This window comes from Phyllostomus discolor, chromosome 5 (genome assembly GCF_004126475.2).
Source record: "Phyllostomus discolor isolate MPI-MPIP mPhyDis1 chromosome 5, mPhyDis1.pri.v3, whole genome shotgun sequence".
Taxonomy (NCBI): Eukaryota; Metazoa; Chordata; class Mammalia; order Chiroptera; family Phyllostomidae; genus Phyllostomus; species Phyllostomus discolor.
Window position 1 is genome coordinate 59,149,687 of NC_040907.2, and position 72,089 is coordinate 59,221,775.

Below are 72,089 nucleotides of genomic sequence, written 5' to 3' on the forward strand. Positions count from 1 at the left end.
AACCAGATGTTGATTTACAACCAGAGACAGTACAAGTAAAAATGTTTAATCACAGTTTTAAAGGAGCAGTATAAATATAACACCAACTGACCTTTGGAAAAAAGGGAAAGATACTTGACCTTTGTAGGGTGCAGTTTTTCCCTTTATCAAAAAAGTAATACCTCTGCACTCTGTAGTGTGTTGGCTCTAGTCCGAAACAGCTTTCTTCCAGCTCATCTCTATAGAAAGATTAGAGTATAATTTTTGGAATAACTCATTTTAAAAATAAATAACAAAGTATTTTCATATTGCCTATAAAATATATTGTTTATAAACTAAATATTTTTACATTGTCTATAAAATGTGCTGAGAAAATTTCAATTATTTTATATTATTTGTCCAACATGAAAAATATTTAAATGATTCAATATATATTTTGACCTCTAAAATAACCTGATGTGACAAAGCCTTATAATACAATGGTTTAAAAGTAAATTTAATTAATTTTTTCTGTTTTTTTATTTACTTGAATTCTTTTTCTTATAATTTTATTTTAATTGTTCAAGTACAGTTTTCTGTCTTTTACGCCCATCCCAGCTAATTTAATTAATTTTAAAAAACAAACAAAACAAAACTTTTCACAGATCCTTAACTACCTCACCTGCCATCCTTTCTATTTACAATTGCCCACTACCCAATTCATTCAATACCCTGTTCTTCTCCAGTAACCTCATTAATGAAATAGAGGAAGCAGTATTGTATTGTGTTACAGCTGTGTATTTCAAGATTCAGTCTTGTCAAAGTGCACTTAAAAATTATTTACATGAGAAGCTCATTTGCCAAACAGGTGCCATTTCTCTACCTGCCTTAACATTCCTGTATTTCCTGTTCCTTCAGCTTACTCTCTTTTTATTCCCATCTGAGTCACTGAACAATGGTGGACTTTTCATGTGCATAATGAGAAACAATTATTTGTAACTAGCTGAAAGCTATTTATACATAGTAGCATTTGCAATATCTTTCTATACCAAGGAGCCACCCCTAGTGTTCCAATATGTGTATTTAATATTCAGTATTACATACAAATGGTCCATCTGTGCTATTAGGTTAAGTAAGTAGACAGGTCTTATAGCTAAAACATCTTTTGAAACCCTGAAGTGAAGAAAGAAAGTATAAGAAACTTTAGTGGTTTACAACAACAAGTTTTGAGGAAATAGGTACTGATAAAGAGAGGAAAGGGAAAAGCTGCATATTACCATCACTATTTAAAGATCAGTATTTTCTTCCCTGGCTGGTGTGGTTCAGTGGCTTGAGCATGGTCCTGCAAACCAAAGCATTGCCAATTCAATTCCCAGTCAGGGCACATGCCTGGGTTGCAGGCCAGATCCCTGGTATGGGGCATACCAGAGGCAACAACACATTGATGTTTGTCTCCCTCTCTTTCTCCTTCCCTGCTTCTCTCTCTAAAAATAAATAAATAAAATCTTTAAAGATCAATATTTTCTCATATATTTTACACTGAATACTGATTCAGGATAATGCTTTTCTCACATCCAATGTCATTAGTTCCAAATCTTTTAATCCAGAAATATTGCTCACTGTGAAACTTGTGCACTTTCTATTACTCTTGCATGGACTGCTTTTTCCCTGTCACTCCATGTCAAATGCTTCTTCAAGAATGGAAGGGATTAATAATAGTTATCAATGTAGAACAAAGGATATGAAGACATTTTTAGCAAAATAGAAGGGGCAAGGGCTTCATTATTGGGGAGGCAGACTTTCCTTGGAACTTGGAGTGTATAAAGCTAGAGACAGTATGCTAGGATTGGCAGGTTCATAGACCCTCACCCCAGATGGCTGTGATTTACCCTGAGCAGCAACCATGTGCTGCTGAGAGAGAGCCTGTTCATTTTCCACTTGAATGGAATCTGAAAGCACAGAAGTCTCATAAGAAACTTGGGTCTCACAAGGTTTCAAACCAAATTTTGCAGATTCAGGAGTGATGTCAACTAAACTTGATAAAATTGTGTGCTTTGGTGTTTTTCCCCCAATATCTACAAATGAACCATCTGTGCTGTTATAACAAACACAGGGAGAGAACCATGTCTTATTCAACATATCCCACACCTCTAGTTAGCAATAACCATAAGCAAAGCCATTTAAATGCATTTTGTTGAGTGTGGGAAATGATATTTTGCTCCTTCCTTATTCATCCTGACTTTCCTCTTGATCTCATAGATGCTGACTACTCCTTGATAAGTATCCTCTTTCTTGTTACTCCCATAGATTGTATAAATTGGGCGTGGGGTTTGTCAGGGTATTGCCACAGGAAAAGGAGCCATGTACTAGTAGACATTGGACTTGTTACATGCCATTTATTAGGATCTGAGGCTTACTCAGTTCTAACTTGCAGATATTCCAGAGAACATAGGACAGAGCCCAAAATATGGGACAGAGATGGTTGCTCTGCTTTGTTAGCAGGACACTTAAAAGTATTCATTTTCTATTTAGTTAAATCCCATTAGATTCCTTTCTCTCAGTTTCTTAAATATCTAATTTAACATATGAATTTTCAGTTCATGCTGATATTATTCAGACATTTCTCTCTCAGCCAAAACACTAGTTATTTGAAGTTAGACATTGTAAATCATGGAACCATTTTCTTTTTTTCCATGTGGAGCTTGCTATAATATAATCATTGTGTTGGGTAGATAAAAATGTTTAATGTGTTCAGTTTTATTTAACATCCTAATTTTGCCCACAGGTGATCCTTATTATTTTTCTTCATCCATTGTACATAAAGCCTTGGGAGTGTTGTTAAATAAATAAATAATGCTTGCCTTGTACCAGTCATTGTTTTAAGCCTTTTACCATGTTTTAAGTCATGTCATCCTCTTAACAATCCAATAAATAGGTACTATTGTTATCCTGCACATGGAGGTTAAGTAATTTGACAAGAATTCTATTTGAGCAGCTCAGCTGTAGAATCCATACCCCTCTTACCCACTAAGCTAGGCTGCCTCTATGGCCTCATAATTTCCTTCAGGGATAATTTATTTTAGGCTGTGGTCAAGTGTTCTGGGAGGTTTTAGACCTGCTACAGGAATACACAATCCTCTCATGTTCTTTTAAATGGCTTATTGCATTGGAGTGACTTCTCTGTCATTTAAGAGAATGTATTAAAATCCTCAAGTGGTAAGGGAAAGCTCTTGTCACAAACATGATCCATTAAAAAATACATGTACCGACTCTGCTTATACAAAGAGTGAAATATGACGTTTTTCCCCAGGTCATTTTAGACAAGTATCAAAACCAGCAAGACAAGAGCTAAGTTGATTGTCTCAAGAATGGCTTGCCCAGAAAAAAAAGTGGAGGTAAATCCGTACAGCATAATCTTTACTCAGATATTTCTGAGGACTTTGTTGTTATTATTGAAGGGATGTAGGAGAAGCATGAATTTCAGAAAGGGATGTTAAAATAAATTAAGGTTGAGCTCTGGCAGCCTTGACTGCTCTTTCTCTGATTTTTAGAAAAGAGAATAAATTACTTGATGTGTTGTGATTTCAAGATGACACTTGCTTTTGATCTGTTGGCTGAGCCCCCCATCTGGTGGCTGTATTATTTTTGAATGCTCCTGCAGAGAAGATTCTAGGTCTGACATTAGCCAGAAGTAAGGTTTTCTATACTTAAGGGCCTTTTTTATTTGAAATTTCTCTTTCAAATTATTACTATTCTTATTTTATTATACCTTAGCAAATAATTACTTACTAAAGGATTAGAAGTTTATGCACTATATACCATATTGATGAGCTCTCTTCAAAAGATTTTTTAAATTGTTTTCTGGGATAATCTCATCAGCTGAGTGGCTTGTAAAATGCAAATTCCTGGACCTCATTCTAGACCTATTTCCTAGAATCCTCTGAGAGGAGACTCATGAGCCTATATTTTAAATGAATATCCCAAGGGGGTTTTGCATACTAAACACTAGAGAATCTTGGGAAAAGGTCTTAGCCTGGCCTCTTTTTAAAATTATTATTAATATAATTCTGAGATATGGGAAAACTTTAAAATGCTAGCTAAGTGAAAACCATAGCAGAGGCATCATTGAAAGAGAGGGTCTGCCTTCGCAAAAAGATCCTGCAGACAAGAGCATTGTCTGCACTTGTTCATAGCCATTAAATCTGTATTTCCTTGGGTAGCCTTTTCAAACATGTTTGGAGGAAAGGTATAAAATTACACAGACACACACACGGCTCTGTATGTACTCTTCTGATATTAGTCACATTCCTCCATACCCTTTCAGAAAACAATCCTCCAGAATTTTGGTGGACCTGCAAAATAGAAAGTTCAAAGAACACTGTTTTAAAAAACAAAACAAAACAAACGTGACCTTTTAAAAAATAGTACTTCCTAAGTACGAGGACTGCCAATAGGTGCCACATTTTGTAAAGGATGAAATGATAGTCTGGCACTAACTTGGTCAACCCTGCACATAACTTAGGATGTAAATCCAAACAATTGAGAGGAGTCTGCCAATCAAAAAAAAATCTTAAATGTATACACAGTCTCTTTCACCAAAAGAACCTGAGCCATACTTGTTTTAGCTAGATCTCTTTCTGTGTTTTTCTTATATGATTCAATTGTAAACAACTGATTCTTTAAGATGATGAAAACAGATTAACATTGATGTGACTTTAAAAAAAAAGCTTTTCTGTTTTAGTCTATGCTAAGCATCACAAGACACTTTACCATTAACAACATTAACAGTGTAATAGAAACCCATCTGCAGACAAAGGTACACATCCTTTGTTTACTGCCATTGGTGTCCAATATTAACTAAAACATCCTTTAAGGATTTGGCAAATAATTTTCTAAGTTGAAAATTTTCTTGGTCAATGCTTCTTCACCAGAGGTAGCTGATTCTATCTGGTCTCAGAAATATAGGCATAATCACATCCCTATATCCTCTCCTATTGGTTACATTTACTATCCCAGACATGATGGTATACAATTGAATTCAAGAACAAGGTATTTGAAATGAAAATATTCAAATATATAAGTATTCAGGAGATAGGAAATGAATAAATCACAGTAATTTTATAATTGATGTTTATTTAAATTGAAATTTAATGGTGAGGTATTGTAAGAGGATAAAATAATATGTAAAGATAAAAATAAGCCCATATTATTGAGAATTTCCTAGACCACAAGCTTCTCAAAAAAATCATCTTATTTCTCTTTGTTTATTTATGCAGTAAGGGCACAATATCAGACCTCAATGTCATGGATAGGTTCTTTGAAACTGTGATACAACATATAATGAAACCAAGTTTACCATAGGCTAAGTGATATAAACAAGAGTTAAGTTCTTAAGATGTATTACTAGTCACAAAAATATCACCAAACCTAAAGAAAGACAAACAACACTTCTAATATTAAACATTGAAATAAGTGTGAGCTATACAGTCATTTAAGAAAGGTGAATGAAAAACAGTTAAGATCATTCTTTTTCAACCTGCTTATTTCATTTCAGGGTCATGGGTGGGGGCAGCCTGTCCTGGCAGCAAAGAGCACAAGGCGGACTTCACCCTGCACAGGACGCCCTTCCATTCAGGGTGCACTCACACCCACGCTCACTCAGACTAAGACGATGTAGACATACCAGTTCACCTCACGTGCCCATCTTTGAGTTTTGGGAGGAAATGAGAGTCCTCCAAGAAAATCTATGCAGTCATGGGGAGAATGAGCAGTCTCCATACAGGCAGTGGTCCTGGTGGGAATTATTGTATTTTTCTCATTAGTGTTGTAATAAAAGAGCATTGGACAAAATGACCATTATTTGAGGACCTGCTGTATATGTGTTTGGCTAAGTTACTTAAGTTTGGTCATGTGCATAATGGGAATAGTAATAGTACTTATCTCATTAGGGGCTATAATGCATGATGTAATGAGCATGTAAATCTGGGCATTCTTGACATGTTCTAAATTTCAGTGTTATTTATTGCTATCCACCAGTAGAACATGAAAAATATCAATATTTAGATCAAGGAGATTTTAAGATTGTTAGATACACTTTAATATGTCTTGGCTCTGGATTTTCTCTAACTATATATTGCTTCCTTATTCTTTTGTTCACCTTGATCTCTGTGATTGAAGTGCCATTTATAGCTCTTTGCTAGTGACTCCATTCAAGAAAATTCTTTTTGTTGGTTATGCATAAAGATAAGGAGACAATAAGAAAAAAACCATACTGTACTCAGAGAATTGAACTCTAATCAACACAATAAATAAGTATAAGGTATACTATAATGGGTTCTCTTAAAGATAGAGATCAGTTCCCAGGTCAACAATACTTGACCCTAATTAGTGATACCCAAAACGAGTGATTTTGTTCCCAAAGGATCATTTGGTAATATCTATGGACACCTTATTTCTCATAGCTTGGGGGAGATTTGCTGTGATGGGCAGAAGGCAGAGATGATGGTAAAACCATAAAATATACTTGGCAGTCTCCATAGCAAATAAATATGTAACCCAAAATGTGAGATATGTGTCTTAACCTGATTAAATACAAATATATGAAGAAATAAAATCATTACCACAAAAATATTATAAATATTGGGAGTATAGAAAAAGATCACAGCAACAAATACTTTGAGTGCCCAATAAATTACTTTCCTGGGCTGATGCTAGTGTTTTCCTGACATGATTCTTTCACCTTCCTGGCAACTGTTTAGTGGAAAGGAAAGCATCACTTAGATTCTAAAATGACTGTTCCTGATTTCACATTCATCAAGAAATTTACCCATATGGCTTTTTTTGGAGTTTATGCTGGAAAAGGTATCTCAGAATTCTACCCCTCATATCAAATGAAATTGTTAAATGTATATTGACATTGTCAACATCTGGGCAATGATGTGGTCTATTTTTATCAGTCCATAAACTTGAAGGGCAGGTACTCAGACAACGGTCAACTTACCAAGGTAAATACTAAATCATAGACTACATGGGAAGATATTTAATTTCTAATTAACATTTTTAACAAAGAGATTTATTTAGCCTATGTCTTTGTTCTCAAATGAGCTTTGATAATTTGTGTTTTTCAAGATATTGGACATTTTCATATAAGTTGTCAAATTAATTCACATAGATTTGTTCAAAATATTTCCTTATTATCTCCAGTAACTGTAGAATCTGTAGTAATATTACCTATCACATTCTCCACTTTGCATTTTTTATTAGTCTTTCTTGCCAAAGTTTATCAACTTTATTGATCTCAAAGAATAAAGTTTTTAGTTTCATTGATTTTCTTAATTTTTTGTATTTATTTATAAAATTATTTTATGGATTTTGCAGTTCTGTATTTCTCTTTCTCTCTTACTTTGAAGTTAATTTCCTCTTCTCTCTCTAGTTTTTTAAGGTAAAAGCTGGGATCATTGGTTTGATACTGTTCTTTTGTATTATAATAATTTAGTGATATAAAATTTCCCAAGTACCACTTTAGTGGCATTCACAGATTTTGACACATTTAGTTTTCATTTTCATTCAGAGAATAATAATTATTAATATCCTATTTACTGTTTTTTGACCTATGATTATTTAGAGAAAACTATTTACTTTGCAATATTTGGAAATTTATCAGGGATCTTTCCATTTCTGATTTCTAAATTCTTCCATCATAGTCACATAACATACTTTTAATGACTTGAATGCTTTTATTGTATAAAAATTTTTTATGGTACACTATGGTCTATCTTAGTAAATTTTCTGTATGCACTGGAAAAATGTGTATGCTCTCTATTGTTGTATAGGATGCTGTATAAATATCAATTGAATAAGGTAGCAAACAACTTTGTTTACTGTTTACCCAGAAACAGTAAATTTGTCAAAGTAAATGTTAAGCTGAAGGCTGCTATGTAGGAAGCCAGTTAGCTTTATTCAGATAATCTCTTTCTCATTGTTCACTATTTTGGAAAATTCTACCTCAGGCTTTCCTTAGGATTTAACCAAATGTTAACTACTTCAACAAGCCTTCTTTGATTTTTTTCTAAACAATTAAATCATGTTAATTATATTGTTAATATATTTGTGTATATATTTACATTCTGTTATACATTGAGAATAAAGACTAGTTCTTTTTTTATTTATTAAAGATCTTTATTTATTTTTAGAGAGAGGGGAAGGGAAGGAGAGAGAGAGGGAGATATCAATGTGTGGTTGCCTCTTGCCTGCCCCCAACACTGGGGGCCCGGCCCGCAATGAAGACTTATGCCCTAACTGGAAATTGAACTGGAGACCCTTTGGTTGACAGGCCCATGCTCAATCCACTGAGCTACACCAGCCAGGGTAAAGACTAGTTTTTATCTCTCTGCCTAATCCTAGCAAATGGCAGAGAACTTGGAACATGGCAGGTTTTTGAACACCTGGGGGTCAAAAATGTTGTGAAGTAGGATTGTTATCTCCAAAATCCTTATTTTATCATAATGTGAAAGAGCATCTGCACAAAATTTGACCCCCTTTTGAGCTGTTTCCTTCTAAAATAATCCAAACCAGTGAGCATCACTTTGAACATTTCTAATCATTTGCAGCTTACAATTTTTACATTTAATTTAATCCATGCTTGAAATATTCTATAAAAAATTCTTTCTTGGCTTCTATTATACAGCTCTGGGTTGTTGTTTTTTGCATCTAGATAAAATGCACTTTCTTGTTTTGGTTTTTCTTTCTCATTTCTCTTTAACCATTCCTTTGTCATGCTAAGTAGTTTCAGGTCTTTTTATCCATTCCTTTTATGTGGCATCATTTAATGACCATACCACTGGAGTTACTTTATACCATATGTAAAATGCATACTCTAGGTTGTCAAAGTATATTCTGTGGTACACAGAAATGTAAGAAGTTTTCTATGTCTGGTCTCATAAGAATTTCTCTTGTTCTGAATACTGCTTCCATATCATAGTCATAGAAAGAATTGATGGTGATAGAGCTGAACAAATTAGAGGCTGTTTACTTATCTAACTCTTCTTTAGAGTGTATATATATGTACACTCTCTCTCTCTCTCTCCACGCACACACACACTGTGTGTGTGTGTGTGTGTGTGTGTGTGTGTGTGTAGGCTGTTCATTGTACAAGGGTGCCCTGTTAAAGGGGAGAATGAAAAACAAAATCAAATTTTCACTCTGTTGGCCAAGTTTTTCACTCTCATTTAGGGCTGTGTCTGCCCAGCATAAGGAGTGTCTTCTTCTGATTTGAACAAAGCTATACTCTGAGGGTTTGCATCGATCCAGAGAGAGACAGTTTTCTCTAATTATCACAACAATGCTGTGTATTCTCATCACCCCCTCTTCTCATCAACCCCTTACATTATAGATGACAAAAATGATTACTGATATGGCAATGGTACTTCTCCTTCAGCCACACAAGTAATGAATATTTTTTACAAAATGTACAGTGAAATGCACATGCTGGGTGAGATCTCTTAGTTTTGTTTTGCCTGTATTTTCTCTCTATTTTTACCTAACAATACTTGAAATGCTTATTTAAGCAAGATTTTGTGGGCTAAGATTTTGTTTCCTATGACATAGGTATAATGCTGTAAAATAACTTGTAATCCTAATAACATGAAGTTGTCAGATGGAGAAGTGCAGAACACAGACATTATAAGAACAAAGGGTGCACATGATGACTTGAGGCAGTTTGATTCATTGTTGCAGTTAAATCCATATTTCATCTCTGGACAGTTTCACTGTGCATAGGTTACTAATGGTATACCATATACTCTAGTGATTTTTACCACAGGTTTATAGAAATATCAAAATAAAAGTGGATATCACATCATATTCAATCAAGAAGTCACAAAGTGAAATGTATTAAAAATTTTTCTGAATTCCATTGTATTTGCCATATTAGCTCTATGTATTATTTCATTTTCTTTCTGTTATAAAATTCATTAATTTTAATCTAGGATTAACACAATAAGAAGGAGGAGAATTTGTTTTCTGTAGCATCTTTTCTGTACCACACTCAAAGTATCCTAACGTGCTTTATAAATAATGAATGAGATCCTCTTAGTACTCTGTAGGCAAACAGAGAAGCCATTGTACAAACTGGTGATAACTTTCAAAAAATAAATGCTAAAATGAAAGCCTTTTCATGCACTGTCTTTTATTCCTCTAGGTTTTGGTGAAACTTTTAAGTAAGTTGTTATCTTGAAGTAAATGTCATGTCTAAAGAGAAGGATCAGGGAATGGCTATTAGAAAATGCATTAACCAGCACAGTATTTGTAGGTCATGGTAATCATTTATTAGCCTAGGTAAGACTCTTGAGTCTTTTTGCTTCTAAAACTTGTTCTTCTATAAAGAAAAATTGGCTGAGGATGAAACTGCTACCATGCAACATAAGATAGTTTACAATTCTCAGAGACTTGTGAAATTTAAGTGTATTGTTTTTTACTATGGGTAATAATGTATATAATAAACTAAGGTGACTTTACTATAAATAAATATATATTTTTAGTTGAAAACAGAACTCAAACCTAACCAAAATGAATAACTCTATGGATAATAGTTTCCATCTTAATGGCTTTGGTATGTTTCTCTACAATATCAATAATCAACTATTTGTGGAAATATGGCAGTATCTTGAACACCATGATGAATGAGGCAGCCACAGGTGAATGAGAAAAGACAATTCATTTCTAACCATAGTTCCCAAAACACCTATAAATTTACTCCTTTAGAGGGACTCTACAAGGTAAAGAAATTTAACTTGTTTCTTCTTTGAAAAAGTATTTCAACTGCTTAAAGCAACTACTGTTTCAAAGCAGAAAAGTATAGTAAGTTGAAAGACAATCAGGTTAGTGTTTTACTACTTTTTTTGTAAATTAAATTAGAGAGCTTATGCCTTAGCAATTATTACATCTGTCTGATGCCTTATCTGTGAAAGTAGGTAAATCCAAAAGGTATACAGCCGTGTGGGTAGAAGTTGAAGTATAGAAACCAGGCTGGGTCAGGCTTGGCTAACATTTAAGTAGGTGGAAGTCTCTTAGGCTCAGGGGTGGGCATTGCAGTAGAAGAGAGGAGCTATGTGAGTTGGAAAGGAGTCATCCCAGAAGATCAGGAGGAAACCAAAGTCAGAGAAGAAGGTGAAGGTTTTCAAAGCCGACATGATCAGAACCAGATCTTGAGGAGAATGAATGGCAGAAACTAAAATTAGAGAATAAGGTCTGAGTGAGTTTAGTGCAATTATGATCTAGGGTGAGCAACTTTCTGTAAAGGACCAAATTGTAATATTCCATGCTTGTGGGCCATATGGTTTCTGTGACATCTACTTCCTCTGTTATTGTGGTGCAAAGGAAACCCTAGATACTGCGTAACTGAATTGATGTGGCTGTGTCCTGACAACATTACTTAAGTAAAGAAATGGCGATCTGGATTTGGCCCACAGGCCATAAGTTCCCAGTCTCTGATATGAGAAACAGTGATGGTTTAAAGCAACCCATTGTAGAAAAGCATTGAGTTGAAAAGGCCATAGACATATAGCACGTGTGTGATGATGCATATAGGTCCCTGGAGCCTGGGCACTCTTCAGAGAAGGAAGTTCTGCTCCAAGACATATTGGGAGTGGGTTCTAGTATATAGAAGGCTTGGTACTATGTTTGGGCACCAAAGACAAGGGATTAAAAAGGTCACAAAATGTAAAGTGAAGAACAGCAAAAGAAAAATTTACTTATTTCAAACTGTGTTCCTCATTTATAGTCATCTGTCCAGATTGGCACAGAGAACTCTTGCTTAATACTTTGGAATGTTTATATACAACTGGCTGATGTTCTGTTTTGTTCTTTATATTTTTAAGTCTTGATACTTCATGCATGTCCCTTTGGGTTAGGCTGCTTCATAGACAGGGTTCCTAACAAATCTCCAGTGAGAGAAAAATATCAGTGCTCAGAGCATAAGGAGAAAACAAGGACCATTGGTAAACCCATCAGCCTATATTTGGGCCTTAAAAAAAATCCAAATGGAGGAATAGCCAAATATATTTTTCAAGGCCTGGAGGCAAAGTATTTTTGTGTTGAAATGTTTTTGAAAATAAAAAATTTGAGTTATTGTTAAATATTTTTGATCCTTAATAATATTTTAGACATTTGTGTGTTTTATTCATAAAACAGTACATAATGTATTCTCTTATTTTGTGTTTTGTTCTTTAAACTGCAGTAATTATAAGTGATAGATAAAGTCACATCATTTACTTTTACAGAATTATAATATCAAGGAGTTATAAAGACATGTAGGTATCCTTAACATTCTTTTCACAAATTATGCTTCTATCTGGAAAGATAGCTTTCCTTGGAATGTGGACACTCGAGTCTGTTCCATTCACATGACTTTATTTTGTATGAATAAATGATGTGATTATAGTCAATAATTATCACTGTCATGCCAGGCATGGGTAAAGCATCTTGATACATTATGTCTCTTTCAACATTATGTACTTACAACAATACAGAGAAATAGATGAGGATACCAAGTACAGAGAGATGAAGTGTCACCTATGTGGCAGAGCTCAAATTTGAAACCAAACCCAACAGATCATATTAACCATTCTATATATTAACATATAATACATATCTGTATATATATAATATATGGTAACTAATAAAAATGTATGTAATTAAAACTAACTGCTAATGTTTACTGAGCACTTACTCATGTTGACATGGATATCATCAACTCATACAGCTTACCACACTTCCACTGCTGATTTTCAAAACTGATTTCATGTGTATCAGTGACCATTAATTGAATTGCTTAACACGGTACAAAATGCCTCTGGTTTAATAACTAAGTCCTTATTGCCCTACTTTTTTTTTACTTCTAGGCAGCAGATATGGATTTGCTTTAGGTGAACACAAACCCTGCTTTTTTCAAGATTTAGTCTTCAGCCCTGGCTGGCATAGCTCAGTGGATTGAGTGCGGGCTGCGAACCAAAGCATCGCAGGTTCGATTCCCAGTCAGGGCACATGCCTGGGTTGCAGGCCACGGCCCCCAGCAACCACACATTGATGTTTCTCTCTCTCTCTTTCTCCCTCCCTTCCCACTCTAAAAAAATAAATAAATAAATAAAATCTTAAAAAAAATAAAAATAAAAAAGACTAACCTCTGTGGAAGAGTTTAAATATTTAAAAAAAAAGATTTAGTCTTCATTTACCATTTATTCTTTCTAAGGAAAGATTATGTCAGTGATACCATCCTTCCAGTCCTATTAAGTCAACCAGCTTCCTTTGATTATGAGTCTTTTCTTTTTTATGTTCATTCATTCATTCATTGGACTAATGTTTACTGAGAATATATGATGCTCAAGGTGCTATTCTAGAGCCAAAGTAAGCAGCGGACAGGCAAAGCCCATGTTCTTATAAGGTTTTAATTTTGGTGCATAAAGAGGGACAATAAATGAATAAATTCTTATTACTTCAAGTGGTAACAAGTACTACGAAGAAACAAAAGAAAGAACAAGAAGTAAATATTGACAAAATAGAATGGAGATGCGATATTTTGGCTATCTTATTCCATTCACCTAATTTACTTATATGGAATCTTTCATACATGGGCTCTAAATAAATTTGAACTGTCTTATCTCTGATTCTCTAGGTATTCCTTAAATATGCATTTTTCTTTGCAAGCAATGTCCCCCCTTCAAGATATTGACTTTGCAATGTTGTGAGTGATACAATTTAAGATGGAACTACTTATAAGGGAGTACATAGAAAATCTGCAATGTTCTATGACTTTCTAAAGAAACATACTTTTAATGATTTTTCAATGCTCATAAAAAATAAACAGCCAGAACTTCAGGTTTCCTCATCAAGAAGTTATATGATTGAAATCCCATGTTGCCACACAAGAAGAAACTGTGGCTAGCAATTTTGTGTGTGTGTGTGTGTGTGTGTGTGTGTGTGCATGTTATATGGTTGTTTGACTCCAGCTGGAATATAGATTTGGCCTAGAGCTCAGAAGGGAGCAATAAGATTGTTTTAAAGTTATTGATTTTAAAGATAGCAAGGGAGAAATACTAGGCCATTGTGTTGTTGAGTCCTAAAGTGAGAAACCTGTCATAAGGAAACTGGATTCAACAGTATCTGAACAGGTCGGTAGAGGAGTGCCTAGAAAACTATGAACAGTGGAGCATGGAGGCACATCATTCCAATGAGGATGGCATTTAAATGGTGCTATTAATATGCAGTAAACTATAAGCTAAGGACCTAGAGCCAACATGAACAATAATGATGCACAGAGGTGAAAACACTCATGCCCAGGTGCAAAAATCAACATTTCTTAACAAATCTGTTGAGTAACTCCAGATGTTTGTACTGTGGTTCCTTTATAATTAATATAGCTTTTCCTGTTTATAATAACCTCAGACCTCATATGGGTCTGAATTTTTGAAGGGAAGTTATGCTTCTTTGTTTGTTTTAGAAAACATGGAATAACCATATCTGTGTTAATTCAATTTTAAGTAATAAAGGTAGACATGATTTGTTGAGATTTCTGTTAACTTAAAAGTTCTGGGCTTTTAGTTTATACTAAAGCTAAGCAATGTAACTTATTCGTATTCAAAAATATTTTATAGCATTTCATAGGAAGAGTTTATAAAAGAAAGCTAGAAGGTAATTTATAAAGATATCAGACTTCAGGGATGTTAAATTGCTATAATATAAAAAATTAATAGTTAACTAAAGAACATTATTTAAAAATACTAAGGATATTAATTTTTAAAAACTCTCATTCCTGAAATATTTGGAGGAAATGTTTAATGCATGAAATAAGCAGGGGTACATTTGTTCCTATTTTGAATGTTCTCCCATGGAGATGTGGCCTATCTCTTATCCATACAAATAGCAGCTGTCAGGACTCCTCAGGCATTACAAAGGAGCTCAGTGAACTTCCACACAGAGATGAAGCTTACAGACACAAGGCATCCACAGTACTGGGAACTTCACCCCAGATCAATTTGAAAAAATACAATCTAATACCACATAGCTTCAGAATTCTTCATGAAATCCCGAACTTCAGAAAATTATTTACAAAGTAATGGGGCATTCAAAAATGTTTTGAAAATCCTAAAAGGGAGACTAATAATCATTAAAACACCCACGCGCACACACACAAGCCTTATCTTTGTCATGTTCTGCTGCGGGAGTTACTATGGAAGTGGGGGGCCAGGCTGGGTGGAAGAGGCCGAAGGGGGAAAAATTGGGATGACTGTAAAAGTATAAAATAATAAAACATTTTTAAAAGTGTGGAAAACTAACTCCCATTAAGAATGTAAAACTGGTTTCCTGTTTATTGAAATACAGCATTAGAAATTCGGTCACAAAAAGGTTTGTATTAAAGAAAGTTATATTTGAAATAAATAAATCAAAGCATGTAATTAATAAAAGACTAATGGAAAAGCTGCACTCCTTAAGTTTCTTTTCAGAAGTTTGTTTTAACCAGTTGGCCATTGATTAACATGCAAGCTTTTATTCTGATTTTTAACTAAAGTCCTTTATTGAATAAGGTGTTTGTCTTTAATGAATAGTCTTGCTAATTAACCAACTTTATGTAAATATTGAAATTATAACAAATGCATTTCCCATTTAGAGTAAAGATGTATAATACTTTGGTTTCTCTTCAGGTCACATAAATCTCTCACCTTTTAAAGTAAAGATATAATATTTAGAGGTTTCAAAAGGAAATCAAAAGAAGAGGAAAAACATGTCTATAATCTGCTGTAAATTAAAATTTCTATTTCTAACATTAAACATTTAAAAATCTAATTAAAAAATGTAAAAAGGGACACCTCTGCATTCAGCAAATCTATAACCTTGGATGAGAAGGAGCACTAAGGAATAATTTTTATTTTGTTGGTAAATACTAAAAGATTGATGATTGGGTAGTTATAGGGGCACAGAGTTTGGCAAACTGTATTTATTTTGTGGATAACAAAGATTTTATGTGGAGGAGGTGACATTCAGTTGAACTTGAGTTATGCCTAAGGAGTTGGCCAAATTAAAAAAAAGAAAAGATAGAGATTTTAAACACAGAGAGTAGTAATAAATCTAGAAGCAGTAGAAAGTTCATTTTCTTTCTTATCATATTAACCTTTTATTACTTTAGTTCAAAACTTGGGTGAGTTCTGACCAGTGTGGCTTGGTTGGGCATCATCTGGTAACTGACAGGTTGATGGTTTGAATCCCAGTCAGGGCATATGCATAGATTACAGATTCTTTCTCCATTTGGAGCACATATGAGAGACAACCAATCAATGTGTCTCTCTCACATTGATGTTTCTCTTTCTCTATCCCTAAAAATACATAAATAAAATCTTTTAAAAAACTTGGGTGAAATAATCTAATTATTCTAATGTTTATTGAGCATCTAGGATGCACCCAGCACTGTGTTGGGTGCTAGGGAACAATAAAGGGTCTGTAATAGCCTGTTCTTACCTTCTTCTGAATGGAAAGAACAGATCAGTTCAAGGGGAAATGTGTTAGAATAATAAAAGCTAAGTACAATTGTCTAACAGCTATGTACAATTGAATCAAATTAACTAATGCTTTGTATATTATTGTAGGGGAGCTTCACTGGATTAAAGGAAGATGTTTCTCTGTATGCTTTAATAGCTAGAAGATGTGTGTTTCCCCAGTTTGATGTTTTGTTGCATACCCTGCTAATTTAGAATATGAGAAATGTGCTCTGTGTTTAGAAAGCAACTTGTAGTCTGGGGCTGGTGGAGAGTGTATTACTATCTCACTTGGTCTCTTTCCTGTTTACTTCCCTGCCTGCTGATGAGTTCTTTACAATACCTTTATCAATAGTCTTCTTCCCATGATGACATCTGGCACAGAGATGGGCCATGTGATAACTCATGATGATTACATGATGTTCACTGTTAGGTAAACAAAGCTAGGCCATAAAAATGATAATTGTACTTAAAACAGTTCTGTCATACTAGTTATGTCTATATTTCTTTTAACCAGTTGACTGAGGTAACATTTTTGGAACTAATAACAAAACAATTTATCTTTATACTAAAAATCTGTCAAACTTAGTCATATTATCTATATCTTCACTGGCTAATGGGTCTGTCTTGTTATCATACCTGCTTCTAGTCAGGTAGGAACATAGTGAAATGCGATTTGAATATGATCTGTGCCATTAAATAATTATGTTTTATTCCTTAGATCAGGGCTGTCAAACTAATCTTCACTGGGGGCCACATTAGCCTCGTGGTTGCCTTCAAAGGGCTGAATGTAATAATGTATAAATGTAAATACACTTTAACTCAACTGTATAAATGTAAATACTCTTTAACTAGGGGCAAGGAGCTCAGTACTGCTGCCAGGTAGAAACAAGGTGCCAGGCAGGTAAAATAAGGAGGAGAGCTGGATTCAGCCCTCGGACCTTGTGTTTGTTACCTGCATCTTAGATAAAAGTATCAGTCTACTTGATCAACAAACTGCCTTGACAGTTATTAGTTGAGAGGCCCAGGACAGTTAAATTATGAGCATAAAGAGGCACAATTTTCTCTGCCTGGTGTGGCTCAGTGAATTGAGTGATGGCCTGTGAACCAAAGGGTCATCAGTTCAATTCCCAGTCATGGCAAAAGCCTGAGTTGCAAGACCAAGTTCCCCAGTAAGAGGCACGCAAGAGGCAACCACACATTGATGTTTCTTTCCCTCTCTTTCTTCCTCCCTTCCCCTCTGTAAAAATAATAAATAAAATGTTTTTTAAAAAGGCACAATTCATACTTCACATTTTTTATAATCCTTTGGGTTCTGGTAAGGTTGAGTGGTCAGTGGGTCTGGCTGATGGATATCAATGACCCCACTAGAAATTTTTAGATGATGAATAAATAGGTAAGATATCTTCTCCTAGATGTGATCATTGAACTAAAGCGAATCTCTTGAGCAAAAAGAGTAGATAAGTTACAGCTAATAATGAGGGGAGGAACCCTCTTTTTTCCATTTTATTCCAACTCAACTCCAGGAGCATAAAACTTCAATTTACTGGCTAAGCAAAGGTCATGCAGTGACATGCAAGCCATGTTAGTCAGATGTCAAGGTGTCTATAGTGAATATCATTAGACTCCAAAAGCTTAGGGTTAAAGTGGAGTAAGTTAAAGTATCAACAGCAAATTTTTTTCCTGTGGTCAAAAATCAGCTTGAGGAAAGCACTTTCTTTGATAAGAGGTCTGTTAGTCAGAGATGTGCATTAGGGACTGACAAAATTATCTTAACTGTGATAACTAAAGTTGATGTGTTTCTTTTTCTTACCAAAGCTAATTGTTATTTGTAGAAAAACAATTGAAATTAAACATAATTACTCACACAGACTTCTTGGTGAAGTTCTTTCATTTTGTTCGTTCATTCATTCATTCATTAATTTTTTTAAATTAAAAATGCAGTTACTGCCCTGGCTGGCGTAGCTCAGTGGATTGAGCTCAGGCAGTGAACCAGGCATTGTGGGTTTGACTCCCAGTCAGGGCACATGCCTAGGTTGCAGGCCACAATCCCCAGCAACCACACATTGATGTTTCTCTCTCTCTCTCTCTCTCTCTCCTTCCCTTCCCTCTCTAAAAATAAATAAATAAAATCTTTTAAAAAATGCAGTTACTGAGTTTCAACTATGTAAGACAAATCTGACATGCAGGCCTAAATAAGACAAACTTAGCTCCTGCCCTCCTGAAGCTCACATTCAAGCAGAGCACATAGACAAAACAATTTATTACCTAAAAAATTATCAAAGTACAATTTAACCACGAGCAACAGGGTGCCAGAAAAGTAACTAGGGGAACTTATATAGTCTGGGTTGAGGAAGCTGTTTCCTTGAAATGCTAAATTTATCTGATCTCTTAAGGATGAAAAACCATGAGTAAAAGAGAGAGTAGAAATTAATGGAAATAGTGCCGTTGTGTGTCGAAAGCAGGTTGTGCAAACATTCTAAAGCAGATGCCTTAAAGAAAGCCAGAGTCTCAAGTGGTAGGTTAATAGTGATGATGGAACATGGTTGGCTGGTGAGGATGTAGAAAGCACTATGCAGTGCTTTCTATTAGCATTTAAAGGTTATGGTTTTTATTTTCAGAAGGCTAAAAGACATAGAAGGGTTGTTAACAAAGTTTGGCATCAGCATATTTTTATTTTTAAAAGATATCTCTGGATGCAATGTGAAGATTGGGATCAAAAATGAAAAGAGTAAATAAAGACTAACTAGAGAACTATTTTTATAATTTGGAGAAACTGTGATAGAATCCTTCATTAGGGCAGTGGCAATAAAGCTGCAGAAAATGGAGATGAGAAACTTAAGATGTAAAACAGACAGGATTTTAAAATTAATTGAAAAGTGGGACAGCAGAAGATTATTTGAAGAATAAATACATATTAGGGTGTATAAAATTAGGCACAGTTGTGCTGTTTATTAGAAATAAAAAACACTAAAAATGAGTAATTTTATAATCAATCATGGATAATACGGAACAACTTAATGATCTATAAACATTCTAACAAAGTAGATGGGACAAAAGATTCAGACATCGATAGACTTTCTGTCACCAAAGGAGCCATCAACATATTTAATATGTTTCTCCTTTTTTGGATAAAGTAACTAATTAGAGCATATTTAGTGACAAAGGATGACTTTCTCTTTTAGAAAGAGTCACTCTCCTACTGCAGTCATCATTCATTCATCCATGTCTCAATAATTTATAAAATACACGTTGTACAACTAATGTGCTCCTGACTTCACCCTGGAGGCTGAAGACACAGCAATAGACAAGGGAGATTCAGACCTGGGCCATTTTACCCCTCTGCACTTTGTTGTGTGAAGGTATTTAGAATAAAGCAGAAAAAAAATTCTCCTTAGAAAATCTAATAATATATCACAAACATTTTAAAGTGTGAACATTTTGATATGATAATTTACTTTGTAGGAATATATCTTTGAAACGTCTGAGATAAAGACAAACTTATGTTCAAGAATGTTCTTCAGTGCATTTTATAATGTGAAAAATCAGAACTGCCTTGACAGCAATAATTGATATTTTGATAAACATGATATAGTCATATAATATAATATTAATGATTAAAACAGTACTTTAGATGAATATGTGAAAAATGTTTATTCTGTAGAGTTCAGTGCAAAAATTTATATGTATGATCTCATTGTAAAAAAGTAAAGTATGAAATAAATATTGATATATATATATGACTTAGACTCAAAGTGTACATTTCCAATTTATTTTTGCTGTTCTTTGCTCTCTAAATTTTCTACAACAATTATGTATTCCTTTTAACCAAGAGAAAAAAATCTAATCAGTATAAATATTATGCATCATATATATAAAAAAAGATCTGTCCAGAAAGTATCCAGGCATGCACTATGAAAAATCAAAACAATTACTGAAGAAGATACTAGATACAAGAAACATTGTATATAAAACAATGACGCCTCGGTCCCCTTCAAAGGAGGCACCCATCTCCTGTTATAGCTTTCTTGAGGAAACCTGGTTCATTGCTAGTGGTTTAAATCAAGTCATTAGCACCTGCAGCCTGATGTTCCTTCTGCTCTGCTGGCAGAGCCATGGAACAAATTCTGCCATGACACATTTCATGTCAAGATCCCAAGTCAAAATCTCAGACATAGTAGTTTTGCAATCCCCAGATCAGCTTCTAGTTCTCACACTGTCATCAATCTGTGTGGATTGCAGCTTGTACACGTTCAACATTCTCAAGTGCTCTGCTTGTTTCAGGGCTTCCAGAAAGTGGATCAGTTGCAACAGATTCCTGACTATCTTTGAAGCATTTGTGCCACACTTTTATTTGCACTGCATTCATTGCATCATCCCTCAAAGTTTTCTGAATCATCAGGATGATTTCTGTGGAGGAAATTTCAAGCTTAACGCAAAATTTGATTATGATTTGTTGTTTTACTCAGTCATTTTGAATGTGATGGCCACACATTACACATGCTCACTCAACATTGTCTACCACCCCCATTGACTAGTACAGTGAAGTCATCATTGTTCACACGTGCACATTCCATTCCACTTTGTAGCTGCCAGTTTACATTGAAGTCACACAAACCATTCTAGTTATATTAACAATGGCTGGACTTTTTCTGGACAGACCTCAGTATATATGATTCTTGAAAACCTTCTCAGAACACAGTTGAAACAAATGGGTATGTGGAAAAGGGTGGTTATGAAACTGTGTTGGTAAGTTTGAGACTTATTTCAACCATGAAAAGTTTATTACAAATATTTATGCCTTTCATACTCTGCAGAAATGGTTGCAGGGTACATCCATGGAAGCTTTCTCTATCCAAGCTAATATTCAGAGAAATTAACTGATACAAATTGATTCTTCTGTCACTGATGTTTTCATACATAATTTGAATAGCATTTTAGCCACAATTATTGACTCTTAAGAAAAAACAGATGAAAAGCCTTGTATCACAATATGCAGGAGGACCTCAAAACAGAATTTATTTATAAATATTGCATATTTATTCTTACATGTTTAAACTTCAGTCACATTCAAAGTACTCTCTATTTGATGCAATACATGTATCAGATATTTTTTCCACTGCTCAAAACAGTTTTGGAATTCATTGATTTCCAAACAACAAAAAAAATGTGGAACAACAAAAAAATGTCACTGGGGGTGAGATCAGATGAATAGGGAGATTGGGACATAAGGATCATGCTGGTTTTGGCCAAAAACTGCTGAACTCTCAGTGCAGTGTGGGCAGGTGCACTCATGAATCACCCATCATGAAATGGGCAAATGCATTGAAAGATTCTTCACAAAAAATTTACTGAAGCTGAGTGCAGCCTCTCACAACAGTGCCAGCTGATACACTAATACAGATGTGTTCCTAGAGCACTCACCTGAGTGGGGAAGCCTGTACTACAAGGGGTCTGTCCTCCAGAAGAAAATTCTGGGTTTTATTGCATCCCTCATAGACCTATTATTAAGTTCCTCTACTAGTACATTCCACCAGGTGATTTTGTTAGAACTCTACAACACTGGGTGTAGATCTGAAAATTCTGAAACTAAGAGTTTTCTTATAAAACTTCATTTAGTATTAGGAACCATGGAAACCAGCCAATATACTATAGTAACCACGGCAAGCACACTGGTGTGCTGCAAGAATTTTTAAAGCATGCAATACTTACCTATATTTTGCAGACTATAAGATGCACTTTTTTCTTCCCCTGCAAATTTGGGAGGAAAATGGGGGTGCGTATTATAGTGTGAATGCAGTGTTACATTAACACTGGTGAAATATTATGTTATTTATGTTATTAAATATTTTACCACATTTTTTGCTTCAAAATGTTTTTTCCTACCCTAAACCTAGGTGTGTCTTCTGGTCCGAAAAATGCAGTAACTATTTAGTTAGGGGTACAGACCACTCTTCCCTTAGACTGTTAAATTAAAAAAATGACAATGGGCAACACAACAATAGCCACCTGTCATGAATGAATCAAAATTATACCTGATTTTGTCAAATTGGAAAAAATATTTTTTGATTTATCCCAGAATTTTAGTAATTAGTTTATGTATGTCATGAGATGAAAAGGTTGAGAGTCCCTATACTATAGCAAAGAAGGAATATGTAATCTAATGTGAAAAGAGCTAGGTTTGACTGTTGCCATTTATTTGCTCTTAGACCTTGAGAAAGTCTTTGTCAGTTTCCTTGATGATACATAAAGATAATATTTTTTCATTTAATATGTATTTATTGAGAACCTACTATATGTCAGGCATTAAGGAAGCTAGGGTGGAACACTGAATACATTATGTATATTTGGGTCAACACTTTGGGGAAAGTATGTTAAAACTCTGAAGTAGTGGATAGTGAAGCTAGTATGTGAAATCACACTACAGTTCAGACAACATAATAGACATATTTTTATTGTTATGTCTAATATATCTAATAACCACTATAATGGGTATTTTGAATTGATCACTTCTCATGCTTTGTTTTAAAACTAATGTGAAGATTGAATAGAGTATTTACTCAGTGCAATTTAAACTTGGTATTGTTTAGCTCAAATGGATGTTTTAAGTGTCTTTAATTTTAGATAGTCTACAGATTGTTTCCAAGATTATAAAACAAGCCCCTTCTGCAAAGTGTTCTCTTTTTTATTTTTTATGCAAAGAAGAAGCATCAAGTTGAATCTGGAGCATGGCCATGTTCATGGAACAGACTAATAGAATCTATATATTTTCTACGTTTCACAGCAAATGACATAGTCTTTATAATTCTGTTCCTTTCCAACTCTAAACCACAAGCATGTTGAATCAGCAAATATGTTATCAAGCACCCACTGAAAGAACTTAGTATTCCATATGTGCTTTAGACCTGTAAGGAAGCAATTACAATTAGGAAAAGTGCTAGAATATTTCAGATTCCAGGAGAACATTTGGAAAGTAGCACCTAATGTCATCCCAGGGGGTAATAATAAAAGCTTTCTGGGAAAATTGTGTTCGAATATGAAACCTAAAGAAACAGAAAGTCTTAAAGTCTTTTTGCTGTATCTACATATATTTTCAAAATGAAGATAATTGTCTTAGCTGTCCACATTACCTAAGTTTTCTCTTCATTGACTACCCATTAAAGTATGATTTCAGAAATGGGAGTGCATGGATGATCTTAGTATGTGGCAGATAACTAAATGTGAATTGACTTTATGATTATATAATTTACCAGGAAATAATATGAAGAGCTATTGTGGGATCATTTACATATGCTGTGACACTGATCAGTAGCTCTCTCTTTCAAATGGCTTTGTTCTGCCTTCATAAATATATTTTTGTTTTCTATTTCACTTTTCTGTGTAAAAATACACAGAAAATTGAAGATTCTTTTGTTCTCTATTATAATCCCTGAATCAGATTGACACAAAGTACATAAATTTTGCTCTGCAATTTCAATTTGCCTAATTTGGGATATGTGAATATCATTAACATGCTATCTACATCTCTTCTACCCACACATTTATTCTGAAGTCACGTAATAAATGAGGAACTCAAAATTTCACTAAGCACCTAACTGCTTTTCTGGTCTTGCACTGCTATCTTCAGCTGGTTTTTAATATCCATGAATGTTAAATGATTTTCAGTTTTTAGAGTGAAATATTATGGTACATTACCAGATACATGACAGTTAAAACACCCACAGATTTTGGCAGGGAATAAATCAGTGAATGTTCATATGGGTGAACAAGGGCACCATGTGTGTTCCAATAAAAGATTTTATGAAACAAGTTTTGATAAAGGTATTTTCTTTAGCTTTGTAAAGAAGAAGTTTACCAAGCCCTATCAACAACACACTATTATTGCCTTTCATGCTTTTTACATGTCACTTACACTTAGCCAAGCTCCTTGAGTTGTTCATAGCAGTGCTGTTCAACTCAAGACCAATATGTGACAGTTGCATAGTCAGAAAAAAATCTTCCTAATTCCTCTGTTTGAAGTATTGCCTTTCTTTTCTTGTCTTCAAGAAATATCTAGGCATATGTAAAGAACAGAACATGGAACATGGCAGTATAAAGTATCAATGGGGAAAGGATGAGAGAGAAAAAGGGAGAAATTGAAAGGTGGATAGATAGGATTTAGATCGACCTGGGCATGTTTTCCTCTTCCCAGACCACCCTCTCTCCAGGTCATTTGGTAAACCAGAGCTGGCCATTAAAGGCTCTGGGCTGGCCCCACATAGCATGGGTGATGGTAGCACATAGCTACAGGGTCCATTGCCATCAGCATGTTTAGGAAGTGTAGCATTGTTGTGAGATCCAGAAACAGACCTCCATGCAATAATCTACAAACTGAAATTGATAAGACTCTGGAAACCCATGAATGTAATGAATATGGCCATTGAGAACTCCACCAGTGATTCTCCAGAAAACAAACTCCCTGAATATCATGCCTGTCTGGTAGAAGCAGCAAAAATCAGTAAGGGTGTCTCCCTCAACTCAATTTTGCCTTCAGGTTTACATGACAAGATATAGACTGGTCAAACCTAAATCCCATTTTTAATCGCAGGTTCTAGGATTTTGTGAAACATAATTTTTAGCCTTAAATTCTCTCCATTGAGGAAAGCACATTAAAAGTAGGAAGGACTGATGGGTTTAAAGATAGAAAATTATTGTGTAAAATGTTGCTCAGTATTCAGTAAAAATGAGGTTGGTGATATGCCAATTGGATTTGAAAATATAGAGATCATTAATACCCTTGACAAATGCAGCTTCTCTCAGATTCATGGGGATGAAAACTCTACACACTAATACTTGCAAAAGAGTGTATATGAATTAAACTCCATGCTCCAAGCATTACGAGAATGAAATTAATTATTAGGTCTTGACATTCAACTCATTGCTTCCCAGGAGACTTTTAAGGTGAGGGCTATGAAGAGAGCAGTTCAAAGATCATGAAATTAAATTGATGGGTTGGAAGTGGCTTGTCCACAAAGTAAAGATATCAGTGTTGAGCTAAACGAATTCAGAGATATGCTAAGAACACAATAGGTCTTCCTTTTCACAGTTGGCCAGACTGAAAGTGAAAATATGGACAAGCAAAAGTCTGTGCAATAAAGATAAGGTCCAGAGTAGATAAGCAGTTTGTTTAGGAGTTTTGCAACCAAATGTAATTTGTTTCAAACAAAGTTCTAGAAAAGATTTTGCAGGGAAGACCACAAACTGATGGTTTGTGTATCAATGCTTCATTCCTTACCATGTGAAAGCTGCATGATGTAAAATGAGCATGACTGGTGATAAAGGAACCTCAGGTTTGGCAAAAAAATTATATAATTATGACCATTGATATAATGTTTTATCTATGCCCCCTCTCAGGGTTGACTGAAAAGATTGCCAAGGATCTTAGTTCAGCTTTGATATAACAGAGTGATTGTTTCACAGGGCTCTACTTCCAAAATTCACATTTTACACAATTGGAAAAAAGCATTTAAAGATGCTCTCTTCCCAACCCCAAAGTAAATACAGACATGCCTAGTTCTGGGGATACAATGTTAAAATTGATCCTTCCCTTTCATTACATATCAGAAACTTCCCAGCCACTTCTCTATTTCCATTCTCCAATAAATGATTTGCTAAAAAATGATCATTTTGATTGTTTGAGAGGTAGCTAAGTGTAACCTTCATAGAAGAACTCCAAGTTTCCTACAAGTTCTATTACAAATGGCAAAAATACCATCATGCTTTCTACCTAGTAGATAATGCAACTCATTTTCCTTTTCCTTTCATTTTTTTAATCATTTGGCTACTTCCTTATTTTAATTCATGAACATGGGTGCTTCTATAAATTGCCTCTTGTCTTTCAATCTAATCAATTTATAGCATTCTCCTTCCACTTCCTTTTTTGTATTCTCCATACAGGTTCTTTTCCTTCCTCCTTTTCCCACTACTTACTGCCCTTTGTTTGCTTCTCAGATGGACAACATTTTCCCAAAGAAAGTAAAACTTCTGTTGTGTGATCTGAAGGAAAGTGTGCCAGGATCAATTCTCATTTGTGGTGAAATTTTGTTACTCCCTGCACTGAAAAGCAGATTTGATAAGGATGAAGGGATCTTTTCTAAGTTATATTTCATTCTGAAAACTGAGCTTCAAACAGCTAGGTCATAATGAATTATTTGTGTTTGTTTATCCCTTCAAAATACTACCAGTCTCCTGAAATACTGATTTTGTAGAGATAGTAAAACAGAAATTATAGGAATTAGGTAGTAAAAAGGCTAATAACCTGAGTAATTTTGATTTTTCAAATGAACATTTTAAACCTCTCTTCTTTAAATAATTGAGATACTTTCCTAAATTATTAGAGTGATTTTTCCACTTATTATACTACATTTACTTACAGATAGGCAACTTTTAGAGAATTTTTTTTTGCATAGTTTCTTTTCCTACAGTGAACATTATTTGGAGGAAAAGCTGGATTGGCAGATTAAACAGGATATTCTCCATTTCTCAGGGTACCAATGTCAGTAGTGGATTTTTGAGTGTGACATTTAGGGTACTTGATCATAAAACTATATTTATATGAAACTAATTTTATTTCAACATAAGAATTCAGTTGTAATTATAAATATAAATCCCTGAGTAGCTGTGGTCTGTAACCTTCAAATTTATATAAGAGATCATAGAATCCATTGATATTAATTGAAAACTCCCCTCTGCATTTTTCAACTCACTTCAATAAAAAATACAAATAAAATGTTACAGTTAACACATCCAGAACTAAATTATTTGGATATTCTTTTGTAGCTGGTCTATGAAAGGTTTAGTTATATTGGTCAAGGTCACTAAGTAAAACAGAGACCTTGAGAATGCATCTAAATTGTTTTTCAGAATATTCACTTTCATTTTATTCTTCTACTGTTTCTCCATTGAGCTTGGACTACTGACAGATATGCAACTAGTTGTCAAAAGATAGCAAATCAAAATAATAAACTGATCACATTTTGAGTGATGAAATTGTTATGAATATTGCTTAAAAATTTGTGAGTAGCAATGGTCTACTCTACTCTTTCTTCACAGTTTTCCTCCCACCTCATCTTTTTTCACTAATTGTAACCAAATCCAGGGCTAATGATTTATTACAGCAAAACCTCAAGAAAGCTATAACTGTCCCCAACCACCCCATCCCCATCCCCAGTCCTGCCCTGTCCTCTCTTCGCTCTCAGCCTTATTAGAATTGAAATTCCATATGTTGTACTATACATCCCCATGACTTATTCACAAGTTTGTACCTCCTAATCCCCTTAGCCTTTTTGCCCATACCCACACCACCCACCATGTTCTACACCTGAAACTAATACAATATTGTATGTGAACTGTACTTTAATTCAGAAGGGCTTTACATTTCAGAATAAGAATTAGACATGAAACAAACAATCAAACAAAAAAAAGTTGAAATTCCAGAGCAGCATTTTCACACTTTCACATTCTGTGTCATGGTGCATAGTCCTCTCCCATAGCAGGTTAGATTTTGAGGAGAATTGCCTATGGAACTTTTCACCAGATAGAGTGAATGTAGGACTAAAACAATCACTGTTTTCTTATGTTGAAAAGTTTACTTGAGTCCATTAAAAAGAGGAAGGCCGGTGGCATACCAATCTTCAAAACCCACTAAACCAATGGAAACCATCTGCATATCATTTCTAGGATAGCACAGACTCTATAGATCATTGAGTATTATCTTAGATCATTTTATTTTTCATTAGCTCCAGATACAATTTCAAATTTTCAATTTGGCTGCTGGTTTATTTGATGTAGACATTCTTATGAAAGGTAAATTACGGTGAATGCATTTGTGTGTTTCTATGTCATTGAATTTAGGATAAGTACTGGAAAGTAGGTATAAAGTCTTGAGGATGCCAAACACTATCATATGCAAACATGCATGTGTAGGTGGTGAATGAAAAATTGCCCATAATTACATGAGAAATAGGCATGGGACATTATGCAGAATCTTATGTGCCAACCAAAAGAAAAAATATACAAAAGGTAAAGAAGAACCTCAAACCCTGTAAAACTCATTATCTTTCAGTAAAACTTTCTCTCACTTCTGTGTTGGTCCCTGGACATGTAGATGACTACAGCATTCTGGTGTTGAGCACAATAATGTTGTGGGGTGTACTCTGGAGTAGGTAGCAGGTATTGTGGGTTGAGTGAAATGTCCATCACATTCTGGTTCTGCACGGATCTGAACAAGTCACTTGATGTTCTCTAGCCGTCATTTGTAAAAAAGGTATTTTTTACAAATACTTTTCATATTTGTAAAAAATGAGGTTGTTTAAACTAAACAATGCTGCTAAAATAATTTTGCAAGATTTGAATCTATAATAATGTAACATTTCTTTTATTTTTTAATAAGACAAAACCATCAATTAAAGACCAATGAGTATGACTTTCTCTGACCTTTACATACCTGCTCACTAGAAATCAGAGGGGAAGACAAAATTAACTCAATCCCTAGGAACAGAGGCTTAGATTTATGGGCTGATGTTTACTATAAGAAGGAGTATGACTGGTTTTCATTCAAGGGACATAATTTTTCCAGGTGTGGGCTTGACATAACCTATGGACATGCTTTGTTTTGCTTTCATTAAGCCTACATAGTGTTTTAAAGGCAATGTGAACAGGCAGCCTTTTGCTAGGTCTCAGTACAAGCAGCTTACAGGCATATTCTTTATATAAGGCTTAGTGACACTCAGTCATGCTAACTGAACACCCCCTGCAGAGAGTTGAGTTTATGACCCTCTTTACTCCTCAAATATATATTGACTCTCTGAAGAGCTCCAGACATTCTGAGGAACTCAAGAACAGAAATATAAGACTTGATATACAAGATCTGTCTAGAAAAAGTTAACATAACAAGAATGGTTTGAGTGACATCAGTGTAAGATGGCATTCTAGGAGAGTGAACTGCAATGTGCATGCATGCACAATTATGACTTCACTGTACTAATCATTGGGGGTGACATATGCTATTGAGTGAACATATATACTGTGTGGCCATTGCATTCAAAATGACTGATAGAGCAATGAATCTACATGAAATTTTGCACTAAGCTTGACCATTCCTCTGAGGAAATTATTTGGATGATTGAGAAGACTTCAGGGGTCAATGCAATGAGTGAAGCACAAATAAAAGTGTGGCACAAACAATTCAAAGATGGCCAACAATCTGATGCAAGTGATCCATATTCTGGAAAGCCTTCAATAAACAGAACACCTGAGAATGTTGGGTGTGTTAGGGCTACAGTTAACAAAGATTAGTGACTGACAGCGCAAGAACTAGAAGTTGATCTGAAGATTCCAAAAACTACTGTGTCTGAGATTTTGATGCAGGATCTTGGCATGAAACTTGTTGTGACAAAATTCATTCTGTAGCTTCTGTTACCAGAGCAGAAGGAACAGTGTGCTACAGTTAGGAGAACTGTGTGAGGTTCCAGTGTGCCTGCTTGGAAATATCATTGTACTATGTACAATGTGTCTTATATCTTGTATTTTCTTCAGTAAGTGCCTCTATTTTTCATATTATATGGCTGAATACTTTCTGAATGTATCTTGACCCTGGCTATGGAAATTTTCTATAAGGAAAGCAAACTTCAGTTAACAATAAGTTGTAATAGAAAGGATCATTTGATAAATTCCATGAGTACTGGTAAGAGAACATGGTAGGGGAGCACTAATATCCATCTGAGATGATGAGGAACAACTAAGTAGAGCAGAAAATATCTTTCCCTTGAGGTGTGGTAGAAATTGTAGAGGGTGGAGAGGGAAGGGTTGGGAACTAGGACAGGCACTACAGACAGAGAATGTCAAAGGACTTTTGAAGACTCATAGGAACTAATCAACTTTCTAAATTCCTAGATACATTTGTGATACCACCAACCATCCTAATTTTGCATTGCAAATCACAAATAAGACACCCTGAGGAATCAATTGATATCAAATATAATTGTTATAAATATAATACAAACTAAAATATTGGGAACTGTTATTACTATTATGCTAGTATGATTAAATATATAGTTTTAATGACTGATTTAATTAGATTAGATTAATCACAGTGGCAACCGTCACTACCCATGGTATAATGATGAGAGTTATGATACTCTTTTAGTCAATGAGTCTTGGTTAAGACTAGTAGTAAGGAAGTGGTAGTATTTTATCTTTTTTTCTTATTAAATGTATTGGGGTAACATTGGTTAATTAGATTGCATAGGTTTCAAGTGTACATTTCTATGATACATAATTTGTTTATTGTATTGTATGGCCACTACCCAAAGTCAAATCATTTTTGTCAGAACAAAAGATGAAAAAGATGAAATGGCAGTACTGCCATTTGCAACAACATAGGCACCCCTTGGGTATTTCATCTTTTCTTATGGCTGAGTAGAGTATTCCTTCGTATATCTTCTTTATCCACTCATTTATTCAGGGACATTTTGGTTGTTTCCATGTCTTGGCCACTGTGTATAATGCTTCAATAAACATAAGAGTGCATATATCTTTGCAAATAAATGTTTTATTTGTTTATTTTTAGATGCCCAAAAGAGGGGCTGGATCATACGGTAATGCATTCTTTTTATTCTGAGCAACCTCCATACTGTTTTCCATAATGGTTGTACCAGTCTGTATTTCCATCACCAAGGGTAGAAGGAGCAATAAAGGGTAAAAGTGGCCAAAGAAGTGGTGATGAAAGGACATCTGACTTTGAATGATAAACACACATGCAATATATAAGTGATGTATTATAGAATTGTACACTCGAAACCTATTTTGTTAACCAATGTTACCCAAATAAATTTAATTCAAAAAAGATGTACAAGTTATCAGTTACAAAAACCGTCATGAGGGTGTACAGTATAGCATAGGGAATATAGTCAATAATATAGTAATAACTATGTATGGTGTCAGATGGGTACTAGACTTATCAGGGTGATCACTTCATAAGTTATATAAATGTTTAATCACTATGTCCTACACCTATAAGAAATACAATTTGTATGTCAACTATAATTGAAAAATAAAATAAATAAATTTAAGTTAAATAAAAGACTGGTAGTAATGAATCATGAAGATGGTTCTGGACTAGAAACTAGATCTATATTTTGTTCTCAACTTTGCCCTTATCTAACTGAGCATTTTTGTTTCATGATTCCTTGAGAATGATGTTGACTTCTTAGTGATTAAGTGAACAGAAATTAATGCAAGCCTTGATGTGCTGCTGTTCAAAGAATCATGGAGGGTAATGGAAGCAGACATTTCTGACAGGTTTGAGCCATCTGTAAACCAGGACTTTATCAACTTTATATACATTATTTACACTGAAATTTGCTCTCCAATGACACAAAATGGGCATTAGATTGCTTTACTGACTGTGCTTATCTGGGCTAAGGTGAAAGGAAGGCAATCAAAAAAGCACAAAGTACACTGGGAGAACCATGGACATGCTGTAATCCTTGGAGCAAATGTCCTTAATTCTCTGGAAATTTGTAGCTGAAGGTGGTTACAGCATTGCGGGTAAGGGATCCATCTATTTGACAACTGTACAGAGAATAATTTGTCATATATGTGAGAGAGATCCCTCTTCTTTATGTGAGAGGCATAACCTTGCCACACTGTAGTCACACTTACAAGATATGCTGTTCCATGGGACATTAAGTGACATTGTGTGACAGCCAGGGCTCTTTATTACAGATAACAGAGTCCATTCCAGCTAGTTTAAGCACAAATGGATTTACTAAGGCATAGCTGATAGTATATGGAACATCAGATCATCAGCAATGACAGAGAATTAGATTTGTGTTTCAAGGTCAGGAAAGAATGCTCGGCCACACTGTGGGACTCTTCCAGGGGAATCAACCGTGAAGTTGATACCACTTCTCAGAAACCTATGGCTGGGTTGGATGTCAATATTCTGCCATGCTCTGCAGAATTTCTGATATCCCTCTGGCCAACTGTCCTCTTATGTAGGAGCATTTAGTGGAAGAAACTGATAATAAGACTGCAGTGTAGATGGAAGGGGATCAAAGACATTTGTTTTCATCTTTCCAGCCTCTTTAGTAAAGAAAAGGAAGCTAGAAGAAAAATAACAACTGATAAAACATAATGATAATATTAATAATAACAACAGTTTTCACTTATATACCATATGTTCGTAAAGTCCTGTTATGAGCCTTTAACTGTTTTATGCATTCAACCCTTGGAACAACACTTGCAGATGTAATTACTCATCTGCATTTCACAGCAAATGAGGTAAAAGAGGAGTAGTCAGTGTCCCCAGATTACATAGCTGCTGAATGGTAGAGTCAGGCAGTGGACCCTTGGCAGCCTGGCTCCAGAGATCATGACCTTATTCACTACCCACTACCTCGTACTCCCTCTCATGTTCAAAGGGAGGGGACTCTGACAAGAAGGAAAGGGAGGAGTATGAAAAAATTTCACCAATAAATAATCAAAATAATTTTAAAGAGCCAACTATATTGACTTTGGTAAATAGATGGGCTCTGATCTAGAATTTGACTCTAGGACACAGAGCAAAGATACCAAGCCAATGAATTTTTCTCTTCTAGTGTACAGTATAGGTTGTGCAGGTTGGCTGTGCTGTGTAAGAAAGTGAGAAGTATTCTGCTATTTCTATTTCTTCCTGACTTTTGCTTTACTGACATGAGAAACTTTTACTGGTAGCAGAGTAATGTGTTTAGGAAAGGTCAGGAGAGATTGTGTTCTGCCTCTTGACATCATCAGGAAAATCTTTGGCCTCATTGTAATTACAGATCTTTATCAGTGGCCAGGAGAAGAGGTACTGAGAACATAGTTTGAGTTCCAAATCCCAGGCTGATTATGGAACATAAAAATTGAGAAAAATCATCTCTGACTTGTAAACAGAAAATTTGAAATGGAAATCATTGAGAAAAAACAAATATTGACTCAGTATAACAGTTTATAACTACACTTTAAAAATGCATCAGGCAAGATTTGCTAGAACAATAACAACAGCTCTTTCATATTTGATGTTTTTATTGTCTACTTTTGATGTGAAATTCTTGTCCTTTGATGTCTAGATCATCCAGACACATATGCCTGTTAATTACTTTATTTAGAAATAGCATTGTTCAGATGTTAACATGGCTCATGTTTGAACTTTTGGGGACAATAAAGCTCTCTAGGGGGTACTTTATTTGATGAAAATGTTATTCCTAAATGATCATTCTTTCCTTGCATAAGTGTCCTAATAAATACCACTAATGAGCATATTCAAAATGTTCCTTCTTTCATTATGTGCTAGGTCACCCCTGAGCATATCACAGATTCATTTTACTTACAAAATGGAGCCATTTATTTACTCTTTAGGCAAGAGAATTTTTTGCTTAATAGTCATTTTATTATTTCTTTTCCTATGGGATGATTAAAAACATTAGAAAGACATAAATCTGAGGATTATTCATTACCTTACAAAGATGTGAACCTGAAGAGGAAAGATAGCATAGAGAACAACATCAGCATTTTGGTAAGATTACAAATAAGATTTGCTTCCTATTCCCTAGGTAGGAGAGTTTTTAAATACTGTAGCAATGACACATTTTTATAATCACAATGCATTGTTTTCAATAAATGCACTTGAGCTAACTTCTGCATATTTTGAAAAAATCAATTTCATCTGGATTGTTTTTCCTAGAAGCCCATGGATTTCCTACATTAATTAGGATTTTTAAATTGGTTTTAGAGAGACAAAAAGGGGAAGAGAGGGAGAGAGAGAGAGAGAGAGAGAGAGAGAGAGAGAGACATCAATGTAAGAGAGAAACACTGATTAGTTGCCTCCAGGAAGCACCCCAACCATGGATTGAACCCTCCACCTAGACAGGTGCCCTGACCTGAAATGGAACCTGCAGTCCTTTGGTGTACAGGTGGACACTCCAACCAACCAAGCCAGGTCCAATTAGAATTCTTTACTTGCATATTATATTTTATTGTCAGGGAGTACCTACAAATTAGGCAGTTTTTATTGAATAGGATACAATGCTTATTAATGTTTCTCAAACTTTGTTCCAAATTGGATAATACCAAACTGGAACTAGTTGGAAGCACTTCATGGGAAGTATCTAGGGGGATAATTTTTATAGAGAAAATGTGGAAGTAAAGAAATTTTTTGGCTATAACTTAAGTAGTACTTTATTTGAAAAAAAAAAAGCCTAGTTGTCTGTGATTAGTTTTCCTGAGGTTATTATTTCTTAACTTTGAGGCATTTACAGACTTAGGTTTTAGTTAGAAAGACCTCTGTTGAATAGCCTCATCATTTAATTAATTTAACATAGAGTAGCTGCATCTCAAAACACTGAAAGAATGAAGTATTGTCTAACTTTCAGCAAGTTCTCAAGAATACCCAACAGACAGGGCAGTAATGCCAAAGGCTGGACATCCTGTTGCCTAGGGGCCCTCATTGCCTTTAGGTCCTTTAGTCTAAAACCAGATGCCATTAATTGTGTACACCAACATTTAAAAGTTTATGTAGTATTTTTGAGTAAGATCTTTTTTTAAAACTCTAGGTGAGTGTCTCATTTATTTTTTTAAAGATTTTATTTATTTATTTTTAGGGGGGGGGAAGGGAAGGAGAAAGAGAGAGAGAGAGAGAAACATCAATGTGTGGTTGCCTCTCACACACCCATACCAGGGACCTGACCCACAACCCGGACATATGCCCTAACTAGGAATTGAATTGGTGACCCTTTGGTTTACAGGCCCATGCTCAATCCACTGAGCTACACGAGCCAGGGCTGAGTAAGATCTTTATGGTCTATTTTATTGTATTATGTAACATAGTACAAATACAACTAATAGTAATCAAGTTGATTTGGTGAAATCTTTTTGCTGCATTTCGGTCTTTGAAAGCAAAGTGGAACATAATCATTTCTTGCTTAGGCTCTATATCTCACAGTTGAAAAAAGAGTCCACAAAAAATTCATCAGTTACTTACTTTCACTCTATACGTTGCACACATCAACTTAAAGGCACCTTGAGGATTTTAATAGGATATATCACCAGGACAATTTAAGTTACATAGCAAATTGAGATGAGTGACTGATGAGAAGAAATGAGAAATATTGTTCCTGTTTTAATAAGCAACTATCCAGAAAGATTGAACTTGATTAGAAAGTAAGACTACATTTTACAAGTGTGGAAGATGTAACAAGACAGGGGGAAGTATTCCTTGGAGTGTTTCATCATTTAACTGACAGTCCCTTAAATGGTAGACAATAAAAGCAGGCTGTCACTATTAGTACCACTGATTACATAGCTAGAGAATATTGATTACTTGGTTTTCAAGAAAATTACATAATAAATGCAGACTTGATTCACCAGTTCCTTTCTCTATATTTGTTCTGATTTGCTTGTGAATCCATTTTTTACACATTCAAATCTGACTATTTCTCCCATAGAGGAATGTGGGCTACACATAATGAACAGGATTGAATTTGTGTTCAGATTATTAATGGATTGGTAACAACTGTTACTGTGCCATGCTTCTCTCAGCAGCTGTTTATATTTTATTTAAAATCTGTAAAAACATTTCCATGTAGTCTCTTGATCTCTATAATAATTTCCTTTTGTTCCAAGCTGCTGAAGGTGTCTTTGAACCCACAAGGGACTATTCATCTATTCCTTAAGACAAGTCCACTTTAATCACAAGAAATGACCATCATGAAAAATGAACTCTGAAATCAAAGTGAGAGAACACAGGTGGGTGAACTCTACAAGGCAATAGAATAAAAATTAAGACAGCTGCTGAAAAAGATCAGTAACTATTGCTCTAAATCACTTTTGATTTGCACCAGGAAGCGGTCTTCATGCACAACCCAAATCTTGTTCAGTTATCTTTTGTGTTTATTTTCTGCTTACAGTTTCTCTAAAAATTCTGCTCACTCTTTGTCACAGTCAGAGGCAAGTCTGTTAAGCTTCCCCCGGTTGATAAGTAGGCGTTGTTACTTATGGATATCCTGTTGTGCTGGTCTCCCGTAGTCTTGAATTTTCTTATTGTTCGAGCCAGAGTGATCTCAGAAGAGTATTCTTTGTGAAATACAATGTCTACTTAAAAATTTGTCAATGTGCTACCAAAAATAACTTGGCTATGAGTTCAAATGACTATCCTCTCTACATGCCTCATTGTGATTCAAGTAAAACCAAAAACATATATATTCAAATTGGGAAGGGAAGCAGAGCATCATCCTGCAAATTGCTGTATCACCTACAAAATGCCATGAAAGGGACTTTTCTTTTTGAAACAAAAGTTGAATAAAGAGATGTGAGTCTATAGTATGCAAGTGGATTATCTAATAAAAGGAAATATTTTTACTGCTGTGTCAACAAAAGATATGAATAAGTAGGGTTGGATAAGGTGAGGTGGAATGTAAGAAAGGAGAGAAAGGTGAATGGAAGAGACTAAATAAATACCAGACTTCTGAGATAAATGATTTTTAGTTTGCAAATTTAACTAATGACATTTGTCTCATAAAATCCAAAAGTGTTTATTAATTACCTTAGATAGTGATTCCTGTTTTATGGGGAACTCTAAAATAAAATGAGTAATTTTTGGATTATATTTAATATTACTCAACAATACTTTTGCATGCAACTATTCCACATATTTATTAGAAATCAGAACATGAGTTTATGTAATATTTAGCATCCTTTGTACACAAAGTAGTTCTTCCTTGCACTGGGAACAATGAAGTTCCATTGGTGAAAGGAGATGAGTAAGACATGTATAGCTGAGGAAAGGAGACTTTAGGCTGCAAAATAAAATGTATAGCTTTACAATCTAAACAAAACTTGGAAAAAAAGCAAAATATTTCAGAAGAGAAATAAGTTTAATTGCAGCCCCAGGAGACATATTTTTTTTGCCAACAACTTATGTGGGTTTTATGTGCCTATGAGTTTGTTATTTAATTTAAAAATGTGTCCTTACCATGGAGACACCCATCTCCCCTGATACACAGGCTAACTTTGAGTCACGTAGTGCACTTTTTCAAAGCAACACACAAACAAGTTATCTGATTCCAATGATGCAAATTTCTTTAAAGCATGTTATTGAAACAGATGTGTTCCAAATGCTGTTTTTATTTTAGAAATGCTTTTTATGTTTCATGGTAATGATAACTCTGGGTTATAAAAGGGCTATTTAAAAATCAAGTTGCAAAATAATAAACACCATAAACTAACAAGTGATCTTTAAAAGAGAAATATTTCCATTTATTAAGGAGTGAAATTCCTAAATTAATCGTCCTATTGGTTATGGGCTAATTAGATTATGTGCTATTTTCTCAAAATATTTGTTCTATTTTCCTCACATAAGTATAATTTAAATATATTAATGAGAAGAGATCGTAAAATAATATTTGCTTTTTATCTTTATTTTGAAGGACCACATATTAATAGCTATTCTGGATATTAAAAGTTATATATTGATAAATTGGATGAGACCTATCTAATTACTTTTAAATGCCTTTAGGTAAATTTAATTGCTTTCCCATTTTAAATTATTTGGTTTGCTTGCATGTTTTTATCTAATGAAAGTGCTTCTTGTTATGATTTATATATAATATTAAGAATAAGTTATCAGCTCTGTTCCTTGTAGGCTAGCAGGGAGCAGCAAACTGCCAAGCAGGTGGATTTAGTAAATCCAGGTTTGTGGACAAACCTGAGTTTCCATTTCTGTCTCCTCCTCATCAGTCCATAAAATCATTTCAACATTAACTGGTCACCAGTGCTTCACCTGGACTATGGGAAAATGTCAATGGGTTTTTTGCGGATTTGTCAAGATCTGGGCACAACAGCTACGCACATTGGTTTCTCACAGACCCATCATACAAATGGCAGATGAAATAAGAAAGCTTGGGTAAAGACTGCTGTTCCATAGCCAAAACAATGATTGGTTTGACACAGTCAACTGGAAGGAGAACTTTTTTTGCTTCTTCACCTATCATCATCCTATCTGGTAGAAGAAACCCATATCTCTGGGAGAAATACGTTTTGCTAATCATTTCAACTGAGAGTATCACACAAAGAATATGTGGTAATGAGCCTTATAAAAGCTAAAATTAATTGGAGATATTAGTTAGGAAAGATGAAACTGTCTCCCCAATTTAAAAACATTAAAATTTTTTCATCTGGACTTATACTTCAGTCAAGATGGAGGGATAGGTAAACATAGCTTACCTCATCCACAACTACAGCAAAAATTACAGCTAAGCTACAAAACAGCTATCACCCAAAATCATCAGAAAATCAAGCTGAATGAAAGTCCCACAATCAAGGAATTAAGAATCCACATTCATTCAGACAGGTAGGAGGGGCAGAGATGCGGAGATGCAGAAAGGATGGTCCCACACTCATATGTGGTAGATAAAATTACGGATGGATATCTTGGAAGTGAGGGGATTACAGCCCCATACCACCACATAGCCCAGGGTTTCAGTACCAGAGGATAAGTCCCCACAACTTCCGGCTATAAAAACAAGTGGGAGCTGGGGCAGTAGACAAAACTGCAGGATTCTCAAGCACCTCCTCCTAAAAGGTCTGAAGCTTAGGACTTACACAGACCCATTCTCTCTGGGCTTCAGCACTGGGGCAGAAGCTGGAAGGGCACCAGTGGCATATGGGGAGAAACAAAAGTATTTGGCATCAGGGTAAGTGGTAGAGGACAGCTTCCTTCTGGAAAAAACTCCAGAGACTAGGCATCCAGTGACTATCGTACCTTTTTTGAGCCCTCCCTAACATAGAGGCACGGAGCAGGTGGAACAATATCTGAGACTCCATTAACCTGGTTTTCACAGGTTACCCTACCCAGGCAATTACCTAAGGCTCTACCCCATCCAAATTATGGCAGCACTTTTATACATTAGGCCATGCTACTAAGGTAGGGAGTCAAAGCAGCTGTACCTAATACATCAAAACAAATACAAAGAGGCTTCCAAAATGAGGAAACAAAGAAATATGGCTGAAATGAAAGAACAGAAAAAAACTCCAGAAGAACTAAACAAAATGGATATAAGGAATCTATTAGATGCAGAGTTTTGAATACTTGTTGTTAGGATGCTCAGGAAATTGATCGGGTATTTCAACATCATAAAAAGACCCAGGCAGAAATAAAGATTATACTAGGTGAAATAAAATAAAATTATAGGGAATTTACAGAGGAGTGCATGAAGCTGAGAATCAAATCAATGATTTGAAACACATGAAGAAAAAAAATTCAATGAGAACAAGAAGAATACCACCCGCCCCTAAAATGAAGATAGGGTAAGGAGGCTCTGAGACAACTTCAAACCTACCAACATTCGAATCATAAGGGTGTCAGGAGAAGAAAAGAAAGGACAAGAAATTGAAAACTTATTTGAAAAAATAATGAAAGAAAACTTCCCTAATTTGGTGATGGAAATAGACATACAAGTCCAGGAAGCACAGAGAGTACTAAACAAGATGGACCCAAAGAGGCTCACACCAAGACACATCATAATTAAAATGCCAAAGGTTAAAATAAAAAAAGAGTCTTAAAACCAGTAAGAGATGGTGGGGCAGAGGATAGAAGCAAGGCAAGGAGGTGGGTTTGGCTAGGGTGGAGGGGAGAGTGGTTGGGGGAAAATGCAGACAACTGTAATTGAACAACCATAAAATAATTATTTTTTTAAAAAGCAAGAGAAAAGCAGATAGTTACCTACAAAGGAGCTCCCCTAAGACTGTCAGCTGATTTCTCAAAATAAACTCTGCAGGCTAGAAGAGACTGGCAAGAAATATCCAAAGTAATGAAAAGCACCTACAACCTAGATTACTCAATCCAACAAAGCTATTATTTAAAATGGAAGGGCAATTCCATTGTAAATTGCTTCCCAGGCAGGGTACAGATAAAGAAGCTCATCATCACAAAGTCCTTACTATATGAACTGCTCAAGAGACTCATTTAAGAAAAAGAAGATCGAATCTATGAACATTAAAATGGCAATTCACAACTATAAACGATTGAATCTAAAAAACTAAGTGAACAAGCAGAACAGGATAGAATCATAGATATGGAGAACATTTGGGGGGTTATTTGTTGGGAGGGTGAAGGGGGAAAATGGGGGGAAATGTGCAGGGATTAGGAAGTACAAATTGATAGATACAGAATATACAGAGAGATTTTAAGAAGAGTATAGGATATGGAGTAGCCAAAGAACTTACATTCATGACCCATGGACATGAATTCAGGCAGGGATTATGAAGGAAATAAGGGTTATGGGGTGGAGGGAGGCAAAAAGGGAAATTGTGACAACTCTAATGGCTTAATAAATAATGTATTTTAAAAAGAATAAGCTATCACTGAAGCAATTATGTAGCTTAGTGGCTAACAGCAGGGATTCTATATCAAAAGTACTTTTGTTTGATTTCAAATTCTAGAGTTTAAAAGTTATAGACTATAAACAAATCATTTTGGGGAGCCTCCTTATAACTGTTTGCAAAACTGGGTTAATTAATCTCATAAAGCTCATGGGGGTATGGTGTGAATTAGTATTTATTTCTCATATAATACATTTGCCATCAATGTTTGCTCTTCCTTGCAATACAGTTTAGGGCAATAATCTCGTATTTTTAGCCATTTATAGAATGCATTTAAAAAAACTGAATTAGCCCTGGCTGGTGTGGCTCAGTGGATTGAGTACTGGACTAAGCATCAAACGATCACTGGTTTGATCCCCAGTCAGGACACGTGCCTGGGTTGCTGGCCAAGTCCTTGGTAAGGTGAGTGTGAGAGGCAACCACACCTTGGTGTTTCACTTTCTCTCTTTCTCCTTCCCTCCCCCTCTATCTAAAAATAAATAAATGAATAAAATCTTTAAAAAAAGCTGAATTAGAGCTCTTTATATAATGTGCAAAACAGTATACATAGAAAACTTAGCTACAAAATAGCATTTGGTGACTAAGATGTGTTAATTTTCAATTTCTGTCATAGTTAATTTAGCTAAATTTTCTGAACTCAATTTTTATTGATAAAATGGTGATAATAATGTCTACCCTTAAGTGATTGTTATGAGGACTTAATAATGTAACACAAATAAAGTTTCAATAGTGAAAGGCATACGACACTCATTTAAAGAATAAAGTTTTTTAAAATATCTATGGCACAATTTGACAATATAAGGTACCTCCTAAAATAGTAAGTCAATATGCCTAAATATCTTTAAAGTATTGGATATTTACAAAGAAGAGCAAATTAAATCTAATAAACAGAAGACAATACATAAAGAACAGAATCAATGACATTAAAACAGTATATTAATAGAGAAAATAAATAAAACAAAAACTTTGCTGTCTAAAAATTAAAATAAGCCTTTAGGCAGGATAACCAATTAAAACTGACAGAACACACAGATTTAATATCAGAAATGAAAGAGGGGCCATCATTATACATGCAATGGGCATTAGAAATACATTATTAAATGAACAGTTCTATGTTCACGAATTTGATAACATAGTTAAAATGAACCAATTCCTTGGGAAACAAAATCTGCTAGAACTCATGCAAGCATAAATAGGTAATCTGAATAGGCTAAGTCTATTAAAGAAATTGAATTAATAATTAATAACCTTTCAAAAAGAAAGTATTGGCTCAGATAGTCTCACTGGCAAATTCTACCAAGCATTTAAGAGAGAAATTATACCAATTATTAAAAATCTCTTTCAGAAAATAGAATGAGAAGAAATTATTCTTATCTCATTTTATGAGGCCAGCATTATTTTAATAATAAGAACACAAAAAGATTTGAAAAAACCATGGATCAATATTTCAAATAAACATAGATACAAAAACCCTCAAAAATATTATGCAAAAATATTATACAAAAAATATTATGAAGTCATTCCAAAAATGTACTAAAAATGTGCCACTAACAAGCAGAATTTATTATAGTTTTGTAAGGCTGGTTCAACATTCAAAAATCAATTTACTCCATTATATCAGCTGCCTAATAATGAAAAATCACATGGTTATATCAAAACATGCAAAAAAAGTATTTGAAAAAATCCAACATGCATTCTAGATGGAAAAAAAATAACTCTCAGGAATAGAATGGTGCTTTCTCAATTTGATAAAGAACACCTACAAAAAAATAAGCAAACTATACCTAACATTATACTTCATAGTGAGAAACTAGAAGCTTTTCTGCTAGAAAATATCTCTCATCACTTCTTTTATGCATTGTACTAGAAGTCCTATCTAATGCAATAAGACAAGAAAAGAAAATAAAAGTTCTACATATTGGGAAGGAAGAAATAAAACTGTCTTTGCTGACAGATGATGTGATCATCTATGTAGAATCCAAAAGAATCAATAAAATAAACTCATGAAACAAAAGTTATTTTCACAAGATCGCAGGCTACAAGGCCAATATACAAAAGTTAATCTCTTACCTATATACCAGCAGTGAACAAGTGTAATTTGAAATTCAAAACTCAATACTATTTATATTAATTATCACCCCCAAATGAAATACTTAGGTACAAAGGTAAAATATGTCTAGATATATATGATAAAAACCTGCAAAACTCTGATTAAAGAAATCAAAGGAGAACAAATAAATGGAGAGATATTTTATGTTCATGAATACAAAGATTTAATTGTAAAATTGTCATTCTTTCAAATTCACCTATAAAATCATATAGTCTTAATCACAATTTTAGATAATTATTTTGTGGACACTTAAAATTGATTCCAAAGTTTACACAAAGAAGCAAAAGACCCAGGATAGCCAAAACAATATTGTCAAAAAAATAAAAAGGTGGGCTATTAACACTACTCAGCATTAAGACTTTGTATAAAGCTATTATAATCAGTCCTGGCAGGGTGGCTAAGTTGAACTGAGTGCCATCCTGCAAGCCAAAATGTTGCCAGTTCAATTACCAGTCAAGGCTCATGCCTGGGTTGCAGGCCATATCCCCAGTTGGGGGGTGTGCGAGATGCAACTGACTGATGTATCTCTTTCATATCTATGTTTCTCTCCCTCTTCTCCCTCCCTCCCCTCTCTCTAAAAATAAATACATAAAACCTTTTTAAAAATTATTTTATTGTTGTTCAAGTACAATTGTCTGCATTTACCCCCACCACTCCCTATCAACCCAGCCATCCCCACCTCCATCCCCTGATTTCATCCCCCTTGGTTTTGTCCTTGTGCCCTTTATAGTTGGGCCTCCTACCCTTTGCAACAGCATAGATGGAACTGGAGAGCATTATGCTAAATGTAATAAGCCAGGTGGTGAAAGACAAATACCATATGATCTCACCTTTAAGTGGAACCTCATCAACAAAACAAACAAGCAAGCAAAATATAACCAGAGACACTGAAATTAAGAACAATCTGACAGTAACCAGAGAGGAGGTGGATGGAGTAATGGGGGAAAAAGGGTAAGGATTTTCAGGAACAACTATAAATAAAATGTTTTTTTAAGTTATTATAATCTAGGTAGTGTGATCTTGGCAAACAAATAATTAATAGATCAATATAATAAAATAGCACAGAAATTGACCCAAATATATATATAGTTCACTGATCTTTAACAAGAGAGAAAAGATAATTCAATGAAGAAAATAATGGTCTTTTTAACAAATATCGCTAGAGTAGCTAGATATCCACGTAGAAAAAATAATGAAAAAAAAGACCTTACATTCTTCCCCAAAACTAATTCACAATAGTCACAGATATAAGCTTAAAATGCAAAACTATAAAACTCCTAGAAGATAATATAAGACAAAACCTAGATGACCTTGGGTATGGCGATAATTTTTTAGTTACAACAACAAAGTCCTAATCAATGAAACAAATGATTGATTTACTAATGGGCACTTAGGTGTTTTCTAGCAGTTGGCTGTTGTAAACAGCACTGCTATGTACATAGTGGTGCCTAAGTTCTTTTGAATTGATGATTCAGGGTTCTTAGGGTATATTCCCAGTAGTGGAATCACTATGTCAAAAGACAGTTCCATGGTTAGTATTTTGAAAATTCTACATGGTTTTCCCCAGTGGCTGCACCAGTCTGCATTACCACCAACAGTGCACTAGGGTTCCCATTTCTCCGCATTCTCGTCAGCACTTGTGGTTTGTTGATTTATTTATGATGGTCATTCTGACTGGTGTGAAGTGACATCTCATTGTGGTTCTAATTTGCACCTCTCTGATGGCTAGTGATGTTGAACATCTTTTCATAAGTCTATGGGCCATCTATACGCCCACCTTGGAGAAGCATCTATTCAGGTCCTTTGTCCAATTTTTAATTGGATTGTTTGTCTTCCTGATGTTCAATCAGATGAGTTCTTTATTTATTTTGGAGATCAAGCTTTTGTCCAAAATATCATTGACATATATGTTCTCCCATATTATCAGTTTCATTTTTAATTTGATAATGGTTTCTTTAGCCATACAGAAGCTTTCCAATTTGGTGTAGTCCCATTTGATATTTTTTCCTTTATTTACCTTGCTCTAGAAGATATATATCAGGCAAAATATTGCAATGTGGGGTATCTGAATTTTTAATGCCTATGTTTTCCTCTAGAACTTTTATGGTGTCACAACTTATATTTAAGTCTTTTATCTATTTTCAGTTTATTTTGGTGTATGGTATAAATTGGTGATCTAGTTTCATTGTTTTACATGTACCAGTCCAGTTCTCCCAACACCATTTATTGAAAAGGCTATTTTTACTCTACTGTATGCACATGCCCCCTTGGTCAAATATTAATTGACCATAGAGACATGGTTTATTTCTAGGATCTCTATTCTGTTCCATTGATCTATGTGTCTATTCTTATGCCAGTACCAGACTGTTTTTATTACAGTGGCCTTGTAGTATAGTTTGATATCAGTATTATGATCTCTTCTATTTTGTTCTTCTTTCTCAGGATTGCTAAGACTATTTGTTTTTTTGCTTTTTGTTTTTGGTTCTATACAAATTTTTGAAATATTTGTTCTAGATCTGTAAAATATGCCATTGGTATTTTAATAGGAATTGCATTGAATCTATACATTGTTTTGGGTATTATGGACATTTTAATGATGTTAATTCTTCCAAATCCATGAACATAGTTTATGTTTCTATTTATTTGTATCTTCCTCAATTTCTTTCTTCAGTGTTCTATAGTTTTCCAATATAGGTCTTTTGCCTCCCTGGTTAAGTATATTCCTAGGTGCCTTATTTTTCTTATTGCTATAAGTAAATGCGATTTTTTCCTAGGTTCCGTTTCTGATAGTTCATTGTTGGAGTAGGAAAATGCCATAAATTTCTGAATATTGATGTTGTATTCCATTATTTTGCCAAATTCACATAGTAAGTCGAGTAGCTTCTTTGGTGGGGACTATAGGGTTTTCTATGTACACTATCATGTGATGCAAATAATGACAGTTTTACTTCCTCCTTTCCAATTGGATGTCTCTTATTTAATTTTCTTGTCTGATCACTGTGGCTAGATTTCCTATACTATGTTGAATAAGAGTAGTGAAAGCAGACACCCTTGTCTTGTTCCTGGCCTTAAGGGGAAAGGTCTTAATTTTTTGCTAGTTAAGTATGATATTGGCTGTAGGTTTCTCATATATGGCCTATATTATGTTGAATTATGCTCCTTCCTTGCCCATTTTGATGAGTGTTTTTATCATAAATAGGTGCTGGATTTTATTAAATGCTTTTTTAGCATTTATGGATATGATTATGTGATTTTTGTCCATTTTGTTTATGAAGTATATTACATTGATTGATTTATGAACATTGTACCATCCTTGCACCTCTGAGATGAATCCCAGTTGATCATGTTTTATGATCCTTTTAATGCATTGCTGGATCTGAATTGCCAATATTTTGTTGAGACTGTTGGAATCTAAGTTCATCAGAGATATTGGACAGTAGTCTTCTTTCTTTTGTATTTTTCTGATTTTGGACTTAAAGTGAAATAAGCCAGTCAGTGAAAGACAAATATCCTATGACCTCACCTATAACAGAAATCCAGTGAACAAAATAAACTAATGAATAAAATAGAATCAGAGGTTTGAAAACATTGAACAGGCTGACAGTGATCAGAGGGGAGGGGCAAGTGGGTTAATTGTGGAAAGAAGAGGGAGAGACTATTCAAAGAACATGTATGAATGATACATGGACATGGACAATGGGGTGGGGATAAACTGTGGGAGAAGGGGTTGGGCTGGGCAGAGGGGATCAAAGGAATAAAAATTACTATAACTATAATAGAATAACAAAAACCCCCCAAAATAATTGATATACAAAACTTCATTAAAATTAAAATTTCTGTTCTGAAAAGACACTGTCAAGAGAACAAGAAGCCACAGAAAGAAAGAAAATATTTGCAAACAATATATTTGATAAAAGATTTTTTATCCAAAATATACAAAGATCTTTAAAAACTCAACAATAAGGTTATAAGGGACTCAATTTTAACATAAGCAAAAGATCTGAACAGATACCTCAACTAAACAGATATACTGGTGACAAAAAAAAGTATATGAGATGATGCCCAATATCATATTTTATTAGTGAATTACAAATTAAAACGAGATAGTACTGTATACACCTATTAAAATTGCCAAAATTCAAAACACTGACAATGCTAAATTCTGGCAGAATATAGAACAGAAGGAAGTCTTATTCATTGTTGATAGAAATGAAAAATGATACAATCACTTTGGAAGACAGTTTGGCAGTTTCCCACAAAACTAAATGTACCCCTACCATATGATCAAGCAACTACGTTTTCTGAAATTTACCCAAATGAGTTGAAAACATATACCCACAATGAAATCTCTACACAGCTATTTATTGCAGCATTTTTTCATTACTGTCAAAAGTTGGAAGTAACCAAGATGCCCTTTGTTCAGATGGGTAAACTGTAGTACATCTAGGCAATGGAATATTTTTCAGTGCCTAAGAAAAATGAATTGTCATCTATGAGAAACATGGAGGAACTTTAAATGCACATTGCTAAATGAAAGAAGACAATCTGAAAAGGTTTCATACTGTATAATTCCAACCATGACATTCTAGAAAAGGCAAAACTATGGAAATAGTAAAATGATCCATGATGCCAGGAGTTGGGGGGAAATGAGATATAAATAGATAGAGCACTAGGATTTGGGGACACTAAAACCATTCTGTATGATATGAATTGACAATGGTGGATACATGTCATTATAAATTATCAGAAACCACAGAATAAATGATGCCAAGAGTGAAACCTAATTTAACTATGGATTTAGGTGATAATGTGTCATTGTAGGCTCATCAGTTGTAACAAATGTGTGACTCTGGTGGGGGATGTTGAACTCTGGTGGGGGATGTTGACACTTGGGAGAGGCTGTGCATGTGTGAGGACAGGGTATCTACTGTTCCCCTATGCTTGCTGTTCAATTTTACTATGAAACTAATAAAAAGTAAAGTTTATGTAAAAAATTACAACAACGGGTTTTCATCATGGGTTTAACATCATGTGAATTCCAGTCTAAATTATTGAAGCATATTAGTGGCTGCCAGTCTACTCAATTCATGGTATAGACTGCTTGTAAGAACACAAGCAAATGGTAAAGCAAACACACACATGAGACATAAACTTGATTATATTTAGAAATTTTCTAACCCATAGACTCTATCACCAAATTCTCTTGACAATAATCTATAAATATTTGAATTTTAACAGTTCAAAGTGTAAGATATTAAATACCTTCTTAATATTTATATGTTCTTGTGATGCTGTGCCTATAGGTATTTAAGTTTCATATTTATTATGCATCTGTGAAAGAAATTAAGAAATAAAAGAGTTCATATGTGTGAAGTTAGAAACAGAGAGGAGTAAGTTCTTGCAGGGCCTTTTAAGACATTTTCTTTCTTTCTTTTTTTTCCTAAGTGTCATTGGAAATAAATGAAAAATTTTAATCAAGGAAGGCACATGATTAGATTTGTTATGTAAAAAGATCACTTTGGGTGCTCCATTAAGAATGCAGTCAAGAGAATACAAAGACACAGTGTCTGATATAGATGAGACAGGAGAGTTTAGGCTGTGTTGAGATTTTAAAAAATCAGTATCAGATAAAAGCAAGAGATGCACAGGAAATCACAAAAGACAAAGTGCATGAGCATAAGGAAATAAGCATGAGAAACATTTCTGAAAAAGAGAAATGCTACTAAGGACACGGTAACATGTTAGACACGAAATGCTCCCTGACAGTGCAGAGAGAATGGCCAAAACTGAATCAGATGAAGGAAAGATGAAAGTTATTGATGATAAAAACATGAAATTTAACTTAAGTGTTATAAGTCTATGTTAGAAAAAAACAAGGTAGTTAAAAGTGAAGCAACTACCTCCAATAATAAAGATATAAGCCATAAACAATTTCCTTAGGGAGGAGGGGAAAGTTAAGTATACTAAAGAAAAGGCTGAGTTGCAAAATAAATCAATAGAATTACTCATGTAAATACAATCTCAGAAATATTTTACTTTCCATAATAAAAGAAAACATCACATAGGCCCCTATGAAAATAATAGATTACCTGCAAAGCCTAAAATCTCCAATTCTAGTAAATGCTGGAAGACATAAAAAAGCTGTAACCCAGATATTTTTTATATATATCCAAATACATGGGAGTAATAGAAAAAAATCTCAATATACCAAAAAAATCAGAAAACAAATGACATACTCCAAATTTTATAAAATAATACTTAACAATTACTCTTGCTGACTAACAAATGACAAATAAATGCATATATTCATATAGATATTAAAATAGGAAACAACAGGAAATTAAGACTGGGTACCTTTGCCTTGCATATTTAGAAAACAAGTAACTTAATATTTCTTAGAAAGATTTAATGACATGTCAATAAATCAGCATCCTTTTCTCAGCAGTTCCTCAGGCATTTTCTGACTTCTAAGGTATTTGCTTAGAAATTCCTGGCTTGGCCCCACAGTTCGGTTAGACTGTCTTGAAAATTTTGATACCCACTTAGAAAAAAACAAACATTGTATTAATCCAGTAATTGTTTTAATGGCTAAACTATGTACTCGATTAAAATACTGTGGGAAAATTACCCACAAATGTATTTTTATGACTTTCTCAAATCCTAAATAAAATTAAAATTGATTTGATTATCATATTTCCACTGTCCAAACATGAACAATGACTTTATGCATTATTAAACTCATAATAGTGGTGGAGTCAGTGAGCTTTTTAATTGTGAAAAGTCCATAGGCTGCTCAGTTGAACATATGTTCTATCTTGAGTCCAGCTTCATGTCTTCTTACTATATGAAGCTTTAATTAGAATATTTAAAAATCATCATTATTATCTCATAACTATAAAAATGCATTTAAAATAAGATAATAAATATGGAAAAAACTGTAACAATGATAACAATAAATATTCTAAATAGTTATAACATTTATTTTTTGATTTTCTATAATCAAATTTTACATTGATTGTAATAATAAATTTGATGTCTATAAAGGCAGAGAATATAATTGCATAACTTTTTACCTAAATTCTATAAAATTCAATACCCAAAAAGAATCCAGTTACAAAACAGGCAAAGGACCTGAATAGGTACTTCTCCAAAGAGGACATACAGATGGCCAATAGACATACATGGGCTAGCATAAATAATGCCCCCTTTTTATTAGAAAATCTTTTATTAGAAAATCATAAGAACGCAATTCTGTGACATAACAATATCACACTGAAGTGTACCATATGACATTTTAGGTAAAATGTTCAAATTAAAACTAAAAATTATTACACCCATATTATTACATACCAACCACACTCAAGCGAACATTACTTCTGGTGGGCCACGTATGAAAAGATGCTCTAGGTCACTAGTCATCAGAGAACTGCAAATTAAAAGCACAATGAAACATCATCTCACACCTGTCACAAAAGCTATCAATAAATCAACAAACAAGTGCTGGCAGGAATGTAGAGGAAAAAGAACTCCTTTGCACTGTTGGTAGGAATGCAGATTACCTCACAAAACTGAAAATGGAACTGCCTTTTGATCTAGTGATTCCACTTCTGGGAATTTATCCAAAGAAACCCCAAACACTAATACAAAAGAATGTAAGCATCCCTATGTTCATTGCAGCATTATTTACAATAGCTAAGATTTAAAAGCAGCCCAAATGTCCATCAGTAGATGAGTGGATAAAATAGCTATGGTACATTTGCACAATGGAGTACTACTTGGCCATAAAAAAGAGAAAGTTTTACCATTTATGACAGCATAGATGAACCTGGAGAACATTATGCTAAGTGAAATAAGCCAGTCTGACAGAGACAAATACTATATGATTTCACTCATGTGTGGAACCTAATGAACAAACTGAATAAATAAGCAAAATAGAGACAGACTCAAAGATAGCAGGCTGACAGTTCTGGGATGTGGGGAGGTGTTGGTGTTTGGAGGGATCTAGCAAAAAAAGAAAAAGGGTTTGTGGACAGGACAACAATGTGGTTGTGGGAGGGAGGAGGAAGGTGGGTAGAGGTTGAAGAGGGTTTAAGTGGGATAAATGGTAATGGAAAAAACACAATAAAAATAAATAATAAAATAAACAGCAGACACAAAAGAACAAAAGACAATAATCTTGAATTGTAAAACTTGGTACTTTTAGCAGGTATATTTTGAGTAATAGTTTTCCATTTCTTACTTTTCAATAAAGATACTTTAATGGAAATTATGTTTATTAAAAATATAAAAGCACTGGCATGAAAAGGAAAAATTGTGCTTAGCTATTGCTTTATAATATAGTTTGTATGCAATAGTGTATTAATTTCAGATGTACAACATGGTGATTCAACATTTATATACCTTATAATATGATCACCACACCAAGTCTAATAATTCCCTCTCACTGTGCAAACGTCACTTGATTATTGACTACATTCGCTTTCCCCCTTTTCACCTGCACCCTCCCTCTTCCAACTCTGGCAACCATCAGTTTGATCACTGTTCCTAAGAGTTTTGTTCTGCTTTGTTTGTTCATCTGATTTTTTTTTCAGATTTCACTTTTAAGTATTTCACATGTACGATACGGTGTTTGTCTTTGTCTAATTAGCATACTGACCCATTGACTAAGATAGTATATTTGCATATGATATATTCAGTAAAAGGTTGAGTTTCAAAATTTATTTTAAAAACTCATATAACTCAATAAAAAACAACCTGATCAAAAATAATGGTCAAAATATGAAGAGACACTTCTCCAAAGAAGACATACCAATGCAAAGAGGCATATGTAAAGATGCTCAACATTACTTATCATCAATGAAGTAAAAATCAAAACCATAATGAGATACCTAGATATTCTTTAAAAATAATCAGTCTGGAGTAGTTATAGTATAGACCTCAATGATTGTCATAATAATTTTTATTATATAGAACATATTAATTATAAGAAATTATAAGTATATTGATATTTAATTAGAATATATTATAACTACAATAATTAAAACAAATTGGTATTGATATTAATAATTGGTATATTAGTATTAATATAATAATTATAACCATAACAAACTTGTGTTAACACAAATATAAAAAAGCTGACTAATTAGATAAGACAGAAATTTCAGTGTGTAGTCACCTCCTGTATGTAAAGATAATATTGAAGTGCAGTGAAATAAGAGTGATCCTTTCAATGGTGTTGGATCAACTCCAAATTTTTATGTAATTAAAAAAAATCTTGGGCTTTCCATCAAAGTACACAAGATATTCAATAATAGATAAATAATCAACCTAAATGTGGATAGTATAACAGTATACATTTAAAGAGAAAGGACACTAGTTTCCCTTTATTGGCAATTTAGCTTTCTTCAATTCAGTTACCCACAGTCAACCACAGCCTGAAAAAACTAAATGGCAAATTTCAGTAGGGTGTTGAAATCTTGCATGGTCCCAGTCTGTCCTGGTCAGATGTAAATCATCTATTTGTCCATTGTGTCTGTATTCTGTATGCTACCAGCCTATTAGTCACTTAGTAGCCATCTAGGTGATAGGATTGACTGGCCTGGTATCACAGTGCTTGTGTTCAGATAATCCTTACTGTATTTGATAATGACCCAAGACCCACAAGTAGTGATGCTGGCAATTCTGGCATACCAAAGAGAAACCATAAATTGCTTCCTTTAAGTGAAAAGGTGGAAGTTCTCTATTTAATAAAAAAATATATATTGTATATCGAGTTTGCTAAAATCTAATGTAAGAAAAAGTCTTTTATCCATTAAATTGTTAACAAAGACAAATAAATCCATCATGCTAGTTTTGCTGCCACACCTCAAGCTATAAAAGTCACAGCCATGGTGTATGTAGAGTGCTTAGCTGAGAAAACAAAGGCACAAAGTTGTGGGAGGAGGACATGAACATAAAATGGGTTTTGACTCGTGGTGACATTGTATAAAAGCCTATCCAAAAACTTCAGCAAGGGATCCCCTGAAATGAGTCACATGAAGCCATTTACTGGTTACACAGATTCAGCAATAGGTTTGGACTGAAAAAGTATAAAAATTACTAGAGAGGCTGAGTTTGCTGATGAAGCTGCTGCCACATTTCTGGCAGAGTTTAAGAAGTTGATTATTTTCAATACTATCCATGGTTTCAGGCACCCGATAGAGCGCCTGAAACTTTGGAGTAGGCAAACATTTTTTAAAGCAGGTTGTATAAAGCATAAGAATTTTTAAGTCACTAATAAATTGAACTATAATAAAATCAATAAATGTTCATCACAAGATACCATTTAGATTATTCCACATACATTTGATACAACCAATCTACTGACTGCAGTTAATAAAGCAATGAAACATACAGAGTGGGTGTGATGTTCATGACATGAAGAGCACTTGAGGAGCTGCAGAGCGGTATTTCTTGATATTAGGGCTAATTATAAGGTATGTGCAGTTTGAGAAAAATTCATGATGCTATCATTTTAGGTACTTTTCTGTATATTTGCTTTACTTTAATACAAAAGTTAAAACATGCAAGAGCACATCTTCTCTCTCTGTAATATAATCATAAATTATAGATTCACAGATTTGTAAAGGAGTCAGCACATCACATTTTTAGATATTTATTACTACTATTTAGAAATTTTAGTTAGACATTAGAAAATAAAATTGATGTATGTTCTTTTTTAAAAAAATATTGAGATGAAATTCACCTAATATAAAATTTACCATTGTAAAGCAAACAGTTCAATTTTGTTTAGTACATTCAGTGTTGAGCAATTACCACCTCTGTCTAGTTCAAAAACACCTCCACCACTCTAACATAGAACTCATCACCAGTTAGCAGTTTCACCACACTCGTACCTAAACCCACCAGCCCCTAGCAACCACCAATCTGCATCTGTCTTTATGGATATACCTGTTCTGGATATTTCATATGGGTGGAATCATACAATATGTGACCTTTTGTGTCATACTTTTTTCATTTAGTATAAAGTTTTTGAGGTTTATTGATATGTAGAATATATCAGTACTTTATTCCTTTTTATGGCTGAATAATATTCCATTGTGTTTGTGTCTATGTGTGTGTGTATATATATCTATATCATAATTTGCTTATTAATTGATCTTTTTTTTAAAGATTTTATTTATTTTTTAGAGAGGAGACGGGGAGAGAGAGAGAGAGAGAGAGAAACATCAATGTGTGGTTGCTGGGGGTTATGGCCTGAAACCCAGGAATGTACCCTGGCTGGGAATCGAACCTGGGACACTTTGGTTCCCAGCCCGCACTCAATCCACTGAGCTACGCCAGCCAGGGCCTTAATTGATCTTTTGATAAAAATAGGATCTGTTTTCTGGGTATTATGACTACCCATGACATGCCACAAAGACATGCATGCACATGTATTTGTCTGAGTGCTTGGTGTCAATTATTTGGCTATGTACCTAGGAGTTGAAATGTTAAATCATATGGTAATTCAATTTTTAACATGTTCAGCAATCCCCAAACTGTTTTCTATAGCAGCTGACCCAGTTTACATTCCTACTAGCAATATATGAAGATTCTAAATGCATAGTAATTTGTGATATTTTATACATTTCACATTGAAAAATTATTTAGGTAAAATTTATGTGCAGTAAAGTGCAAGTATATTAAGAGAACACTTTAATGAGTTTGAACAAATGTATATAATCATGTAACCTACATTCTAATCAATAGAGAACATTTCCATCACTGCAGAGAATTCCCTCATTTTCCTTTGTAATATCCACATTATTCTCATTTCTGTAGTTCAACTTTTTAAAAAAAATTTTATTGGTGCTAAATAGTTTTTTTTTGTATGAGTATACAATTTGCTTTTGCATTTTCCATTTGATGTAAAATTCTTTTTTTGGTTTGGGATTATGAATAAAGCCAAAATAAACTAGCTGTGTATGTGTGTGTGGATGTTTTCATTTAAGAGAGGTAAATGCCAAGAAACAGAACTGATAGACCATAGAGTAGATGTATAATTGACTTAATAAGGCATTGTCAGTTCTCCAAAGTGGTTGTAACATTTTACACTGCACCAGCTATATGCAAAAGTTCCAACTGTTCCTCACACTTGACAGCATTTGCTGTTGACAGTATTTATTTTAACCATTCTAGTGGATGTGAAGTCACTTTGTCACTGTAGTTTCAATTTACTGGCTCTGGTGATGGATGATGTTGAGCGATTTTTTATATTCTTATCAGCCATTTGCTTATTAAGCTTTTTTGTATAAAATATATTCAAGTTTTTCCTCATGCTTTTATTATTTATCATTTTATAAATAGCATTTAGGAGTTTTTAATATATTCTGGATATAAATTCTTTGTCAGGAATATATTCATTATGAATATTTTCCCAATCTACGCCTTGCCCTTTAATTTTCTTGGTGATACCTTTTGGGGAGAATCTGTTTAATGGAACCTAATTTATAAATTGTTTTTTCTTATGTTTTTCCTTTTTGTGTTTTGTGCAAGAAACACTTTTCTAAAACCAGGAGATATTCTCCTGTTTTCTTCTATAAACTTTATAATTTTCTCTTTTATAATTAGGCATCAGTCATAAATTAATATTTTGTATGGTTTAAGAGGATTGTACTTCATTCTTCCTTATGTTTACCCACCAGTATTAAAACCATTTGGGGAAGATTTCAATTTCCCATTGAATTACCTTAAACCTTTTGTAAAACCATAAATTAACCATATAAATGTGGTTCTATTTCTTGGACTCTTTTGTCTTTTCCACTGATCCATTAGTCTACCTAGGTAAGAAACACAAAGGCATTGTCACTAATGTCAGGGAGAAAACAAGGATGTCACTATCACTATTACTACTTAATGCATATTGGAGATACATCATAAATTGATAGCTATTCATTAAATAATGCTGCTTAACCAGAAATTACCCTGCCCCCTTCCTCAGAGAACAGAGAATGTTCTGGTGTTTTCATCATGGAATAATTTCATCTGCTCTGTAATTTCATAGAAATGGTATAACATACTACATATTCCTTCACTCATTACTTTTGTAATGAGAAAGACAAGCATGTTTAAAAGTTGATCCAGTGAGATCAAGAACTTGAAATTTATACACACCTATATATATACATACACACATGAACATATATATACATGATGAAATAGGGTGAACATGAAAGGTGGGTGAACTCTGATGTATAACAGAACTAGAGTAAGTGAATTTTGGTAGTTATTCTTACTTATTATTATTTATATTTTAACTAGAACTGGTGTGAACCATGACAGTTTTGTTCTTGTAGCCCTGTCCAACTAAAAAAAAAAATCCTGTTTCGAATCTATTTCATTCTATTTTTATTTATTTATTTTTATTGTATTTTTCCCATTACCCTTTATCCCACTTATACCCTCTTCAACCTCCACTCATACCCTTCTCCACTGCAATCACCACACTGTTGTCCATGTTCACAAGTCTTTTTCCCTTTTTGCTCAATCCCTCCACTCCCTAATACACCTCCCCTCTCCCAGAGCTGTCAGCCTGCTCTCTATCTTTGAGTCTGTCTCTATTTGGCTTGTTTATTCAGTTTGTTCATTAGATTCCACATATGAGTGAAATCATATAGCATTTGTCTTTCTCTGACTGGCTCATTTCACTTAGCATAATGTCCCCCAGGTCTATCCATGCTGTTACAAATGGTAAAATTTTCTTCTTTTTTATGGCTGAATAGTATTCCATTGTATAAATGTACCATAGCTATTTTATCCACTCATCTACTGAAGGACACTTGGGATGCTTCCAAATCATGGTCATTGTAATAAACTAAAATGAACGTAGGGGGGGCTTACATTTGAATAGGGTGAAGTGGAGGGTGGTGTTAGTTCTTTCTTTTCTTTTCTTTGCTTTCTTTCGTTCTTTTTTCTTTTTCTTTCTTTATGTCTTTCTTCTTCTTTCTTTTATATCGATCTCTCTCTCTCTTTCTCTCTATTTCCTTACTTTCTTTCCTTCCTTCCTTCCTTCCTATTCCTTCGCTGCCGTTTCCTTGCCTTCCTTCTCTTCCGTTCCTTCCATCTCCTTCCTCTTCCTTCTTCTCTCTCTTATTGTTTTTTGGTAGTGATTTTATTGTTGTTTTTAATTGTTGTTTATTTTTATTATTGTTTTTTATTGGTTGTTCAAGTACAGTCATCCTCCATTTTCCTCCTCCCCCCATACCCAACCCCCACTCCACCCATCTCTACCTCCCACTCTTGATCTTACCCTCATTTGGCTTTGTCCATGTGTCCTTTATGCATGTTCCTTGATAACCCTTCCCATTTTTTTCCTTTGGATAAATACCCAGAAGTGGAATCACTGGGTCATAAGGCAGTTCCATTTTTAATTTTTTGAGGTATCTCCATACTGCTTTCCACAATGGCTTCACCAATCTGCATTTTCACGAATGGTGCACTATGGTTCCGCTTTCTCTATATCCTTGCCAGCACTTGTTGTTTGTTGATTTATTGATGATAGACATTCTGACATATGTGAGGTGATATCTCAGGCAAGGGGAACAAAAGAAAAAATAAACAAATCAGAATATATCATACCCAAAAGTTTTTGCACAGCAAAGGAAACCATCAACAAAATAAAAAGACAACTTACAGAATTGGAGAACATACTCACCAATACATCTGATAAGGGTTTAATATCCAAAATTTATAAGGAACTTATAAAACTTAACACCAAAAATATAAACAATCCAATTAAAAATGGGCAAAGGACCTGAGTAGACACTTCTTTAAAGAGGTTGTACAGAGGGCCATTAGATATATGAAAAGATGCTCACCATCACTAATCATCAGAGAAATGTGAATTAAACCCACCATGATAATTTCTTTCTCTGTTTTTCACCTGGTTTAAAAAAAAACAACAAAAACTTCTCATCTGTTAAGACTTAACTGTCACTTATAAAGCTTTTACTATACCACATTGTTTAGAACTGACCACAAACTGTTGTGTCTTTATTACTTCTGATATAAGAATATCTATAGCAGATTTTTACCCATTATTAACGTGTCTATTCTTGTTTACAGTATTTTTAAGGCAACATCTGTGCCTTCTGTGTCAAGCATATAATATATGATCAATCAATACTCGGGATACCAAATTTTTGATATATAAGGTTGAAGCGTGAAATTTTGCAGTGATCCATTCATGTCTATATTCACTCAGAATGTTCCTTCATAGTGAGTAAGGCTCTGAAATCCATATCAAGTTTGAAATCCCTGACTTTGCATCCTTTTCACTGAGTGATCGTGGGCAATTTATTTAATCTCCCTGTGTCTCAGTTTCCTTATCTGAAAATCAAAATAGTAACACTACCTAGTTGATAGAGGCATATTAAGGAATAAATGAGTAATGTACATAAGTTTCCTGATACTTTCCAACATAGGAAACACTCAAACGTGTTAACGATAGTAATTACTTTTCAGAAAAACTGTGGTGGGTTTTTAACTATGTGTCAGACACTAAGCTATTGTGCAATGCATTTTAAGCTTTCAAGGAACTCATGGTCTAACACAGGAGATAAATGTGATAAATAATAAATAGTAATAATAGAGTCCTATGGGAGCACAGAGGGAGAATAGTCTATATCCTGGTTAATTAGAAGCATTATTTGAACACACACTTGACAGATATATGAGTGTCTGCGAGGCTGAGAATTAGAGGACAAGGCAGTGCTAACAGAGAGAGTGAACTATGCAAACTTGTGGTTATGTGAGCAGATTTGGCACATCAGGGTAGGCTGAGCAATGGAGAGGCAGAGGGACTAGAAACATCTATGAAGTCACAAGACAAAAAGTCATCACATATAATCTGGATAGAAATAGCTACTGACATGAAGTGAGGTAAGCCATTTGCAAGTGGCAGACTAATGTATAAGTGCAAAAAACACTCACAAGTACAGACCCCTTTGTGAAATTCTTAAGGCTTCTTAGAGTATGCCCAAGCATAGTCTGGTATAATGTACCATGGGTCAAAATAAACACTTTTTGACATAGCTGAATAAAGAAAGGGCAAAAATTGGGTATGTTACATCAGAAATAAATCACACTTCCATTAGAGCTGCTAATTTTCTGCCCCATTCAAAGGATTCAGTTTAAAACTACTAAAGTAGCAGTGAAATGGCCTGGTTTAAATTTCACTTCTCACTTTATATCCAACCCCTGTTAGAAATGCTAATATTCGTAAGACCATAAAATGGCCCACAGACTTCTTGTTGGAGGCATAAGGCAAGGATAACAAGAGTAAATTGAGTAAATTGCATCTGGAAAATCAAGAGTTATTTGAGAACTCAGTAGAATTTTGTAGGTTTCCTATATTCCAACCACCCTTTACATGTGAACTATCTTTTTAGTGTAAGTTTTCTATATAAAAATAAATGAACTAGAAATTATTCCCTGTTGGAATTAAGTACAAATGGTGAAGTGGATAGACTTAGCCTCAGTATGAAATCCATTTCAGACATAGTAAAATTCCAACACCTAATTTCAAAATAGTTATAATTTTATAGGAAGAAAATATCAATATTTGCAATCCATAGATTTTTATAATGTCATGATAGTGTTGGTGGGGTTTTTAGACTTTTCCAAAATTTTTCTTTCACAGTTTGGTCAAATTATAACTGAGCAAATGATATATATTTTTGTTCAACAGAACAAGATTGTTATGATAAAATTGGAATTTTAGGTAATTGATCTCCTTTCAGTTGTTACCCCAGGCCATTCAGGCTGACTCCAAATCTCCCCGCCCTTTTTTTTTTTTTTTGCTTGTATTGTTTTTAATCAATGTATAATTGCCATGCATTTATACAGTCATTTTATATATCATAAATATATGTAAATATATATATTTATTTTTTATGTATATTTCTTTATCCCCCTGCCATGCTATTATATCAGTCATTTTAGGGATATGGCATAATGATTCTGTTTGCATATATTGTGAAATGATCAATATCATAAGTCTAGTTTCCATCCTTTACCATATATATGGTAAGGAGTAACATAGTTTCCATCCTTTACCATACATATGGTAAGACATAACAGTCTGATGGGAACTCCTTTGTAGGTAACTGTCTCCTTATCTCTTGCTGCTTCTAGGATTCTCTCCTTCATTTTTACCTTGGCTAATGTAATTATGATGTGCCTTGGTGTGTTCCTTCTTGGGTCCACCTTCTTTGGTACTTTCTAAGCTTCCCATGGCCACTTTCAAATATGCAATACGATATTATTAACTACAAAGTTATGTTGTGCATTATATGCCTATGAATTATTTACTTTGTAATGGGAAGTTTGTACTTTTTGACTCCCTTCACTAAATTTGTACACCTTCCACTCCCTGCCTCTAGCAACCCCTGATCTGTTCTCTATCAGATCCTATGGGTCTTGGAATGCCCAAGTTTGGCTTAAGATCACCTCTTTGAGGAAGAGCTCCCTGGATTTATCCCAACTCCTCTTCCACCCAATGTGTTGTGTCTAAATCCTTTCTCTGTATTTGTAGTACTAATTTCTCAATTTAGAACTTGAATATGGTGTTTTTTCTCTCCTAACTGCTCTATAGAATGTTAGTAAACATGGACTTATAATAATATTTATCAGCATTCATTGTGACATTAATATCTGCCAGGCACGGTGCTAAGTGTTTGACATACGTATATTTTTTTGCTTTAACCACTTATGAGCGGTTCATGTAAAGGTAATGGAGAAAGTCAGAGTTTAGGGTTCCAATCCTCAGTCCACAATTAGCTAAATGTAAGGTCAGGGGCAAGAAAAACATTTTCTTTAAACTTGAGTTTATTTATGTGTAAAATGGGAACCACTATACCTGGCTCAAAGAGAGATTTTGTGGGATTGGATTATGAATTCCTTCATAAACAGTCAAACTGTATTGACATAATATATTATCTATTTTAGTTTTCTGACTTGAGCCAAATTCATTGTTGATCTAACATTACATGCCAGATATTTCCACGGCTGGTTATAAGCATCTCCCTAAACTGGTTGACACAGATTCACATGGCTGTAATCCCCGTCTATTGGGCCGTCTATTGGGTGAGCCCCCCACATGATGTTGTTACAGTGGAACTACATAAAGATTCAAAGAATTTAGTAAAACCTCACTTTCAATTGACTTTTGAGCATGCATTAATCTTTCTGAAGAAATTAGCCCGCTTCCAGGTCTGGTTAGCTTGAATAAAGCTTTAAGAATATATATTTTTTAGAACTGAGGTTAAATACGTTGTAATTGGAGACTAATAAATACCTCGTGTGCTCTTTCAGTTTATACTTTTAATTTTCTTCTTAAGTGAAGGAAAACATCCCTTTTGTAAGATGTGAGAAATAAGTAACTTTATAAATATCTAAATGTGTGTGTTTTTAATAGACTATATTATTGTGTCAGTTTTGAAGCTGCTGAAGTATGTCATATAAAGACATAAAGATTTCCTCTGGCTCAACCCACGGGAAGCAGGGCTTTGAATCTCTTTGTCACATGATGGATGTGAGTGATTTTCCTGAGCAAGCGCTACTTTTCTTTCTAGAAGAATTACGTAGTTAAGCATATCAACTTTGATACACCTCCTTTAACAATTTCAAATTGGGCACTGCCACTTTAATAACCCACACCTGGTTAAAAATCTTGTTCCACTGAATTCCCACTGCAGTAATGAGTGCTAAACATCAGGCAGAGAACATAATGAGAACAATGCAATTAATCACCAAATCGTGCTCAATTTCAATAACATGGAAATTTCTGTTACATTTTTTCTCCCTAGAAATAATATTTCATGGAGTGGAAAAGGTAGGTAAGGTTGCAGTGGTGAACAAAAAAAAGTGTCCTCAGATTTTTTTTAAAAAAGCTAATAACAGACTATATGAAGGTGAGTGCAGATATTAAACACCTATACCATCTGTTATAGAAAATCAACAGGAATTAAGTGGTGTACATTTCCAAAAATACATTTCTTCACAGCAAGCAGAAGTGCATCTTGAGAATTAAATCTGAGGAAAAATAACAAAATTTATTACCAATTAGGAAATCCTATCTTATTAAATAAAAAGGAATTCACAGTGAAACTTTTGGTCAGATGAATCTAGTGTGGTAACTTTAACACAAAATGAAACAAAACAAACAAAAAATTAAGCTAGATGTCCAAAGAGCCTGGAGTGCCTGAGTCATTAGTTATTTCTGTGATATAGGAAAAATTACTCAATTCTCTAGGTCTGACTGTAAAAAATAAAGCAGTAGGATGGTAAGTAAAGCAGAATTTAAAAGAGATAAATTCTATGGCTCATGGATTCTAGGTATCGGATGAGTAGAAATTGCAGTGGATATTAATTTATTCCACTTATCTGTTTCATGTAGAATTATAAGTGAGAGCAAGGGGAATAAAGATAAATTTGTAATTTTTAAATAGGCTATTTCCTTGCTCTAGTTAACTCCTGATAGACTACTTGCCTAGACTAACGACATATGAAGGAGGCCGGAATCTCGTACTATAATATTTGAGTGGGATGTGGCCAGTTGTCTTGAAACTGACATAAGGCCTACAGATTTATAACTGTACGTATTTTTGGGGAAGATAGTTCATTAAAGGCTGCCATTTGAAAAACAGGTGCATGAAGCCCACCTGCAAAATTAGTTTATATGCATATTTCTGGTAATAATAAAAACAAATTGGGCATTTAGGCACTAGCTACACATTTTTTTGTAGATACTCTCTTCTTTTATAATCTCAAAATATATTTCCATGAATAATTTAGTATGTATATGTGGTGTCAACCTCATTCTTTTCACTCACATTAGAAACACAGTTATTCTTTTTTTAAAAGATTGTATTTATTTATTTTTAGAGAGGGAAGGGAGGGAGATAGAGAGAGAGAGAGAAACATTAATGTGCGGTTGCTGGGGGTCATGGCCTGCAATCCAGGCATGTACCCTGACTGGGAATTGAACCTACGACACTTTGGTTCGCAGCCCGCGCTCAATCCACTGAGCTACACCAGCCAGGGTGAAACACAGTTATTCTTTATTAAATAAACCATCTTGAGATCAGTATAATAATGTATTTCACACAATTTGCATATCTGTTTACAGGGATGCATCCCTGATTTTAACTTAACATTGTTGGGGGGAGTCATCTAGACACATGACCACAGGCTGACCTGTGAGCTGGACCAGGGCAATTGGAGGGTTCCACTCATTCTCTGCACTTGGAAAGTACTTTCTGTTTGCCTTCCATGCTTCTACAGCTGCACCAAGGACACAGCCTTGAGGCAGAAATGTGGTCTGGACTGGTATTTGACTGAACCACATTAAGGCCCCTACATAACTTTTGACATTTGTCTAACAAATGCAGAAAATTACCCATCTTGCAGTTACCCAAGACAAGCCTTGTAAGGAAGTTTTCTTGCTTACTAAATCTGCCACCTACCAGTCTAGAAAGGGCTGCCTCTTTCTAGGGTCTCTCTTTGTTCCCTCTTTGGGGACCAGTTTCAGATTACCGTCCAGGAAACTAAAGTAGATGTAATGTTTGGAACACTTACTTTTTTAGTTCCAACTAAGATAACTGGGCAAGAAATTCAAATGAGTAGAAATAGTGATTGATGCAGAGGATGGCTTTTGACACATTTCAAATAGAACTTAGAGCTTCATGATGAGCTCCTGTAGTTTTTTTTCTTGTCTGGAAAGCTATTATTATATAAAATGTCAAAGGGACTTATTTTTAAAAAAGAAGAAGAGCAAAACTATGAACAATGAAATGACAATAAGTACATATCTATTAACAATTTAATCTAAAAAACAAACTAAGCAAACAAGAACAGAGACAGATTCATGGATACAGAGAACATTTTGTTGGTTGCCAGATAGGAGGGGACTAGACAGAATGGGTGAAGACATGAGGGGACTAAGAAGTACAAATAGGTAGTTACAGAATGGCCATGGGGATATAAAGTACAGTATAGGAAATGGAGTAGCCAAAGAACTTACATGCATGACTCATGGACATGAACAGTGGTGTGGGGATGGCCTGAGGAAGTAGGGGGTGCTGGGTGGAGAAGACAGAGGGGGAAAATTGGGACAACTGTAATAGCATAATCAATAAAATATGTTTTAAAAAGAACTTAGAGCTTGAGTTTGATGCTGTAAACTAATTTTAGGCTATCTTGAATAGAAGATTGTATTTAGTTTAAACAAATAATGTATGCAAGTCCTTTTTAAGTGTAAGGACTAAGAAACATTAGCATTTACTTGAGCACTAGATACAATGTGCCACACACTCGGTTTCTCTAAAATGGGCATAATGCAATAGTTTGAGCAGACTTGATGGGTTGGTTACATGCAATAAATGTCACATCACACCAGTGAGAAAGACTGTGTTACCATCATTTTACAAATGAGAAAATTGAAGATCAGAGAGGTGAAGGCATTTCCCTATGGCTACACAACTGGCAAGTTTCTACACTGGGATATAAATCTAGGCAATTAGTTGATGTTATCCATTTTTATCCACCAAAATGTTAAAGGACTTTCAAACATTTTATAAATGATTTCTTGTTTTAGAGTTGTTCCAGCATTTTCTAAACCCAATTGGTAAATTTTCCTCTTGAGGATTAAAATCAGGGATTGGATCAAAGAGATGATCTCATATTATTTCTAGGTCTTTCTCTCTGCGTTATTGGATGGAATGAGTAGGAGGCTCTTCTAGGCAGGGATCAAGGCTTCCTCAGAGCAGCAGCATACCCACCTGCTGTTAAGGATATTGGAGAAATGTGTTACAGAGGAATTGAATATTAGTTTTAGAGGTGTGATAGGTTAAAATTATGTCTTTGTTATTAATGTGAGTGGCTTTTTATCAATCTCTAATACATTTGAAGAAGAAGAAATGAGTTGGAAGAAATGGAAACTTTTTCATAGGCATAATGCAATCACAATATCATCGGAAAGATGCTTCAGGTAGTCCAATTTTGAGATTAATCATGGCTTCTGAAATAGCAATTCTCATTACATTTACCTCAATATAATTTCAAAAGAAATAACAATAATATCTTAGTGTTAAAATAACACCAATAATGTTCATTTTTTCTCTCCAGAAATTGCTGTGACAATACTGTGACGATATCCAGAACACTGAAGAAATCTAGAAAATGTGTTTTCTTCCCCAGAAGTTTACTGGTACTAACCATAATATTTTTAATACCCTTAACACTGTCCCATTTCTTTATTTTTGTGTAGCTTAAGGAACAAGCCACAGGCAGATTATGATGTAATACAGTGCAGCAAATGTTATTAAAAGTGGTAAAATAAAATGCTGAGTGTGAACCACAGTCATGGGTGCTTTATGTGTTTTCACAGGTGTATGTCTTTTTTAGGAATTTCCTTAAGCCTTTTTAATGTTTTCTTATGAATTCTTAATAAATGTTTCAATATTCATTAAAATAGTAATAAGGACTATTTTAAAAGTTAGCTTTGTCACTTCTCTCCCCAAGGTGAGCAAGCACTGGGAATATCAGGTAACTGGGTCTCTCAGCCCAGATAACAGGGTCAAACTTATAAAAAGACCTTAAAGCACTAGAATATTTCTCATATATCTGGTATTTGTCCACCACTGCATTTCCAAGAAGCTTATAAAATGACCTCATTAACCAATTTACCATCTCTCAGAAGTAGGTTACAGGGTAAAGTATTTCACTTACTACTCAAGACTAACTTTTGGTATGTTTCCCTTCTGAACTCTGAGTGGAGCCTTGGCTCATTTACACAGAACATTGTTGAGTTGGAGTTTGTGATGAGTGTCTGTCAGACCTTGGGTGTGATGTAAAGTAAACGACTTTACTTTTAAAAGTGGTTCCTTAGAACTTATGGAGACTATTGCAAATGTAAGGGTCTTGGAGAAGCCATTAAATGTATTTCACCATTACTTAGCAACACTATTCCTGAGCTATCCCAGAAATATAGTAGCTTGCCTTAAAAAAGAAATCTGTTAAGGTAAAATTTATAATACATTCTAGCTTGTGGAATCAAGAGCAGAGAGGTGTCGATCTAATTTACCATTAAAACCACAGTAGGAACTCTTAATTTTTATAGACTACTTGAATTAATGAACAAATAATAACAGTTAGCCCTATTGAGCACTTACACTGTGTTTCAAGCACTGTTGTATGAACACAGTGCACACACATTTATTTAATGCCTTGCAGTACATTTGGTTCTTTCCAAAATGTCCACTGAGACATTTGGTCCATGCTAAAAGGTCACTGATATTCTGTCCTGTCAACAACATTCAAAATTAGACAATATCCCTGGGTTCAAATAGCCTGTAACATATTGGTTTACAAGAAAAATATTTAAAAATGCCATCATTGTTTTATTGGCTCAAAAATCTTCTGTCTGTGTTGCTGATAGTAACTCCCTTTGCCTTGCTAGCCTGGTTGCTAAGGGTATATGAGGTTAAGTAGTGGGTTGACCTGGATCAAATGTCTCTTGGACATTTTACTCCAGAACCAAAAATCAAGGACAAAAATATCAAGGACACTTTGTCATGGACTAAGTGTCTCCATGAACGTTTTGGACAAGACCAAATGTCTGTCAATCATTGAACTATCAGGGCCTAATAAATATTAATAAGAATAAATAGATGAGGAAATACAAAGAATAAATTTTCTTATAATAATTCAAACAGTTCATCTTTTTGTTGGAAAATGTTTTCTTCTGCCTGAGGTAAACCCTTTCTCTTCTTTTCATCATCTTGCTCTTTCCACGGTGGAACTTGAGAAATATTACAGTAAACATGCTTTACATATTCCAAAAATATAAGAAGAAATAAAGATAGGCACTTTGGGAACTTAATATAAACATTATTTCTATAAATACATAAAAACATTTAAAGATAAAACTGTGAAATTATTTGTTATTTTACATACTTCCTAAACAACAATATAAACTTTAGATGTATCCTCATTACATATTTTCATTTGTAAAATATTGAGTTCAAGGGCAGGTGGGGTTATTATAAGATTATTGAAAAATTCAGATTTATATGTATAATAAAATCTAAATTCTAAAATTATGTCAAGGAATGTATAACATAAATAATTGAGTAGAATAGTTATAATTATTCTTATTCTGATAGGCTGTGACTTATACAAGTGTCCAAAATCTTTTCTTTTTCTATTTAAATATATTTTATTTTTGAAATCATAAAAAATTATAGAATAAAATAGTTCAATCTCATGTTACCAGTATGACACATATGTAATGCATATTTAGTGGTTTTCCAATAGTTAATTACAGAGATCTTTTAAAAATCAGTGACTCAAAACATGTCATCTCCTCAGTCTGTGTTTGACTGTGTGGTGGCTAATAAATAGGCAATTTAAAAAGTGTGTGTGTGTGTGTGTGTGTGTGTGTGCATGAAGAAGTGGGGACAGCAAACAATTTTGGCTGGGAGAATAGTGAAGGTACCTTGAAAATTATTTGTTTCTTATAAGCTGATGTTTTACCCACTCATCCACTATGGACAGTGTTGCTTGAGAATCTGATTCTATCTGCTGACTCCATTCTTATCTCTCTGTCAGTTCTATTTCCTAGGAACAATGTAATGGTGGCCTGAATTATATGCAAAGTATATTTTTTACATGTTTTTGTCATTGTGGGTGGGTTTAAAGAATGATTGCTGTAATTATTCAAAAACTATCATAGTCTCTTCAAGTTTACTTGTAGCATTCATGTTTTGCTGTGGAGTAGTCTGACCAGAGCTACTGTGGTCTTAGAGAAAGAAGACCCTGGGCGGGGCAGGGGGGGTGGTGGTGGTGGTGGTGATCATGATAATGACACCATGATAGCAAACACAGAAGTCCTAAAATTTAATTTTAAAAATGGAAATAAAATATATTTACAACTGGCTCTAAACAAATCAATACTTAGAGACTTACATGGTATTTATTATTAGAAAATGAAGGCCCGCGTGTTTATCAAAAGAGGCTGTGCACTTGTCCCCAAATTGGTTCTGAATCTAGCATAATAAAACTATCTGTATTTTCATAAACTCTGATTTTTCAGAGTTCTTCATCATAACTCAGATTTTTCTTTTAGCATCTTGCGGCACTGGCACAACACTGTGTGACCTCTAGCTATGAGATTTTGAAAAGGACAAAGGCATCTGGTGTCAGTGGTTCCAAACAATCTGAGCAACAAGCACACGTCACAAACAATGTGCCTTCCTTTCCTAATAAAACCAAAGTGACTGAAGACACTGTCCCAGGAAATGTATCATTTTTTATGTAAGAGGAAAGAAAGAATAACTGTCTTAGCCTTTTCTTATTCGCAGTAAAGCACCCACTGTGAGACAGGGCTGCCCTATCCAGCCAGGGGAGAATGGGTTCTGTAACCCAAAACATGGAATACTATTTTGAAAATACTACTTTGAGAATAAGTTTTAGGTTTACAGCTACATTTAGCCAATTGAGTCATATTGATTAAAAATTCCATAATATTTAGTCACTTTAGTAGCATTAATTTAAAAATTGATTTTTTTTTCAATTTCTCTCATATGAGTTTCAAAGCGGGTAATGTTTTTTTGAGACTGCACGGCCTCCATCTGCACAGAAGTCCTGTGCGTCTTTGCAATCTTGCTTGAGTCTATATCAACGAGTTGGTTTTTCAGGTCTCAAGTATTGCGATCAAACTGAGCAATTTATAAAATTGGTATTCTGCTGTAAACATTCAATATCTGTTCAAAAAATTACATCTCTATTAAATGTTCAAATCAGAGTTGCAGTAGGCACATTTTATATGAAGTTATGAAATAATTTTAAGTGTTCTTTTCTTTCTGTTACACTAAGAAAAAATCCATTATCTATAATTCAGTTAATGAAACAATCACTGAGACATTCATAAAAATGCAGCGATAAGCTGATTTCTAAATGTAAAGAGCAGGTTTTTAACTGAGACTGTGTTTTGCAGGTACTGGCTATGCCATTGTTGGTGCAGTAATTGCTCCCTGAGTGTTATTACCAGCTCTTTCCAAGAGAGAGCAGTAGTGAATTGCATTATTTGTGCAGGTTGTACAGTTTTACTGAAAAGTACTGATTTTCATTTTTAACTTTATAACCTTTCAACCTATTGACCATGAAAAATGCTCTGACACAACGTGACACATATAAATGTTTAAAGTCCAAAGGGTAATTATCTATATTCATAGTTAAAACTGCCTTGATTTCACAATAGAAACCATATGTTCACTCAAAACACTTTCAATAGGTTAAATAACACCCAGATTAACCCTGAGTTAGTTTACTGGTTAAAATAATAGCAGCATCTTCTTCCAATTCAGTAGTTCATTTATCATCTCTGATCAAGGCACTGGATATGAACTTTCAAGATTTAAAAGCTTAAGTTTAAAAAGAAAAGAAGAAGTAAGAAAAAAAGCCTACAGATGTTTAAATATCCTTTTTCTTGACCTTATCATGGTCTTATCTGTTCAGGTACTTAATACCAGCTTTGAGAGTTATTATTAAAAACTACATGCGATTTTGTCTTACATTTAATAAAACACAACAGTTTTCTCTCTCATGTCATGAAGGCAGCGACTTGTTGATTTTTCCTTGGCACTGTACCATATGGAAAGCAATTTAGAACAATTATTGATTTTTTTTAAAGATGCAAATTGCCTTAGACCTGAATCAAACAAATAAGGTGGCCCAGAACAGAAGTGGAGCTCTGGGCCAAGGCCAGAGCATCTTGCCTCACTGGTAAGTGAAGAGATTTTTGTGAGACTGAATTATGTGGAGTGAATCTTAAGTTTCTAATGAGCCAGCACAAATACACACACACACATACACATACACACACACCCCCTTCTTATCATCTTTCCAGTAACTGATTACTTGGAAACTGAAATCACTGCAGCAGAAAGCTGCAAACAGCAAACAAAATTGTATATTATACAAGCAATGAGAAGACAAAGGAAAAAAGATACTATGAGGGAAAAAAGACAAACACACGAATGACTTTTTAGCATGTGCCAACTCTGCCCTTCAAAGCCCTCCTCCCCCTGTTTTGTAAAGTCACAACTCCTTGTCAGCTGCAGAGGAGACCACCTCCAGGGAGCAGATGATCTACAGGGTCCTTTCTGTCTCTGAAGAGGTGTTTTTTTCCTGAGTACCCTATTTAAGCCCATTGGAAACTACATAAAAGCATAGTGTAGAAAAGTAGGAGGGTTGTAGATGTTTAGTTGATGTTTGTTTTGATAACAATATTATTTTTATAACTACTTGTATAATTAGTTGAAATTGCCATTCCTCATTATAAAAATACAAAGGCTGTGGGAGCTGGGGAGAGGATAAGTCCCTTTGGACTTGAATGAGTTCAATTTTCATAGGCAAAAGCATGAACTCCAGAGGGGGCTTTGACTGAGTGTTCCTTTCCTTGAAACAGAAAAAGGATATCCCTCTTCATATAAAAATCAGAAGCTCTGTTCATTAGAGAACAAGCCACTCTCTTTCCTTGAGAAAGATAGCATTCTAAAATGTGATTTTGCATCCATCACAGGAGGACAGACTCTAAACAAGTGAGCAGAACCATTCACCCTTAGAAAAGCTGGCTCTCACCCAATTTATGCTCTAGATGTGAGTTTTCATATGTTCTTCTCATACACCTTTACCATTATTTATGCATCATTTACCATAAAGATAGGGTGTGCTAATAAATCTCTTCTACAGAATACTGGAAGGAAATCCTGGAGGTCTTTCATATTTAATATCTCAATGACTCTGCAGCCTCCATTTTGTCATAGTGTAGATTATTTTGGATAAGGTTTGCTTGAGCCCTAGTGTTATTTATCAACAAGGCTCGGAATGTGTGAATATAAATGGAATTTCTCTGCATTTGCATTGGAGGAATATGCCAGGCTCTTGTCTCAGCACCAGTTATTGAAAGTTCACAGCAAGGCAGTAAGCCTTCGAAAACTACTTACACTCACAGTAAGTTCCCAGCAGTAGCTGCTAAAGCACATGAATCCAGAGGTGGCAAAATAAGTTTATGTTGCATTATAGTCTCAAAGTGAAAAAAGGCAGGTAGCACTGTCAGGGTGAGTGTTTCATTACATTTTCTAGTCAGGAAGTTACTTGGCAAAAAGAAATGATACATGGTTAATATTAACACGTGAAAGTTTATGCTCTGCAGATCTAATAGGTTCCAAATATAAACAGTACAGAAATGATGAGAAGAGTTGAAAAGTTGTTTTATTGGTAGGCAGAAAGACAGACATGAGCAGAGCAAGGGCAGTAGGCCAGGTGCAGGAAGTCACTAGGGCAGAAAGTCCTGGGTGCCTAGCAACAGGCAAAACTGTGAAAACAAAGACCTGTCCCCCTAGTGTAAATTTTCCTCCTCTAGAATATCACTGTTCATGTGGTTTAGACCCCCTGACCTTTCATATTCCTGGTCATGCGGTCCACACCTTCCCCTGACCTTTACTCCCTGAGCGTGTAGTTGGTCATGTAGTAGACCCGCTTAGAGGAGAAACAAGGGGGCCAGAGCATAGCCTAATAACTCTCCCATACAAGCCCTTGCACAACCACTCCATTAAGCATTAAGCCCTCAGCACAATGAGGTTCTGGCCCACAACCAGTAACCTTAAGAACAAAGCCTTGGGTCTGCAGACCACAGAGATAGTTTTGGTCAAATTAGAAATAACATGTAGTTCTCAGTTGTCATTCAGCTTCAGGCCGAGAAAGACAGCAAAGCCAGGTGAAGCAATGCCATGGTTGACATCAGAGCCACCTGGAATGAACAATGACCCCCTACCCTAGCACTGACCAGAGTAGAGACCATGACCCTGAAAGCGCACACCTGGAAAGCTAATGAATACTCTATTGAGAACCTCCCCTGAGACCTCAAGGTAAACACCCCCAAGAGGAGGGCTTAGTGTGGCTCTCTCTGTGGAGCACACCCTGCCTTTCCCCACCCTCTTCCCGCAGGTGAGTTT